This window comes from Accipiter gentilis, chromosome 5 (assembly GCF_929443795.1).
Source record: "Accipiter gentilis chromosome 5, bAccGen1.1, whole genome shotgun sequence".
Classification (NCBI taxonomy): domain Eukaryota; kingdom Metazoa; phylum Chordata; class Aves; order Accipitriformes; family Accipitridae; genus Astur; species Astur gentilis.
Window position 1 is genome coordinate 26,337,242 of NC_064884.1, and position 72,089 is coordinate 26,409,330.

The 72,089-nt window shown below is 43.2% G+C and overlaps 1 protein-coding gene across 1 annotated transcript; it reads right to left on the minus strand.

Moving 5' to 3' along the window:
• Positions 1-4,194: 4,194 nt before the first annotated feature.
• Positions 4,195-34,592, minus strand: IFNGR1 (interferon gamma receptor 1). The gene is made up of 7 exons (XM_049801530.1): positions 34,389-34,592; positions 19,644-19,758; positions 19,059-19,231; positions 17,418-17,578; positions 16,491-16,668; positions 14,008-14,123; positions 4,195-9,026 (listed from the first exon to the last, which is right to left on the minus strand). The coding sequence occupies exons 1-7, from the start codon at positions 34,474-34,476 to the stop codon at positions 8,535-8,537; spliced, it is 1,323 nt and encodes a 440-aa protein (XP_049657487.1). The 5' UTR covers positions 34,477-34,592; the 3' UTR covers positions 4,195-8,534.
• Between the last annotated feature and the right edge of the window lie 37,497 nt (positions 34,593-72,089).

Here is a 72,089-nt window from a genome sequence, read left to right on the forward strand (position 1 = left end):
CCGAAGCCCTATCCAGACCACAGATTGTGCTGGGCTGACTTACCACGCTGCACGAGAAGGGCGAGAGTTTGGCAGCCATGCACTGGGGGAAAGAGATGGAAGGAACTGGGATGCCTGCCTCCACAGCTGTAATCAAGGCTTGGGCTGCAGAAGGAGCAAATGCTTCTGGTAGCTACTTGGGGCAATAAAACCTGGATAGATACAAGCTCCAAGGGTTGCCCTGGCCAAGGGAAAAAAGAAAGAGAAAAGAGAAACTGCCTTTCACTCACTTCTTCTGCAAGTGGAAGTTTGTGGCTCAGTTCTGTGGTTGTCTTTCAAATTCTCAGGACCATCTCTGTATCATCCAGTGAGGGCAAACTCTACAACAGGAATCTGTTCTAACAACAATCTTCACCACCACCATCTCCAAGTTACTACTGAATCTGTAAACATACTGTAATTTTATGAGCTTCTTTTTTTCTAAATACAATGCCTCAGATGTGTGTGGATACAGTCTCCTGGCGCTCAGGAATCAGCGTGCTGAGCTTTTCAGGACAGAATGCTCCACACTCAGCATAACTGGTTTTCACACTTCTCAGAGGTGTTAGTTTTGAGTTTACTGCAACATAACCATTTAGCCAGAAAATTTAGATCACCCTGTGATACTTAACTTGCCAAAAAGCTTTGTTCCATATTCTTTTTCTTACAGGAAATGAAATTTGGTGTATGTCCTGGTTTCAGCTGCGATAGTTAACTGTCTTCCTAGTAGCTGGTACGGTGCTATGTTTTGAGTTCAGTATGCAAAGAATGTTGATAACACTGATGTTTTCAGTTGTTGCTCAGTACTGTTTAGCCTATAGTAGAGGATTTTTCAGCTTCTCATGCCCGGCCAGTGAGAAAGCTGGAGGGGCACAAGAAGTTGGCACAGGACACAGCCAGGGCACCTGACCCAAAGTGGCCAACAGTGTATTCCATACCATGGGACGTCACATCTAGTTTAGGAACTGGGAAGGGGGGGGGGGGGGGGGCAGGGAATCGCCGCTCGGGGACTGGCTGGGTGTCGGTCGGCGGATGGTGAGCAATTGCCCTGCGCATCATTTGTACATTCTAATCCTTTTATTACCACTGTTGTCATTTTATTAGTGTTATCATTATCATTATTAGTTTCTTCTTCTCTGTTCTATTAAACCGTTCTTATCTCAATCCATGAGTTTTACTTCTTTTTCCCGATTTTCTCCCCCGTCCCACTGGATGGGGGGGGAGTGAGTGAGCGGCTGCGTGGTGCTTAGTTGCTGGCTGGGGTTAAACCACGACAGTGTATCTCAAATAAAATTGCTAGGTTTGCTGCACAACCTGGAAGCAGTTGATAAAGTAATTCTTAGTAATTGATCACCCAGTGTTTTGTTTCAATTTCTATTCAGATTTGCCAGGGGGGGAAGCAGGTACTATACTAATACCCGATATAAGGCCAGACTGATTCCTGGGATGAACCCACATGGAAGAAGGGACTGAGGAATGGCAAAGGTGCTCCCTGCCTCTTTGCCTCCCGGCACCACCCTCTAGTCATTCAGGCAAGCTTTTGCAACCCTTCCTTACCTGTTATAATTTATCTCACATTTAATCACATCTGCAGCAGGTTTAAATTGTGGCTGTTGTCACAGGCCTCAGCTCTACCAAATCTGGTAGCAGAACGCACACACCACTACATACAGTTCCCATCTTCCACGGTGGGACTGTGCATGCCCTCCACCCTTCCTACAATTAACCAAGCTGCTATTAACTTGCAAAGAACCCCCCCAAAACACTCAAACCCCCAAAATGTTAACACAAAACAGTCATACCCAGAAAGAAAATACAGTGTATTAGATTTTTATTCTTTTCACTCTGTATTTTCAGTCTGAAAGGATTCTATATACTCTTTGTGGAAAGGTTTTTTTGAAGGAGCGTAAGTTGTTTAAACAACCTTTCTGAGTCTGCACTACTCAAGAGATGTCAGTGCAGGAGAAAGCCAGATCGGACTTGACATTGCTTACTGCCCTACTGCACACATTGCAAATATTTGACAATTGTAGGATTAATTTTGCAGAACACAGTGAGCTGGCTGGCAGAACCACCTTGTTTGCCTGCTCATCATTTCCTCTGCATGTAATGCATTTCCTCTTTTAAGCTGTGGCTGGACAGCAGAAAATAAAACTTCTTTGCCCCCAAATAAATGAAAAATTAGGTTTCAGCCTGATCAGCTACCCTGCAATTATCCGATTACACAAATGGGCAAGTTAGAAAAAGTGGGAGTGAGAGGTGTGTTCAAATGAGATAACCCCAAAAATTCAGGAAAGAAAATTGGTTTGACTGTAAGTAATTCATAATGGGTTAATCAAAAACCTAACCTATTACTAAAACTCACAGAGTCTCTGTTACAAATTTAAATATAGTAATTAATGCAGACATGTTATAAATTCAAGTTTTCCCATTTGTTCTGACTGCTCAATCTGCACAGCCATTTCTAAGAAAATCTGAATTCTTAAGCTATGACTGCTCTTACTGGAATCAGCCCTACTCATAATCTTAAGAAGTTACTTGGAAGGAGTAAACTTATTGATCAGGAGTAGAAAATGTTTTTAAATTTCACATTCTAGATTTGACAGACAAGTGAAACCAAAATTCTTCAAACAGTAGCCTACATTCTTTTGGGTAAACTAGCGTGACACTTGAAGACAAATAGTTGATTTCCAAGATACATATAAGAATGCACATGCTCATTATTAAGAAGTAAACATCACATAAATAAGAATTCTGTGATCATTTAAACTTCAAATAATGTAATCAGTAGGAATTTCAGGGAAGCTCAGCTTTCCTTGCTCTGTAGCAATTAATCCATTCAAATGGAGTGACCATTTAATCCTTGTCCATGATTTTTAAATAGAACATGAGGAGACTCCCCAGGCTAAAGAAACAGAATCGGAGTGAAGTTATTGCAGGCTGCATCAATAGCACCAAAGGGCAAAAAAGAAATTGCAAAGTCGATGATGTAGCCAGAATCAGTGGATCAAAGAGCTCCTGTGTGTCAGACCTCATCCCTCTCCAAGACCAACTACTGGAGTACAGAAAAGGCACCACCTCACATCTGTACCAGAGAGAGACTGTTCAAAACAAAGGGATGTAAATCATGTCCTCAAAGTCAGACCTCCACAGCTGCCTGGAGTGAGTGGTATTTCACCCAAAGGGTATCTCCACAAATGAGAAATGACCTTAGTTTAAAACTAATTCTACATGCTAATACATCTGGTAAGCAGAATACAGTAACTGGCTACATATAATTACACACACATAAATGCTACACTTATCTCCCACAGTGTTTTCTCTTAATTTTCAATAATGCTCAAGCATACAGTACATACGTAACATGAACCAAGCAAGCTTCAAAAGCAGATTTAGTTTTCAGAACAAAAGCTAACAGTAAGAAAAGGTGATCATACACATTTGTCTTCTGAGATTTTTTTTAATTCAATATAAAAGCATTTAAAATTTACAGTATCTACAAGTAGTTTAGTTACAAATTTCAGACAAGAACCAAACTATGTTCAGCAGGCTCATTGTTGATAATTAAGTTTCTGAAGTCAGGAAGACTTGCATTAAATGTTAGAAAATACTTTCTAGGGGTAAAGAACTCCTAGAATAAATTGCCTGATGGGGTTATAGAGTCTTTAAACAAATGCATAGGAGAAATGATGCAGTTCTGGGTGTCCTGGTTTCAGCTGGGATAGAATTAATTTTCTTCCTAGTAGGTGGAAGTGCTATGTTTTGGATTTAGTGTGAGAATAATTTTGGTAACACACTGATTTTTTTAGTTGCACTAAGTAGCGCTTATCCCAAGTTACAGATTTTTCAGTTTCCCATGCTCTGCCAGCAAGCAGGTACACAAGAAACTGGGAGGAAGCATGGCCAGGACAGCTGACCTGAACTAGCCAAAGGGATGTTCCATACCACAGAACGTCATGCTCAGTATATAAACTGAGGGGGAGTTGGCCAAGAGGGGCAGATCGCTGCTTGGGGAACTGGCTGAGCATCAGTCAGCAGGTGGTGAGCAATTGCATTGTGCATCACTTGCCTTTTCTTGGATTTTACTTTTCCCTCTTTTTGCTATCTTCCTTTTCATTACAATTATTATTATATTTTATTTTAGTTACTAAACTGTTCTTATCTCAACCCACAAGTTTTACTTTTTTTTTTCCAATTCTCCTTCCCATTCTACCAGATGACGGGGAAGGAGTGAGTGAGTGGCTGTGTGGTACTTAGTTGCCAGCTGGGGTTAAAGCATGAGACTGGGGAGAAGAATGAACCATAGACCCCTGGAGGTCCCACCTAGCCCAATGATTGCATCCTTTTAGAGAAAAGAGAAAGTATATTAATAAACAAGGGCTTCATAGTTAAAGGACTGAATTTTTAAAAACCACACTAAAGAAATCTATGCAGGTCCCTTATAACATAAAAGGTGCTTTGTGCTTGGTTGTTTTGGGTTTTTTTAAGACATGCTGAAAATATTAATTTGAACCAAGTGACATTCTAACTTTTTATTATCAGATCTGCAATTAGGAATGAAATATTGTGGTAATACTGCAAATGTTCTGCTTTTACACTTTTTCCACATAAATCAATAATGTAGCTTAAAAGAAAAAAAAATCATTCTTGTCAAAGCTACTGACATCTGTGGAAACAAGACATCTTGTAGTGTCCCAGTTGCTTAGAACAGACATGCGTATTTGTCTGTAGTCCTTCACTAGTTAAGACTGCAGGAAAAGAAACTTGCATGAGAAGAGCTATTTCTCTCAAGGCTAGAAATAACCAGGTGCTCTGAAGTGGTGCCATGTAAACAGTTCAGTATTACTAAGTAAGAGCTATTAAATAATTTTGAACCTGTAAATGTTACGTACTTTGATATCCTGTGTCAAGGTGCTATGCATGAATATCCAGAAGCTTAAGCAAAGTACTACTTCATCACAAAAGTATTACTTTATTAATTTAAACTCATTCAGTAGTTAAGTGAAAATGCATGGATAAATACTACCTGGCAGCTTCCAAACCACAGGGCTCAGATATTTGGTACTACAGAACTACAAAAGCAAGGCTAACCAGCTGTAGCTGGAAAGGCATTTCTATGTTCCCTATCACAAGAAGTGATCATACTGCAGGCTGCTGGATTGTATCCTAGTAGAAATACTATCATGCATTTGCTGTGTTTTTAGGTGCTCTCAATACCACTACTAGCAACTGCTGGAAACAGTACTGGGGGAAATAGAGCTTATTGACCCAGGGAACACATTCTTGTCTCACTGTGGCCTCACGATTTCAGCTAGTCACAGCCAAGAAAAGAATCCGGTGCTCTGTGCACCCTTAAACTTCTTTATTTCACAATTATAAAACCTGCAAGTTGGCCTGAGTAATTTAAGCATCTAAACTATCCCTGTGCTATTGCCTACTTGTTAAGTACACAGCACACAGAAGACATACCTGCAGGGAGGGTGATAATTCAGTGGCTGTTGCAATTACAGTTCAGAAATTTTCATTAAAAAAAAATACACTTAATGTTGTAAAAGTTACAAGAAGAGGTCAGTTGTGCACATATATGTGTTGTATAGCACAAAGCACTCATACTCCTATGCTTGATTTTCAGCTTACAGAGTAACAGTGCCTTTCCATTATATGCAACTACCCGCCATGCCAAATTTTTCCCATATGCTCATGATATATTTCTGATCGATCTTAACATCCTTGTGCTTAATTATATCCTAGCACTTGGCTGGTCCTGTTTACTCATATAGGGCTCTATGTGACTTGAAAGATTCAGGACAATGTACAATGCAGTAGTATTGCAGGGGGAAGACAAAAGAATCTGAGACAGTCACTTGGTTTTAAAATGCATCTATCTGTCCGTCCCCCCCCCCGGCAAAAAATAACATTCCTCTTCCAGTGTGGCAGCAAAGGAAAACTTTCCAGAACAGAAAACACTTAGTGATCTTTTAGGTTCACACAAATCTAAGAGGCTGAATCTTAGTTAATAATTTTCCTAACAGTGCCAGGGTTTCAACATGCACTGTTAATAATGTAAATATAACATTTCCAAGAAATTACATACTTCTGACAGAATAGTTTTGAGGCAGATATACTGAACAGAATAACTACTATGGATAATTCCTCATCTTCTTGGAGAACAGCAACATATTTTTTTTTTGGACAAAACTGACAGAAGGAAAACAACCTACCAATTGCAAGAAGATGAACTCCAAGCAGTAGCAAAGAAGATACTCAGCAAATTGTCTGATCAGAAACTTCTTCTCCCCAAACAAGGTAAACTCAGTTTCCAATGCCCTATTTCTCCCTTCTGAGCCAAGTTTAACTTAAACACTTCTCTAACATTTATAAAGTCCAGAGGTATTTACTGCAGTTCATATTTATCAACAAACCTACAAAACCTGAAAGAAATTACATCAACTTCATGCTCTGCCCAAGTTGCAGCTGCTCATCTTAGTGGACAGACTGTTAAAAGCACACTTCAGTGGTGAACCTATTATTAACTGAAAAGTCAGCTTAGTTGAAGTTTCAAAGTGTAAGCTAATTCTGATTTTCAAAAGCCTCTTGTAAGACCAAAAGAGTTTTCTGCACTTCCACAATGGAGATATCTACACACTAGTGGATCCTAAGCAAAAAGTCACCAGCATTGCCTTCTAGGAACTCAACCCAGAACACAACATTGAAAAAGTTACTAGGGGGTCTCACTACATTTGAACATAATACAGAAACAAATCAAAACCAGCTAATGCATACCAAAATCCTTCTAGTTGGGCTTTCCATTACACCATAACTACAAAATTCACCTATTTGACTGGGCTTTTCCTAGCATTATCAAAACCCTGCTAACAAATCTGTTATCTTCCCATGAGTAAAAAAGGGAAAAATAGCTATTGTCTTTAAATCTTTGGGAATTGAGAATGTACCACTGGGGTTAATGTCTGACATCTGCAGGAAAGTAGTCCAGTAGTTTATTGTATAAACTAACTTTATCTTAGGAATACTCATGCCACTGAGAAGCGTAAGGACGGAAGTACTGTGATACTGGTTTTCCTTTAAAACCACTTGCTATAACATGCAAACATTTCTGATAATCCTATAAAATATATCTTTAAAAACAAAGTATTTGTTTTGTATAAACACTGTATACAGACAACCTTGTGTCTGTAAAACAACTTTTTTCTGAACTAAGCTTCATTAGGAACTATTGTAAACGTTCCCTACAAACAGAAAATACCCATCAAATCTTGACTAAAGGGAAATAACTGGATTGCAGGCATTAGAGTCAAAAGTTTTTAAATATAAAAAATAAAATCCTCATCCTTCAGTTTTCAAAACTACCATCTCATGCTACAAAATTCAAAGGGCTGTCAGATGACAATACCTTATGAACTACAACTTACCACGCTACTTCTCTGTTGTCTTGAGATGTATTTTTAGAGGGAGGTAATTTGGTGTAGTTCCTGAGCTATGCCATAAAAAAGGGAAAAATGGCAGTCATTTTCAACCTGCTAGAAAACATGTTTGAACGAAGTCCTGTTGACTTCTATTGTTCTAAGAATTAGGATAAAAATGCTCTGGAGGAAAGCAGGCTTTTGAATTTTGAAAATATTTTTTAAAGAATTTATGCAACCACCCATTTTACACATTTTTTTTTCCACTGACGATCAGCCAGCATGCTAATACAGGAGTTACCCAGAATGTGACATGGTTACACAACATACCTAGGTGATCCAAACAGATGTAGCTACACAAAAATAACAGCAATTTTAAAAATAGCTTTTTTAGTCACAGCACTTATGTTACAAAGGACAAAGTCTATAATTTTCTCACCGAAATGTACAAAGTAACCATCCTGGAAGTACATAATTCTGTTGCAGAAAATACTCTAAATAACTGTTTCTTGGCCATGGAGTCAAATTCTTAAGTTATACAGGAAAACATTACAGGCATATTCTTACTTAAAAAAAATAGTAGCATTTCATTTAATACAAAAATACTCTTCAAAAGAAAAAGACAAGCAAGATAATATCTCCAATAAAGGCAAAAAGTCTCAAAATATTTCTGGCACATCTCTATTGTAACCAAGTGAAGGATTTAAGCATTATGTTCATTGAATTAATTTTTAAAAGGATTTGAAACAGAAGGGAATAATGATACAGCTGCTGTTTTATACTCCTTTATGAAGTCTGTTCTCCATAGAGTACTGTTAAAAAAGAGCTCTATTTCAAATAAGAAATAGTAAGTTATGTCATATACACAAACACTTCTAAAGTGGTTATTATGAAATTTCTCCCCACTTTTTATGTGTTCTCAGGCACTACTTTCAGTCCCCTTTCAAGATCCTATTGTACTAAGTTGTGTACTAGTTACTCTGTTTGGATCAGAAAAGTACGACTTACAGATGTTTGTAATACAACACAGACTTTCCATAATCTTCAGTAATGCTGTTCTTCCTCAGTTCTGGTTAAACACTTCAGCTATCCTGGTTAGTCAGTCGGCCTGTAAGCAATCACAGGCTGTTCTTCACCAACATCTATCAACATATCTAATGGAACATGAGGCTTGTCATAGCCAGAAAACTTGAGACAGCTGCTTGGCATGACTGTTTGTTTTATTTCTGTGGCAGAAACCTCTGGACCTGAAGAGTTACTGGATATATCCATTTGGCTACTGTCAGAAATGAAATAACTCTCTTTTACTTTGTGATTCTGTTCGTCATCAGAAGATACCTCCTCTGTGCTTTCCTGCACAGACACCTCTTCTGCTTTGGCTGGTGCCTCTGGGGGAAGAACAGAAGATGCTCCTTCACTGGAATTCTCAGGACTAACAATGTCTTCTTTTGGCTCTACCACCAGTGAGGTTACTTCATTCGCTGGCAACTCTGACTGGCTTGGCGCGAAGCTCATTACAGATACGTATTTTGCCTCCGATTTTGATTCTAGAATGCTGTCTGTATTCAGGTTTCTTATCACACTGACCTTAAATGGAAAAAAAAAAAAAAAAAAAAATCACTTTTTATTCCGTATAATCTACTAATTTATTGGCTTTACCTTCTGCCAAAGTTCAGAGGTTAAAAAAAAAAAAGATGCAAGTTCATTATACAAATTTAATGTCTTTACAACCAATCCCAACAGAAATTAGCAAAATTAGAATCTGGCAAGGTCATTAGCCTATATCTATGATTTCAACTGTTTTATTAATGCTTTTATGCAAGCTTTCAAAAATGCTTTCTATGTGCAAACATATTTACAAGGACCAAATCCATTTCATGTCACCCACTGTATTTAAATAATTAGAAGTTTGCAATGTAGAGAAAACAGTGAAAGAAGAAAAAGCTGTAATACTCTTCAACTAGCTAGGGAAACCTTTCATATTCCTTAGCTAATGAGTGTAATTTGCAAGGACTGTAATATTTTGTGGCAACTGTCTCAACTGGGAGTGAAGTGAACTTTGGAAAGATCTTGAAAATGACAAGAAAACTTTTATGCATACCCAGCAGTCATATCTATGCTAGTCTTCCTAGTTATTTCTCCTGTGTCACTAAGCAAACCCTCCATGCTGCAACAAACATTGAAGTTTCACTTTGAAATCCCTCCACAGGAAAAACATATTAATTTCTTCAATGGCCAGGGTCCAGCTTGTTTTAAATGATTATGACATGTCTTCAGGCTGTTTAGATTCTTCTGATTTGTTGGGTTTTTTTTTTGGGGGGGGGGGTGTTGTTTGGGTCTTTTTGTTTGGTTTTTTTTGTTTTTAAAGCTGTTTTCAAGAATACATATGAAAAAGTACGGTAAATTTTCAGCTGTACAATGGTGTTCCCTAAAGCTAACAGAAAGCATAGGTAGAAAGGGTTACTCAGTTAATAGTGTCCTTGTCCAAATTTCATAGTTCACTATATATGTGTATCACAGACTATCAAGTACTATAGAGAAGCTAATTTCTTAATAAAATGTAGACACAACCAGTTTTTTGAGATACTTTGAAAAAAAATCTGACTGAAAATACAGGTTGAGGCAAATTTGGAAGGAAGTGATATAGGTAGGAGGAGGAAAGGGGGAAGAAAAATGATGTTTAAGAAAAGCTACAAATAAAGAACCTCCCAGTCTGTATTAGTGTAAGAACCGAGACAACCATCCAAACCAGATGATCAAATCTGACTGCTTTTCCTTGATCAGAAGGTTGTGAGGCTGTATCTTTATATTCATACCTTCAAAGTGTGCTGACTTCATTAGAACTTGCCTTCATCTCTCACTTCAGCCCCACACCTTTCCCCTCAGTTGCCCTGATATCTGTTGATACTACTGTGGTTTATGGTGGATCAATGAAACTACTGGACAAAAAAAACCCAAAAAACCCCCCAAACAAACAAAAAAACCCAAACAACAAACACCACCACAAAGCAAACAAACACTCCCTGGAAAGCAGTTATTTGTAATCTAAGCAAGTTCTACAAACTCTTAGCACCACTAAGGTCACCTGATCCCCTTGGGAATCAAGGACTGTCACTGCAAAACTAGTAAAAAGAGCATTAAGGTGTCTCCTGACACTGAGAATATACCACACTACAACCTAGCTGCCATCCAGCCATCATTCTCTCTGGATGTTCATCTTCTGTTATGTGGAAAAAGTCAGAACACTATATAAAGAATATTCCGAGTGATTTCCATGAGTATATATGGAAACCACCTGTTCATAAGAAGCAGATGCTTGAAAGACAGTTGCAGAAACCTGAATACAATCAGTAATGTGTAGATAATGAAAGTGTTATGAACAGCTGGTAGGATTAATGTACCTTTTGAAAACCTGTTTATACAGATATACGAAAAAATATTGGATACTTATGCTAGACCGACACTGACCTTGAAGGGACCAGCATCTGTCATTTTTCTGGGGGTAGCAAAAACCTGACTCCAATAGTCACACAATAAGTGACAAGAGAAGACAAGTCTCTGTGTAAGCTGGAATACTTGAGGATTGTGAATTAAAACAAAATGCTATAGAAACTAGGGCTAAAAGCTGCATTTTTAACTTCCCATCTCTCTCCATACCAGTACATGCTGTACTAAAGTTAAAATAAAAAAACAATGAGTTCTTCTTTCTGTCCTTTTAGGATTTTCACATGGCTCTAAAAATCATAGTCCTAAAACGTGTTAAGGGAACGCCTTGTACTCTACACAGGTTCTGCATTTCATAGCACCAGGTGGCAACGCTTAGAGATAGACCCAGAGGATAAAAATAAGTGCTCTCTATACGACTACATCCAAGACTTCTGTTCTCAAAAAGGAAACCAGTTTTTCTCTTGGTGAGTTTCTGACCAAAGCAAGATGGTGCAAAGACACTCCTATTCCCATCCATGAAAGGAGGAAGCCATCGGAAGAAAAAAAACTCTCATGGGTTTCCTTGTACCAAAGGTTCTTTAAGAGTCACTGAGTTATGACTACAAGACAATTTAGCAATTCATGCAGTTATTTCTAGCTTCAAAGAGAAGTATTACAGCTTACTACACTAACTGGAATGCCATCCAAAGTATCTCAAGTAACAAGGGTAATTAAGATACGGTTGCTATTTAAAGAGAAGTATTTACCATAGTTAAGTTAATATTTTTCTTTGGTGCACATTATCTAATACCAGCAAACTGACAGCCAGTGTGCTTAAGCTGGATGTCAGCAGTATTTCCTGGCATGTGTAGGTGCTCAGATATCTTCCTGTCTCCAATGACAGCACCTGAACTTTTAGGTCTTTCACTGTCTCAACAGACTAGGGAGATACACCAGTGGAAACCAGGCTCAAGCATACATACAAATAACATATCCCAAGGAATCCATAACAGGGTAATCAACAGTTTCTTTAACTTTCTTTTCTAAGGGCTTGTCCACCTACGAATTCCCAGTAATTTTCATGTGCACATTTTCTGGAGGAGAGTTTGAGAAGTCCATTTCGAACCTTATTAGGACCTTAACAAAACCTGCATGGTTCCACAACAAATTAATGCCGTGTAAACTTATAAATAGGAGACTATGTTACTGCCCTGTAGATGCTCACAGGAAAAAAAAAAATCTTGACAAAAGCTAATGAAGCAGCTTCTCTCTTGTAAGATGACAATTATTTGTGGCAAATATCAGTTGAAATTTACAGGAACAATTACAATTTCTCCAAATTGAAAATATATGCTGTATAAAGAAAAAAGCCAGAGTCACAAAGAAAATCCTGAATTGTTTTGTGAATATTGTCCTGGTTTCAGCTGGGATAGAGCTAACTGTCTTCCTAGTATCCGTAAGTGTTCTATAAATACAGTGAGAGAACCGAGCCTTATCATTCCTGTCAGGCTCAGAAAAAGCACCAGCAGACAGCAGAAAAGTTGACTTAAGTATGAGCTAAAAAATGGAAGTTGATGCTTTCAATGAGTCTTTCTCTTATAGAATGGGTGTTTTCTACCCACTAAAATATTTGCCATCATTTAAAGGTAAGAGGCACTGAAAAAAAAGACAGTGAAGGTGAAGCAGAGGAAGATGCTCACAGCATATCAGTTAATTAAGGCCAGGGTCCTTTTAAAGTGGATAAGCCCTTATCACAAATCTTACGACAAAAATCTAGTACAGGACAAATCACACACAGGACAAATTGGAATGACTGAAGATGGTGCGTAGAAGCAGAGGGCCTCTTGAAATACTTTCTGTGAGGTAAATGAAAGAAAATGAACAGCTCTCTACAGCTAAGCTGCTGAAACATGAGATTCCTGTGATGCAGCAGAAGACTAGCACGATGAAGTCTTGTAAAGGAATCTGTCCCATTTCACTAGATGCATATTCCTGGTAGGATCCTACTATGAATAAGGATGTTTAAAACATTTAAATGCACATTTTCTCTAATGAAGGGAATCATTCAATGCCCATACTGAAAGACAGTTGCACTGTGGAAATAGGACCTGTACATGACTGACACGTTATTCTTGGGAGTCACAAACAGCATAGAAAAGACAATGTAAAAGTTCCTGAGACCTAAATGGCAATGGATTTTTTTTTTTTTCTTTTCTTTGGGTGCATGAGACTCAGCAAAGGCAGCTGCTTGATGGTTACTGTTTCTTATTTTTCCTTCTGTTGGAGAATTCCAACTTGCCAAAAGTCATTCAAATGATGTTTTAGCATCTACTTAAAGCCACCAGGAAGCACATCACTGGAAGGCAGCTGTCCTAAGGCAGGACACCTTGCCTAGCCTTTCAACAGATGAAAAAAACCTCCCTAGATATTTCATTTTCAGACAAGCTCAAGTAAAGTACAACGGTCATAACCTGTTGTCGTGGTTTAACCCCAGCCAGCAACTAAGCACCACACAGCCGCTCACTCACTCCCCCTCCAGTGGGATGGGGGAGAAAAATCAGGAAAAAGAAGCAAAACCCACGGGTTGAGATAAGAACGGTTTAACAGAACAGAAAAGAAGAAACTAATTATGATAATGATAACACCAATAAAATGACAACAGTAGTAATAAAAGGATTGGAATGTACAAATGATGCGCAGGGCAATTGCTCACCACCCGCCGACCGACACCCAGCCAGTCCCCGAGCGGCGATTCCCTGCCCCCCCGCCTTCCCAGTTCCTAAACTAGATGGGACATCCCATGGTATGGAATACACCGTTGGCCAGTTTGGGTCGGGTGCCCTGGTTGTGTCCTGTGCCAACTTTTTGTGCCCTGGCTGGGCACGAGAAGCTGCAAAATCCTTGACTATAGTCTAAACAATACTGAGCATCAACTGAAAACATCAGTGTTATCAACATTTGCATGCTGAACTCAAAACATAGCACTGTACCAGCTACTAGGAAGACAGTTAACTCTGTCCCAGCTGAAACCAGGACAGAGACCATGATAAAAGAAAATGAGAAAGGCATAAAGATGTTCTAGTTATAAAAGTTACCTAGTTGGATATTAAAAAACTGACACAGATAAGAAGTCTGAACTTACCAAAGACTTAGGCAGCTTTATGTTCTTCTTCCTTAGTTTCTTGCAGCCATAACATACTGTCAACATTAGACTCAGGCTCAGAGTAATACCACACAGAATGATGATATATTGTATGCCTAAGAAGTCAGAACAAAAACTGTTAGGAAGTTTGAAAAATAAACAACTGCTGTATCAGTTAGAGTACCTTCAGAAACCATAATAGAATCATAGAATGGTTTGGGTTGGAAGGGACCCTAAAGATCATTTAGTCACAACCCCCCTGCCATGGGCAGGGCCACCTTCCACTAGACCAGGTTGCTCAAAGTCCCATCCAACCTGGTCTTGAACACTGCCAGGGATGGGGCATCCACAACTTCTCTGGGCAACCTGTTCCAGTGCCTCACCACGTTCACAGTGAAGAATTTCTTCCTTACATCTAATCTAAATCTACTCTCTTCCAGTTTAAAGCTATTATCCCTTGTCCCATCACTACATGCCCTTGTAAAAAGTCTCTCTCCAGCTTTCTTGTAGGCCCCCTTTAGGTACTGGAAGGCTGCTATAAGGTCTTCCCAGTGCCTTCTCTTCTCCAGGCTGAACAACCCCAACTCTCTCAGCTTTTCTTCATAGGAGAGGTGCTCCAGCCCCCTGATCATCTTCGTGGCCCTCCTCTGGACTCCATCCAATAGGTCCATGTCCTTCTTATGCTGGGGGCCCCAGAGCTGAACGCAGCGCTCCAGGTGGGGTCTCACGAGAGCACAGTAGAGGGGCAGAATCAACTCCCTCAACTTGCTGGCCACACTTCTCTTGATTTGGCCCAGAATGAGACTGGCTTTCTGGGCTGCAAAAGCACATTGCTTGGTCATGTTGAGCTTCTTTGTTGACCAATGCCCCCAAGTCCTTCTCCTCAGGGCTGCTCTCAATTCACTCATCACCCAGCCTGTATTTGTGCTTGGGATTGCCCTGACCCATGTGCAGGACCTTGCACTTGGCCTTGTTGAACTTCAAGAGGTTTGCATGGGCCCACCTCCCAAGCCTGTCAAGGTCCCTCTGGATGGCATCCTATCCCTCCAGTATGTTGACTGCACCACACGGCTTGGTGTCATGGGCAAACTTGCCAAGGGTGCAGTCAGTCCCACTGTCCATGTTGCCAACAAAGATGTTTAACAGCACTGGTCCCAATACTGACCCCTGAGGAACGCCACTCATCACTGTCTCCACTTGGCCAGCAAGCCACTGACCGCAATTCTATGAGTGTGACCATCCAGCCAATTCCTTATCCACCCACTGGTCCATCCATCAAAGCCATGTCTCTCCAATTTAGAGACAAGGATGTTGTGCAGGACAGCGTCAAATGCTTTGCACAAGTCCAGGTAGATAATGTCAGTTGCTCTTCCCTTATCCACCAATGCTGTACCGCCATTGTAAAAGGCCACCAAATTTGTCAGGCATGATTTGGCCTTAGTGAAGCCATGTTGGCTGTCACCAATCACCTCCTCATAGCTCAGAATGCTTAGCTGTCATGTGTGACTTTTTCAATTTACTACCACCTTTTTTCACTCAAGAAAACTTAATTTATAGAGCATTATATCAAGTAAATAGAAATTAGAATAACAGAAGATTTTCAATTACATAAACACAATCATGTTTTTCTAGAGGTAAAGGAATTTCATAACTATTTTTTTGTTTATTAGAGACGACAGATAGGGATGAACAGATTTGTACATTTTTCATGTGGTAGCATATTAACTGATAATAATTACACATAGTCTGTGTACACTAAAATTAAAATGTGAAATCTTCCAAAACATAGAATTGTTAACTATTACTAGCAAGATTCTACTAGTCTGACTCTCCTTAATGTCTTCCCCCTCAACCAGACCACTGCTCTTGTGCATAAAAGAATGAACACAACTGCTTCTATCAATTTTATTTCTTCTCTAGTGAAGTTCTGGGCCATAATGAAGTAACATTAAAAAGTTTGTAAGAGGTTATCAGAGATCTGAAGTTGGGTCACTAGCTGCCTTTGTTCTCTTTAATTAAGAAAAAGACATCAATACCTCAATTTTATGACCACACGTTTATAGTTCCTTGAAACTTAAGAAAGTCTATATACATTTTTCTCAGTGATGAGACTGAGCAAAACATCATTTGTTAGAAAAGAGAGACAATGCTTCTGAAAACCATGTAACTCGGTGAATGATCCATTTGTCATTTGTTAATTACACCAATGATCAGATGCAATGGGAACAGATTTTGTAATACCAATGAAGCAGGAAAAGCACACAAAAAGAAGCCAGGATTACTTGAAAATAATACATGATCTTTAAAGGCCTTTAGAACTGGGACAGTGCATTTGGAAAAGAATGACCATGCTTTCCCTTTTTTCATATTCTCCCATAGGCATCCAAGTCATCCCATTGCTATATCAGCAGTCAAATACTTAGCTAGCACAGATCGCTGGTCAGACTCAGTATGTTTTTACTAAAGTTTTAGAATCCTCTTACTCAATGTCTGCTTGAAAGGAACATGAATGCAGCTTTCTTCTGATGGGGTGCCAACCATCAGATTGCCATAGAAATTTCCCTTCGCTGAAACGCAGTAAGTGGAACCTTCAGCAGGAACTGGGATGTTGAGGCTACATTCATATATTGTACAGTTGTCTTCAGTGAACTCTTCTTTACTCTGCAAAAAATGAAAGTCACATTATATCATTTGACTCAATACAACAATATAAATGTTCCAGTATCTTCCAACACTTCCAAAAATGTTAAAAAACTATTAGATGTGCCTCCTACATCATCTATATGCCTTGCAAAAGCTGTGTGATCTTCAGCTATCAGCTTATGAGCTACCTTAAGATGGTGTATTTGATCAGACCATGGTGCTCTCAGCTAAAAATACATGCTGTTTGTAGTCTAGATTTGCATTCTTAATTCACTTATAAAACTTCTACCTAGATGCATTTGAAAAAGTAACTGTAAATAAACATACATACTATTATTTTCCTCAAGTTCACCCTCCGTGATTGCTAAACAAAGTGGTATCAATACCTTGAAAGGTTATCTTGAAAGGTAACCTTCTTAAATGAAAGGTCTATCCAGACAAGTGAAAGAGGCACAAGTAAAGTTACCAATGTTTTAGCACGTATGCAGAAACAATAGCATGAGATCAAGTAACTCCATCTTGTGTACAGCTAATGCAATAATCTCATTTTTGTTACAGGGCGCCCATTTGGACAACTAAAATCCAGACCTGCCAGTCACATATCTCACTGTGACACACTTGACATTTTAGGGCTTCAGTGGTCCTATGTTACATTCAACTGTTTTCTTAGTATCTGTTGGTTCTGTGCATCACAGGAGTGAACTCCTTGTTTATGCTTTTAAGGTAAACAAGTATTTTTAATTTGGAGTTTTTGTTTTGGAACTTACCTGATTTTTACTATCCCAAAAAGTCACCACGTACACGGGCTCTGAATAAATCTCCTCCATCCAAGGAACAAGCTCCACAGATGGGAATGCAGGATAGTAAATATCAACCATGATTTTATCACCATGCCTTGAGAGATTCAGATTTGGTGGTCCTATTTTGCCTGCAACACATTGTACCTTTGCTATTAGGCCAAAGCTTTTAACATAAAATATGCTATTTATAGTTAGCTTTCCAAAATTCATCAGAGATTTGAGAAGAATTACATGTTTATTTCAATGCAGTTAATATCACACAGCTGTGACACTTAAAAGTCATGGAGGCATTTGGATACATTCATGAACCTGCTTCTAAAATGTAAACAGAGATTCTCTGCGCAGAATTTCACTGTTAAGCAATTCAACTTTTCCATACACGCAAGGCCATAAAAATTCAGCTCACTGACAACAGAAAAACCTTACAAAGCAATTAAACATATAGACATGAACGAGAACAGAACACAAAATACTGCTGAGTAGATCCCACAATAAATCACACTTAGCTAAAAACAATACTGTACTGAAACAAAGGCTATCTGAAAATCTGAACAAATCTCATTGAGAGCAACCGTACTTAGGAAGCCTGATTTCCCATGGCAACGGCCTATGTGAATTTTTGGCGTCTAATGATGTGACTAAACATATGAGTTTCTTGTTCAATGGGAAAACCATTTTGTCTGTCTCCTCCATACATGGCTACCAATTTTCTGCAAATTGTCAAACTCGACATTATTACCGTGACTTCTGTCCCTTTGTCAAACACTAGAAACCAGCCACTGATTCCAAGTCATGGGATTATAGGGTGGGGACGGAATCATAGCAGAAAAAGGACTCCACTTCTTCAGCTGCAGCAATGCAGAAATCCAGCTCTATCTAAAGCATAGTCCAAGTCAAGTAGAATCTCATGGGCAATGTCCTGCTGGAAAGCTATATGTTGAGAATGAAGCAAGTATGGGAGGAAGTGTCTCAGTCTTTCCTCCCTCTCTTATGTCTGCTTTGCAGTGCCCATCATGCAATGCTGTTTTAAACAGGTTGGCCTGGAGTCTAGACATACAATTTACTTTTACATATTGATATGATGTGAAAAACTGTGATTTCTCCTGAAGCAGCCCAGAGGATTTCCATGAAGAATAAGTGTTGTCCAGCTACAGTGGACTCCCATAGCTTATAGATACTATCTAGACATCCAAAGCTGTCAGTACATGGGATTATAGTGTCGAGCAAGGTATCACCAACCACCTGAATACTACTTCGGTGATGCCTAAAGGTCCACAGCTTCCAGTGGCAGTTTCCTACCCTAAACTGGTGTCTGGGATACCAGGCAAGAATATGGGAAGGATGTACAGAGTGCACCATCAGCATCACTTTCTTGCCTTTAGAATTGTTGAAGAAAATATTTAGATACCACAGTGACAGGGCTAACAAGTTCCTACAGAGACAGAACTACGGCGGTTCCTACTGAACAAGCATCATGCTTCATTTCATCCTGGACTCCTGACTTTACAATATTCCCAAATGAGACACAATAATACAACAGAAAGGGTAATTACTAACTTTTTTAATTTTGGGGAAAAGTTACAAAGTTTAGTTTATGATGGAACTTACCATGCTTCTGCAAAATAAACTCATTTGTCTCAACAGACTCAGACTGTTGTGACCCAACAACAGCTTTCACTCTAAGCCAGTGAGACACAAAAGGGTCACGTATTTCCCTTGAGACATCACAAAAATGAGCTGAAATGTTCACACAAGTTGAGACGATGTTATAGTAACCTAAGCTGTAAAACAGATCAAGTAACAGTTAATACAATTTCAACTGCACAAGATTCTACAATATACTGCCTGTGACAAAACATCTGTGAGGGTGACTGAGTGCTGGCACAGGTTTCTCAGGGAGGTTGTAGAATCTCCATCCCTGGAGATATTCAAAAGCCATCTGGTCATGGTCCTGGGCAACCTGCTCTAGGTGATCCTGTTTGAGCAGGGTGGTTGGACCAGATAACCTCCAGAGGTCCCCACCAAGCTCAACCATTCTATTATTTGACAAATTTTGCCTTAATTTACACTTAGCAACATTCACCCTACATGACTTTACCACATAGAAACAAAAGAATTTACCATGGACTGAATGCTTTTATATGCTTGCAGAGAATATCAGGCATGGGAAATGACAAAAGAGTAAGAACTTACTTGTAAGGTTTGATTTCCACAATGAAACAAGGAGTTTCAGACATAGGTGGGTACTGCCAATGCAAGATAGTTTTGAAATTTTCGGATGTTATGGCAATCTGTGTTGGTGAAGGCACTAGAAGAAATAGAACAAGTGCACTTTGATTAACAGACCTTGTAAAAAGATAAGAACAGCCAAATACATTTCTAAATTATTTGGAAAAGGCAACATGCTAGATTAGACATAAAAATTGCAAATACTTGCACCCAAATGGACTAGTTTGTCACCAGTACGAGCACGAGCCCTGCAAGCTGATTTATTATTATTCTCTCGTACAGAGACAGCTTTCTTCCTGTTTGCAACCCAGAACCTCAGATAGCCTATACCCACTGAAAGCAAGTCCATCAGGTAGCCCGTGTCAGGTTATAAGCTGTGATGATTATACTCCTATGTTGGTACTATGCAGATATACCAGCAAGACAGATAGTATGAATTTAGTGAAGTTCAAGATTAGCCCAGCTCCTGTAGTTTTCTCTTGCTTCTCAGAAACTGAACTGGGGGCGGGGAGAGAATACCAAAGCTGCAGTATCATAGAATCATAAAATCATTTAGGTTGAGAAAGACCTTTAAGATCATTGAGTGCAACCATCAACCCAACACCACCAGGCCCACTAAACCATGTCCTAAGTGCCACATCTACACATCTTGTAAATACCTCCAGGCATGGTGACTCAACCACTTCCCTGGGCAGCCTGTTCCAATGCCTGACAACCCTTTCAGTAAAGACATTTTTCCTAATATCCAATCTAAACCTCCCCTGGAGCAACTTGAGGCCATTTCCTCTCATCCTATCTCCAGCCACCCGACAGAAGAGACCAGCACCCACCTCACTAAAACCTCCTGTCAGGTAGTTGTACAGAGCGATAAGGTCTCCCCTCAGCCTCCTTTTCTCCAGAATAAACAACCCTAGTTCCCTCAGCTGCTCCTCATAAGACTTGTGCTCCAGGCCCCTCACCAACTTGGTTGCCCTTCTCTGGACATGCTCCAGCACCTCCATGTCTTTCCTGTAGTGAGGGGCCCAAAACTGAACACAGCAGTGCCGAATACAGGGGAACAATCACTTCCCTGCTCCTGCTGGCCACACTATTTCTTATGCAGGCTGGGATGCAGTTGGCCTTCTTGGCCACCTGGGCACACTGCTGGCTTATATTCAGCTGGCTGTCAACCAGGTCTTTTTCTGCTGGGCAGCTTTCCAGCCACTCTTCCCCAAGCCTGTAGTGTTGCATGGGGTTGTTGTGACCAAGTGCAGGACCCAGCACTTGGCCTTATTGAACCTCATAAAACTGGCCTTGGCCCATCCATCCAGCCTGTCCAGATCCCTCTGTAGAGCGTTCCTACTCTCAAGCAGATCAACCCTCCCTCCAAACTTGGTGTCATCTGAAACTTGCTGAGGGTGCACTCAATCCCCGTGTCCAGATCATTGATACAGATATTAAACAGAACTGGCCCCACTACTGAGCCCTGGGGAACACCACTTGTGACCAGCCGCCAACTGGATTTAACCCCATTCACTACAACCCTCTGGGCTCGTCCATCCAGCCAGTTTTTCACTCAGTGAAGAGTACACTTGTCTTAAGTCAAGAGACACCAGCTTCTCAAGGACTATGCCATGAGAGACAGCGTCAAAGGCCTTACTGAAGCCCAGGTAGACAACATGCACAGCCTTTCTCTCATCCACTAGGCAGGTCACCTGGTCATAGAAGGAGATCAGGTTGGTCAAGCAGGACCTGCCTTTCATGAACCCATGCTGACTGGGCCTGATCCCCTGCTTGTCCTGCACACACACATGAGCACACTCAAGATGAACTGTTCCATAATCTTCCCTGGTACCAAGGTCAGGCTGACAGGCCTGTAGTTCCCTGGATCCTCCCTCTGACCCTTCTTGTAAATGGATGTCACATTGGCAAGCCTCCAGTCATTTGGGACCTACCCTGTTGACCAGGATTGCTGAGAAATGATGGAGAGTGGCTTGGCAAGCTATTCTGCCAGCTCCCTCAGTACTCTTGGATGGATCCCATCTGGTACCATGGACTTTTGAGTGTCCAGGTGGTGTAGATGGTCATTAACTTGCTTCCTCCTGTATTACGGGGTGTATATTCTGCTCTTCATGCCTGTCTTCCAGCTCAGGGGGCTGAGTAACCTGAGGGTAACTGGTTTCACTACGAAAGACTGAGGCAAAGAAGGCATTAAGTACCTCAGCCTTTTCCTCATTTTTGGTGGCAGTGTTTCCCTCTGCATCCACTAAAAGATAGATATTCTCCTTGGCTCTCTTTTTATTGTTAACATATTTGTAAAAACATTTTTTGTTGTCTCTTACAATAGTGGCCAGACTGAGTTCTAGCTGAGCTTTTGCCTTTCTAATTTCCTCTCTGCCTGACCTAACAAGATCCCTGTACTCCTCCCAAGTTGCCCGCCCTTTCTTCCAGAGATGATAAACTCCCCTTTTTTTCTTGACTCCTAGCAAAACCTCCCTGTTCAGCCAGGCCGGTCATCTTCCTCAGCGGTTTGTCTTGTGGCACATGGGAATAGTCTGGTCCTGAGCCATTAAGATTTCCTTCTTAAATGTTGTCCATCCTTCCTGGACCCCTTTGCCCTTCAGGACTGTCTCCCAAGGGACTCTCTCAATCAGTGTCCCGAAAAGGCCAAAGTTTGCCCTCCAGAAGTCCATAGTAGTGGTTTTGCTGACCACCTTCCTTGCCTCACCAAGAATCGAGAATTCTATCATTTCACGGTCGCTAAGCCCGAGACGGCCTCCAACCATCACACCTCCCACCAGTCCTTCCCTGTTTGTAAACAGTAGATCTAGCAAGGCCCCTCCCCTGGTTGGCCCACCTACCAGCTGTGTCAGGAAGTTATCTTCCACACACTCCAGGAACCTCCTAGACTGTTTGCTTGCTCTCTGCTGTGTTGTACTTCCAGCGGACGTCCAGAAAGTTGAAGTCCCCCCCGAGAATAAGGGCACACGATTGTGAGACTACTGGCAGCCACTTGTAGAACGATTCATTCGTCTCTTCAGCCTGGTTGGGCTGTCTATAACAGACTCCCAGCACAATATCTGCCTTCCCTCTCATCCTTACCCATAAGGACTCAACCTTACCATCACAATTGTGGAGCTCTGTACAATCAAAATACTCCCTAACGTAGAGAGCCACCCCACCACCTCTCCTTCCTTGCCTGTCCCTTCTGAAGAGCTTACAGCCCTTCATTGCAGCACTCCAGTCATGGGAGTCATCCCACCATATTTCTGAGACAGCGACCAGGTCATAGCTAACCTGCTGCACAATGGCTGTTTGGTAGCCATTGTTCTGCTCCTTTTTATTGCCCATGCTGCGTGCATTGGCGTAGATGCACTTGAGCTGGGCTATTGGATCCACCCCCAACATTGGCATGCTGCCCCCAGGCTCATATCTGGTGAGCCTAGTTTTATCCCTTTCCCCCTTCAAACCTAGTTTAAAGCCCTCTCTCTGAGGCCCGCCATCTCATGAGCAAGAATCCTTTTCCCTCTTTGAGATAGCTGGACTCCATCTGTCGCCAGCAAGCCCAGTGCTGTGTAAACTTCCCCATGATCAAAAACCCCCAAATTCCATGGATGGCACCAGCCTCTGAGCCATGTATTGATCAGGTGTGTTTTCCTGTTCCTTTCAGTATATTTCCCTGCCACTGAAGGGATTGAGGAAAACACTACCTGTGCTCCTGATCTTTCCACTAATCACCCCAGTGCCCTGAAGTCCCTTTTGATTGCCTTTGGATTTCTCTCTGCAATCTCATCACTGCCAACCTGCACAACTAATAGCAGGTAATAATCAGAGGGCCTAACCAGACCAAGGAGTTTCCTAGTAATGTCTTTTACCCAGGCCCCAGGGAGGCAGCAGACTTCCCTGCAGGATGGGTCAGGTCTGCATATTGGGCCCTCCGTCCCCCTCAGAAGGGAACTGCTTACAACAATTACCCTCCTTTTTCTCTTAACAGAGGCTGTATGGGGCTGACTGACTCAGCCTAGGCACCCCCCTGGATGGGCCTTCATCTACATCCTGATCTTCTGATCTGGGTCTGTGCTCCAGGGGAGCCCTACTGAATCCCTACTGTCTCCTGACTCAGCCTTGCCAAAAGATAACAGGCCTGCTGGGGAAAGTCTGGATTCAACGTGAATTTCTGACAATGCCATCTTTACCACTTCAGCAGTATTTTTAGAAAGCTGTGATAATAATAATAAACTACTAACATTTGTAAGGAATTTGAACACTGAAGCTGTAATGTAGTTCCGTATACAGGAAAGCATTTGAAGTACATGTAAGTAAATACCATCAGAGGTAACATAGTAAGCAATACAAAAATAAAAAGCAGCACTGATAATTTCCTCATACAGCAAGCTTCTGTTCTAAGCACCGACAGTGACAAGGATACTGGGGGAGCAGCTGCAGGGGAAGGAAAATTACATGATCCTGTAACTATTGAAGGCTGTCACATGGCATTCAGAAGGAGAAAAAAAAATGAAGGCCACTCAACTGATTTTAATTGTTACTTCTTAGCTTCCCAATGTCTGGTTTGGCATCCTTAATATTGTCTTAATATAGCTTTTGTGAAATGTTGACAGGTAACTCATAATTGACCTGTTCTAGATTGCTGCTTGTTCACAGAGCAAGCGCTTCAACTTCACTCTTGATACATTGAGGGAAAGTAAACAATTTTCACATCTTGAGAACAAGACCACAAAGACAACACACTACAGAAAGTAATACACAGAGGCTGAGATAAGCTATTAACCACGAAGATTTGATAGATGTAACATACATCACTCTGCAAATGGTGCTGTGGTTTAGTTACGTTTTAATATGAACAGAAGTGGTATTTCAGTTATTGGAAAAAAGGAACACAATCATCAAATTCTCAACCACAAGAAAAAAAGGTGACAAGTTGGCAGAGGAGGTGTCAAAGAACACAAATGTAACTTCAAATATTTAGTTTTAAGGCACAGTGTAGCAAGTCTTAACATTTTACTTGTGTACTATTATACAAATAAAACTATGCTTAACAAAAGAGCGGAAAATTAAATCCTAGAATGTATTTGAACTGCCAGTAGAAGCTACATGGCTTTTACTTATGCAGTTACATACCACTTTGCTTTCTCCTCCCTCATTCTTCCTCCCATCCCCACATTTTTATTTTGTAGAGAGACAGAGTTGCTACCCTTGATTTCAAAGGAGCAAACTTTAAGCTACTCAGGGAGCTCCTTAGCAGTGTTCCCCAGGAATCTGCTCTTGAGGGCTTAGGGGTCCATAAGTGCTGGTCAGCTTTTAAGAACCACCTTTAGAAGCATAGGAGCAGGCAATCCTGTGGTTTTGTAAGTCAAGCAAGAGGGGCAGACCAGCTTGGCTGAACAAGGAACTCCCTGTGGAGCTCAGAAGGAAAAAGAAATTGAATGATGTCTGGAACCGAGGTCAGGCTTTGTGGGAGGATTAGTCATGGTTCACAGGGAGAAGACACAAAAGGCCAAAGCTGAACTAGAGTTGAAAGTGGCCAGTGTTGTTCCAGATAACAGGAAGGGCTTTTTTAAGTGTGTTAGTAGCAAGTGGAGATCCAAGGAAAACACTGGACCAATACTTGCTGAAGATGGTCACCTGACTAATAGGGATGAAGAAAAAGCAGAATCATTCAATGTGGGGGTTTTTTTGGTTGGTTGGGGTTTTTTTTGCCTCAGTCTTTAATAATACTGATAGATCTTGGGATGCCTGGTCCTCTGAGTCAGAGGACCCCAAGTGCAGGAACAGTGACTTACCATTTGTGGACACTGAAACTGTAAGCGACCAGCTGATACAGCTGAATGTTCACAAGTCCATGCAGCCTGATGGGATTCACCCCAGAGCACTGAAGGAGCCAGCAGACGTTACAGTAGGACCCCTCTTGATCACCTACCAAAGGTCTGGGGAGGTCTCTGCTGACTGGAAAGGACTATTCCAATTTACAAAAAGGGTGTGAGGGAAGACCCAGGAGACTACAGACCTGTTAGTCTAACCTCAGTACCTGGAAAAATTAGGGAGATCATACTGGGTGCTATTGAAAGACATTTAAAGAACAACATGATCATCACACACAGTCATCATGGGTTTACAAAGGCAAAGTCCTGTTTAATCAATTTAATATCCTTTTATGATAAGGTCACCTGCCTAGTGGATGAAGGGAAGGCAGTGGATGTAGTTTTGCTGGATTTTTTAAAGCCTTTTGATACTGTCCCTCACAGCATTCTTCTGGACAAATTGTCCAGCTGTGAGATGAGCAGGTACCTGGTGATCTGGGTGAAGAACTGGCTGAATGGCAGGGCTCGAAGGGTTGTAGTGAATGAGGCTACATCTCGGTGGTGACCGCTCATCAGCGGTGTTCCTCAGGGCTCAATTCTAGGGCCTGTTCTGTTCAGTACTTTTACCAATGATCTGGATGCAGGAGTTGATGATACTAAACTGGGAGGTGCTGTTGACTCTCTCAAGGTATGAGACGCCTTGCAGAGGGATGTAGATAGATTGGAGTATTGGGCAATGATTAACGGGATGAAATTTAACAAGTCCAAATGCTGGATTCTGCACCTGGGACAGAGTAACACTGGGCACAAGTATAAATCAGGAGAGGAGCAGCACAGGAATGTAATACTCTGAAGCACTTGTGAGTGCTGAGCAATGAACTAGAACTAAAAAGAATCTGCCAAGTCACTCCTCCACAGCTTCATAAAAAACTACTCAACCTAATTCTCTGCTCTTCCATCTAGAGATGATTTTTAACATGCTCCAGCTCTGAGACTACAAAGTACCTAGCAGAAAACAAGCTTTCCTCATGAAAAGACAACTTTCTTCACAAATTTTAGCACCATATAAATCACCTTACCACCAAGAACGTCACCACCACCATGTCAAGATCTCTGATAGCACTGCAAGTTGGCCTTGATCACTTACAGGAATGAGTTTACACATACCATCAGCTCATTGTTTTCATCCTCGCTTTTAACAACTTTGCCTTCAGTGATCAAATTAGTCAAGCACTATCTCCCTCTCTGATCTTTCACTCCATATCCTCAAGACAAACCTAAAGGACACCTTTCAGCATGAGCTCAGAAGCTAAAAGTTATAACTCTACTTAGAAACAAAAGCCAGTATTATAGCACACCTCCTCTCACCTCATTAGCCTCTCCATGTTTCACAGAGGAATAATCATCTCCCTCTCTTTTTCTAAGGGATGACACCTTACTGCTCCTACCACTTCCCTTACTCTCTACAGGCACCAGTCATCTTGTCTCTCAAGTGCTCTAATGGACATGTAGTAAAGTCAAATGTAAATTGTTCTCAGCTTGTATTTATTTTTGAGGTTTGCTGGTTCTACTTTAAAGCCAAAGAAAGCCTGAAAGCTCATTGCCTTTCCCCAATTACACTGGTTATTTTCATGGTAGACAATCTCTGCCTGCAGATCTTGCCTAATCAATATGAGTGACCAAGGACCTTGCTCTTCAGGTCATTAGCAATAGTACACAGAACCTTAGCACAAGTGACAGCAGCTGAAGATGCAGAAATGAGTGCTCAGCACTGCAATAATTCAGACCAAAAGACCTCAAAACAGGCACCGAAAATGGATCAGCTTGTGATCACCCATAGAAAGTCTACTTTTAACATCTTGGTCAGACAAGTGCCTTTCTTCAGGTTTGTTATCTCCCTTGCATGCCCCTCCTCAATCAATCAAATGGTCTTCCTTGTCCAGCCCACAGCCCCTTTACTCAGGCTATCTGACTTCTAATGATTTCTCCTCCAGCCAGTGCAGAGGCAGAGCCTTGGGACACCCCAGACTCATTTCACCCCAGCATCAATATTACAGACCATAGAGAACACTGCAGATTTTCAGTGTGACAACATCTAACCTTCATAGATGCTATTTCCGCATATTGCCAGTTAATATGCCATAATACTTTATGTGAATACTGTTTTACTTAACCCATAACGAAGCATTAATTTTTTTAAACATGCACATCCTGTTCTATGTTGTTCAGCAGGCACAACTGGAGGAAGATGACAGTGGCTAGTGCCGCAATGGTACTCGTTAAACATAAACCTCCTTCTAATTCATAATAAACATAAATGCAGAAACAGTCAAAGTGTAAATTCAAACAGTGAGAAACTAAGTGTGGAAAAAGTGAAAAGAAAATTGATCAGCAAATGATGTCGTGATGCACGATACAGGACACTCAAGTTCTGGTTTGCCTCCAGTTCAAATGCAGCGATTTCCATCTGCAGTTAGCTCTGTTCACCTTGCCTTGTAAGGCAGCAATACTGACAGAAAGGTCAGCAAGAACAATTTTTTCATAGAAATACAGAAATTGAATTGTGTATGTGCACTGTGGAACATAAGAGGAACTTCAGACAGCAGCTCTATGTCCAGAGAATAAAGCAATAAAAGGCAAAGGTAGTTCAGCCAGATTTACATTTTTTTAAGAGTACTAGAAGAAAACAAGTTTGCCTGAATTTTGAGGATAAAGAACCAGAACACTGCAAAGCAAAGCAAGGAGTAAGAGAGGGGTAAAAGCAAACGCAAGCATGATCACAGAGTGACGTAGAAGTTGAGCATTTAATAGAGAATAGACATGGGAAAGCAACCACACAGTTTATCTGAGCAAACTCACACTTGCATCAGTTTATAACCAACATACATAATAACTCGGAGAGAAATGTGAATATTTATTTGTTCATATACAAACAATGCAGACTAACTACTGCTGCCATATTGGTGGCAAAGACCTCAGCAGGTGTGACCACTGTGGTGTGTGTTTATATATATATATATAAAATCAAATATCTTCTCAATGTGTAATTATCTTAACTAATGTATTTAAGTTTTGGAGACATTCACATCTTAAGCAAACCTGCATAGCGAACAGGAAGGAAATACATGTGGGAGGAAATTGAAAACCAATTGCTACCAGAAGACTTTTGCTTTACTGCAAATATCTGGTGCTTGGTTTCAGGCAGCTAAAGTAATAAGGGTTTTTTTTGTTTTTTTTCAAAGTAACAGGAACAAGTATACCTAGTTGTATCCTCTGAGACTAAGGAAGATAACTCATAGAACTAATCCACTAGCTGCACACAATATATGATAACAGTTCTGCTTCAAAAGCATCCATCAAACCAGAAAATGTTTGTATCTACAAGTCTAACTTGTTTTGTATATTTACTTCCCCAAATCCAAACCACCACACTACACATCTTTCACAAATCTCAGCAGACACATGCACACCAAGAAAGATTTCTATACTAGTCTGGTTTCAAGCTATCTTGTTCACTATATAAATGCTCCTGAACAATACTACCTATGGAAAGTACTCATGAAATACAAGTTTGAAGCAGCCATATATTCAATAAAATCTATTTTTAAAGCATATACAGAAGGACTTAATATTTTTTTATAGGAGTAGATGTCCCACCTGTTCACTGAGCCTCAGCAATTCATCACCCAACAGCAAAAATTAAATCAATGAACTGGAGAATGGGACACTTCAGAGTCATAAAAACGAGACAGCCTTTAAACTGATGTTTGTATCTTGTGCAACACCAAAGTTCCTTCCCTCATTTTGGCAGAGGGCACGAGGCATTACTGTACACACAGAGGCATTTGTCACCACTGTTCACAGAAGTGGAATTTAACTGCAAGTGCAATAATGCATGTAACAAAACAGGGCCAGATGAGTCCACAATGCAGACTCTATGGTACAAGCTATGGGAGACAACAGTGACTTAAAGAACCAGAGTTCATTCAAGTTGCATGGGCCTATTAAACATTATTTGGGCACTGAAATACAGATTAAAAGCACAAATTGAAAGCTTAAAAAGAAACTGTGACAAAACAAGTAAAAACATCTTTTGAAAGTCTGCTCCTTTTTTGGATTTCCATGAAAAACAAACAAATCCTTATAATCCCCAAGTGATACATCATAGGAAAACAGTTTTAAGCCATTTCAATAGGCCAAGAGGGACAACAGTTTGAACTTTGCTTTGGATTCATGCCAAGTGGGTAACTCATCATTTAGCCTGTTAAAAAAGAGTCAGATACAACGCTAACAAATCAGTCCTTTCTGGGTCCCTGACTGGGAAAGTGGTGCACCTTCCTTATGCCAGCCCCATGGTCCATCTGAGCTCATATATCCACTTCAACTACACCCAGAAAGAGTAGGAGCTTTGGTGACTTCACAAGTCTTAGAAAGTGATTCTCCTTAGCTTTCACCACCACTGAAAGAGAAGACAAGGGAATAAAGATCAGATAAATCTGCACTACTTGAGAATGTATATTGCTGCAGAGTCCTGCAGAAGCAATGAAAAAAAACAAAACCAGAAAGACAAAAAGAAAAAAAAGAAAGAAAGTGGCAAAAAGGCAGCCAGTAGCCTGAAAAGTGGATTCAGAGAGTAGCAAGTCTGTGCTAAGGATGAAAAACAGCACATAAAAATAATTGAATCTGTTTCTGAATGCAGCAACTGGCTCAAGCTCTCTGTGCAAGATTCCCTTTATTTCACAAAAGAATCAAATTTATATATGTTGCAACAAAGATCTAGAAAGAACTAACGGCATACAGCCAATACTACTAACACAGGAGGGCATATCTGGTTCAGTTGGGATGTTTGCCAGTCCTCAGAACAGTTAAAGATAAAAACATTCCATACACATACTCATGACTGTCTTCAGCCACATCTTACCAGGCCTACACAAGGCCATCCTCCAACCTGACCTTTTAAAACTAGTTCTTCAAAGGCTTGGCAAACATGCAGCACAATGAATTCTAACGGTCACTCTTGAAAAATGCCAGGTGTTCCAAGCTGCTCCCACACTGAACACTGCATTTCCTTCTAGAATGGTCCTCTTTAATCATTTAGAGTCTCACTTCAATCTGTTCTGAATCAAACCAAATTGGCCTGTATTAAAGCAGAGCAGAGCCATCTGGGGGCTAGAAGAGAGCTAGGAGCAGTGCCCAAAACTGCAGGATGGAATTTCAGCAGGAAGGGGTCAGCGCTTAGCACAGGCTGCAAGAGCACCAAGCTTGTGCCATGGGGAGAAATGGGAAATGACGGTCAGAGGTGGGGCTCTGTCCACTGCTGCATTCCTCTTCAGGGCAGCACACCTGGGTTAGCATGCATCCATCTCTACTGTGCACTTCTGGCAGGCCAGGCACTAAAGATCAACAGCCCGGTTCCTGGTCTTGTCAGCCTGCTGGAGGGGAGACTGCCTGTAGGCTGGTTTTGGCCAGGAGCTTGACAGACCAGCAAACACCAAGCAGCAAGGTGATGAAGAATTTTGTTCCTGCTACCCGCCCAGCCTTCTTCCAAGTGGCACCAGCCACACAGCATATGGGGAAATATTTGCATGTGCTTGCCTTCACCCCCTTATCCCTCCGAAACAAACGCAAGATGTACACTTCTCTTGTAATGTTGCTCTTATACCTTGATGGTACTTCCTTAAAGTTATTAAAAACAAGCTTAAATTAGTGCAAGTAACAGCAATTCTATGCACAAAGTTCTACCAGAAGTTCTCAAAAGATCTTAAATTCAAAAAGGAAACCACATTCAATTTACAAGCGAAGGTAGTATGAAAACCAAGGGTAAAACTTAAAGCTATTATTTTTTTAAATATTTAGTAAAATGAACTTAAATGATTTTGCAGGAATCGGGAATAAACACTATACGCAGTATTTAGTGCATTTTTACAGCTTCTGTTTAAAACAGGTTTTTATTTTCTCAGTGCTCAGAGGTTTGACACTTCCACGGAGCTTTTAAAATCAGTGTTTATGATAAAAATCTCTGCAAGGTGGTATGCTGTACCGGGAGGAGCGGAAGACCTGGATCACCATCTTAAAAAAACTACAGTAACTTGCACAAGATGGACACTTTAAAAACTGCTGTAATAGTAGAAGCTAAATATTGTTTTATCTATTTTATGACTATTCTTCCCTTTTGTTGTAGCTGAAAAGTCATTATAACAGATGATATCTAAATACAGCACTTTCTATCATCTAATTTGTTTTTGTTTGCAGCTGGACAGACAACTGCTATGACTGCCAATAATCTGAACCATAAAAGGACAAATCAAGACCACCAAGATTATCACACGCAACAGGAAGACAGCTGCAAAAATGAAGTACATATATCACCTTGGAAATCTTGCTTTCAATGTGCAATTGCACAGTCTCCAAATCTTCTGCTCCTATAATCTTGACTAGGGACCTCCTCTTCCAGATACTTAAATGCAGACTGAGAGTTCCCATCAACAAGGCCCTGCTCCACTGATGAGTCACAGGTCTATCAATGCAGACATGTTTAAGCACCCAGCTTTAGGAAACGCTGGGGGCTGGGGGCGTTTAGCTATTCGGTGTTCTGGCTTTTCTAAGGAAATTTGTGTCCTACAACAGAGACCAAGATGACTGGGCATTTCCTCATTACACACTCAGCCTCGAGATACGAATTACATGCTTGGCACACTGAAAGACCTACTAAGACTTAAAGAAAAAAAAAAATCACTATCATTGCAAGGGAAAGCATCATAAACATGCTTCAGAATTCCCCTTCTACATTCATCCTTCCACTGTAAGCCAGCACGTCTGCTTGCATCAATGTAATAATGAAGTAAGGACATGGTATTAGTTCATCATTACAGATATAACCAGCATTTTCATTCAGCTAATACACAGCAATATCTATTAGAACTCCCTTCATCATGTTTTTGTTCACTAAAAAACCTAAGTTTTTGTCTTAAATTATGAAGTCTCTGAAGGGTATGGTTATACAGGCCGTGGCCAACCTGAGTGCAAGTCACCAGAAAAACTCTGCCTGTTTCCAAAACCCAGAAGTATATTCTGCTCCTTTCATCTGAGGGTCTGTTGCACTCACGTGCAGAAAAATGAGCTTTTTGCTTTTAGACAGCCTGCCACATCAACTACACCACAGCACCGTTCTGTAGTCTTACATGGAGGTAACTGTTGTGCTGGACTAGGCTGGATTATGGCAGGTTTGTTTTATGCTAAGTGATTTACTGGTATTGTGTTTTTACCTTAAAATTGCTTAATGCCATGTAGAAGTAGCATATTCTATCGGCAATAAAAGCATGCCCTTAAAAGAGGTGAAGTCAGATCTCAAGAGACAGTATTTAACACATCAAGCCTCCTTACTGCTGAAATGTGAAAAAAGGGAGTTTCCCTGCAAGGTTTACTGGTTAATAATCAGCCACCAAGTCGAACAAACTGGACACTCAAGATGTAAACTACCAAGGGACAAGTCAGCAGGCAGATTACCGTTTTTACTGCTCCTAGTCCACATCAGGTAAACCTAAGTAGTTTTCCAAAATCCCATACGGTGTGGCCCATCCCCAAGGGCAACCAAGTTCAGTCACTCCACCTGGTCATGGATCTAAACTGCAAGAAGTCCTAGTGAATCCACATTACACATTTGCAGAATCCGAGGTGCCTAGGCACATCATCAGCGTTTCTGTGACCAGCTGCAAGCAGCATTTTAGGTAAACTAATCTTGCTTTGTTGATAAAGCTCAGGAGAGTACTGCTGCGTAAAGCTCAAGAGAGTGCTGCCGCATTTATCTAACGTGTGGACATGCTTCCTATTTCAAGCCCTTTCATAAAGGGAGTAACATGCAACACCCTGTATATTGCTCACAATATTGTCAAAAATTAAATCCACATTCTCTTTCGACCTGAGCTATTAGAGAGCAATCTCTGGTTTTAATGAGCGGTTCCAGTTTGAAGTGAAACTTGTAAACCAGACTGAGCATTTCTTTCATGATTTACTTGCACCAACTCTTTCCAAACAGAGACAAGGCTGTTCTTTGCTGGCAGGCCACCCTCCTCCCCATCAGTCCTTGGCTGAAATGCGTCCCCACACCTGTGGTCAAGGCCATGATCCTGACACCTCGTTTGGACTTCCCAGTCTTGCACTTCCCCATCTTTGCATTGCAATTCTCCGTTTCTCTGCTTTTTTGAGCATACGCATTTATAAAGTACAGTGGAATAGGCCTGTTTGATGCACGTCCTGCTCTTGCTTTACATGACAAAATGTACAAACACCTAAAATAACAGCTGGTATCAGCCACTCTTACCGTAAATGACTGCAACCATTTATTACAGCTGTGATAAAGCCAGGGGTTATGCCCATAACAGTAACTGGACAGCAGAGATACGTCTCCAAATGTGCTGACAGTGCGGTGCTACCAGAACTAGTTAGCATGCCCCTAGATCGCTTCCACGGCAAAGTTTAATCTCGCAGCCCAAGAGAGCACTCAACCGGTACCGGGTCACCTCGGCGGGACAACACGGCACAGGCCCGGGGGCTGGGGGGGGGGGGGGGGCGTGTGGTACGAAGCTGAACGAAGCGGGACTCGGTTCCCTCGCCGCCGCCCGGCTGCTCGCCCTCCGAGGGGCAAGGCGGGCCCCGCCGCTTCCCCTCCGGCTCCCTGTGCCTACGGAGGGCGGCGGCAGGGACGCGAGGCCGGGGGACGCACCGCGGCCCTGGCGGCGCCCGGTCACGAACGACTCCGGGAGAGGGCGAAGCACCGCCAGCTCCGGGCCCACCGCCCCGCCCGCTCCGCGCTCCTCAGGGGACCCGGGCGGGCGGCCTGCCGGCCGGCCTACCTGCCCGTCCCGTCCCGTCCCACCCCATCCCGGCCCGGCCCCCCGGCCCGGCCCGTTACCTGCGGGCGGCTGGTTCCCGCGGGAGGCCGCGCTTCGGCGGGGTGCCAGCAGCGCCGCGAGCGCCAGGAGAGCCAGCAGCGCCCGCATGGAGTCCGGCGGCGGCTGGGGACGCGCACGCGGGGGCCACCCAAGCGCCGGCCCGCTCTCCTCTCGGCTCAACTCCACTCCTCCACTCGGCTCGGCTCGGCTCGGCTCGACTGCACCGCACTGCGCTGCGCTCCGCCCCGGCGCCTGCGCGCCGCGCTCCCCGCGGGCACGGCCGGGAAGGGGCGGGCGGCCCCGCCCCCCGGCGGGAAGGAGGCAGGGAGGGCGGGCGGGCGGGCGGCGGCGCGGCGGGTCACTGCCGGGCAGCGGCGGGCTTGCCGGGAGGAGGGCCGCGCCGGGGCGGGGCCGCCTGAGGGGCGCCCGGGCAGGGGAGGCGGCCGGAGGCAGGGAGACGGCGGGGGCCGCGGCGGTGGTAGTGGGGGCGTTCGCCTCCGCCGTGCCCTGGCCTTGTTAATTTTGTGGGTTTTAAGTGCCGGTACTGTGTCATCCCTGTCAGCCCCAGCCGCTGAAAAAGCATCCTCCTCCTCCTGCTTGTCATGTTGGGAGTTGTGCTCTCTCCCCGTTTCTCAAGAAGCGCAAAGCGTTCGTCCTGTGGAGTTTTTCAGAAACGGTGCTTTGAATTCATAGACCTAGAGGAATCCTAATTTATGCCGAGGCATTTTATTCCTTCCTGCAAGCAACCTAAACTTATATCCACTTCAAAGAATCAAATGAAATGCTGCCAAGCAAGATGGAGGTGGCGGCTCGTTCCACCCTCCTGTGCCTATGCCTCCCACCCGGTGTCCCAGTGCCAGATGGTTCTGCACCTTAACCATTCAACCTCAAGGGCACCCTGGGCCAGGTGAGGAGAAGGTCACAGAAGAAACCTCTTCGGCGACACGCTTCCCCAGCTGTAAGGCGGATGTAGCAGCTTTTTAAGCTCCTGTCCGAGGTTCTACAAATCGCACTTTATCTAGACCTAAAATGGAGGCAGCTTGAGGGTTCCTTCTTCCCAGGCTTTCAAAGAGACAGAAAGGAGGAAACAGAGCTGCTTGCTAGAGCCATTATTCTTCCCCTTTCTCACGCCTCTCCTGGAAAACATAACTTCAGCTGCTCCCTCACTGTTTATTTCCTATCCCACTTCCTGGAGAAAGGTGTGGAGGAGGAATTGCTTTTCTTGCGATCTGCATTTGCAAAACTGAGGAGACAGCACGATTTTCTGCGCAAGAGGGAATGAGTAGCGAGGAGAGGGGAGACTGCAATCTGGCACTGGATGCTGAAGAAAACACCTCACTGATACGGCCTCAGAAATTACGGTGTCCTCACAGGTGATGAAGTGGTGCTGTGGGGTGTAGGGTCAGTGGGGGTTAGAGAGCCAACATCTGCTCCCAGCTGCGCTAAGGCTGAAGCAAATGGATTGTGAAACTACACTCGCATTACACTCGCAACGCTATACTCACAGACTGACCTTTGTGATTAATAGGAGTGCAGTAACTAGCTTCACAACCAACAAGTGCCTAACTGTCTTGTTTGAAATATTGGCCACTCGCTGGCATGTGGATTTTAACTTCCTGAATGGCAAGATGCTTGCCTGGTATTTTCTGGCACATAACACATTTTCTAGCACATGACAACAGGACGAGAGGAAACGACCTCAAGCTGCACCAGGGAAGGTTTAGACTGGATATTAGGAAAAAATTCTTCACCAAAAGGATTGTCAAGCATTGGAACAGGCTGCCCTGGGAAGTGGTTGAGTCACTGTCCCTGGGAGGTATTTAAAAGAAGACGTGTAGATGTGGCACTTAAGGGCATGGTTTAGTGGTGGGCTTAGCACTGTTACATTAATGGTCGGACTTGATCTTAAGGGTCTTTTCCAACGTAAATAATTCTATGATTCTACGACTGAAATGGTATTTTACAAAAGTAAGTGAGAACAAGGAATCACCAGCCCTGGATAGATGTTAGGTATTCTGACGGTCCTATCGAGGGCTTACAGTGTGCCTAAGGTAGGTGTCACATCAGCAGACCTTATTAAGGTTGTTTTTTATAATGACAATACTGCAGAGACTTAACAGAACATTATGAAAGGTGAAAACAATGAATAAAAATTAAGTCAGCTCTCCAAAGAGAAATTAAGGAAATGTAATTCCGGTTATGAGAGCTGTCCCCTGCACACCTTCTGCCTGTGCCACCAGAACCCCTGTACACACCTCCCAGCAGGAGCTGCTCTCACTGTGCAGCCAGTGAAGTCCATCCCCACCAAAACATTACAAGCTGAATTTTTTCCTTGTCTTGAATCGTTACACACTGGAAAAGAAAAACAAAAAAAAGGGCCATTATCATGTAAAGCATCTTGTAACTTCCTCCTTTGCACCCCTTTTCATGCTCAGCCCAAGTGGTGGTCACATGCCTCTCTGTGAGAAAGGTCTTGACAAGATAAACAACTTCTCAGATTGTGGGACAAGTTTCTGCAGCCTTTTGCTTGCTTGTTTGCTTGTTTGTTTTTTAGCTAATAGCTATCTTTAGTGTCACAGAGTTGTTGTGCCTTCATGTGCATGTGCAGTAGCGCTCTTTGGGGTTTTGCTGTCATTGCAGAAGTAGGTACAGGACCATCACCTCACGTGGTCTGAAATGCCTGCTCCTCTGATTCATCATGACAGTCATTGCAGTTCGCTACGTGCTTTCTCACAGGGCAGGCTACCTTCTGGACTTTCAGGGTTTTGGCTTTAAAATACTGCCCGAGGTCCTTTGAAAAACTAAGGTAGGTTAGTGTCGGAACAAGTTTGGAGTCTGTATGAGGCTGTATAAGAATACTCTTAGGAAAGGCTTGTTTCAAAGGTAGCACCACCTTTTCTTTAAATGCTATCACAAAGAGAAATCGCAGACACAAAGAAGTTATCTCTAACCAGAGCTTTTCCCCAGTGATTAAAAGCAGTAGCTGTCTTCACCTTCAAAAGCTACAAATAGTCAGACACCACTCCCTCTCACCCTCCTTCCCCCTCCCCCCCCAAAAAAGGTGCTCATTAGTGATCATTTAGTTTCTATACGTCCCAGTCCCTTGAATCTGTGAGGAAGTTCATTGATCTTCTCATTCAGACCTATGGTAAAAATACAAATTTTGATCTTCAGGAGTGTCACTCCTAACTCTCTAGAAATCATTTCAAATTTCTGCCCATTTTGATTCTCCTCGGCTACCCATTCTTTCCAAATTCACAGTTCTAGGAACCAGAGAACTGAAACAATGAGACGTGAAGCAATCTAAGCTGTGCTTTTATCAGAGACTTCCATCACTTGTTCCAGAAGAGAAACAAAATGTCCCACTACCTAGGAAATTATCTATATCCTAGGATTAAAGGTTTTTTAAATGCTTGTGCTACATAACCAGTAATTACCCTTGCACCGAATCCTGAAGGAAGTAGATAAGTAATGCACCATGGAAATCATGGTATCACCAAATGCTATTATTGGTCTATCTGCAGCTGGCTAGGGTGGTCACCTCTCCACTAGAGCAGCAGCAATGAGCACTACTTAGAAGTCAACCACCAAATCAAAGACAACAGGTTTAGTTGAGGTGAGTTGTTTGTTTTAGGTTTTTTTTCTCCTAATATTGTAGTCTTTCATGCTTTGTACATGAAGTTATAGTACAAACCTTACTGTGTGTTAGTGTAGTTGCTGGTCCCATCCCCAGATACAGGTCTGAATAAAAGGCTAACCACCTTGACTGTTACAGAAAACTAGTCTTTTGGTTAAGAGGTGTATTGGGTTTGTGTGGCAAGCTTTTGGTACTGGGCGGGGCTACAGAGGTGGCTTCTGTGAGAAGCTGCTAGAAGCTCTCCCCATGTCCGACAGAGCCAATGCCACCTGGCTCCAAGACAGACCCACCACTGCCCGAGGCCGAGCCCATCGGTGGTGGTAGCACATATGGGACAATGTATTTAAGAAGAGGGAAAGAAGAACCTGCGCAACAGCAACTGCAGCTGAAGAGAGGAGTGAGAATATGTGAGAGAAACAACCCTGCAGACCCCAAGGTCAGAGAAGAAGGGAGGGCGAGGAGGTGCTCCGGGCACCGGAGCAGAGGTTTCCCCCACAGCCCATGGTAAAGACCATGGTGAGGCAGGCTGTCCTGCTGCAGTGCAGGGAGGTCCACAGTGGAGCAGATATCCACCTGCAGACCGTGGAGGAGCCCACACCAGAGCAGGGGGATGCCCGAAGGAGGCTGTGACCCCGTGGGAAGACCATGCTGGAGCAGGCTCCTGGCAGGACCTGCGGCCCCATGGAGAGAGGAGCCCACACTGGAGCAGGTTTTCTGGCAGGACTTGTGACCCTGCGGGGGAACCACGCTGGAGCAGTGTGTGCCGGAAGGACTGCAGCCCGTGGAAGGGACCTGCACTTTGTACCTGAAGTTATAGTACAAACCTTACTGTGTGTTAGTGTAGTTGCTGGTCCTACTTGAGCAGTTTGTGAAGAACTGCAGCCCGTGGGAAGGACCCACATTGGAGAAGTTCGTGGAGGACTGTCTCCCATGGGAGGTACCCCACGCTGGAGCAGGGGAAGAGTGTGAGGAGTCCTCCCCCTGAGGAGGAAGGAGCAGCAGAGCCAACGTGTGATGAACTGATCACAGCCCCCATTCCCCATAACCCTGCACTACTGGGGGGGAAGGAGGGAGAGAATTCAGGGGTAAAGTTAAGCCCGGGAAGAAGGGAATGGTGGGGGGAAGGTGTTTTAAGATTTAGGTTTTATTTTTGATTACCCTCCTCTGATTTGATTGGTAATAAATTAAACTAATTTACCCAAGTTGGGTCTGTTTTGCCCGTGACAGTAATTGGTGAATGATCTCTTCCTGTCCTTATATTAACCCAGGAGCCTTTCATTATACTTTGTCTGCCCTGTACAGCCGAGGAGGGGAGTAATAGAGCGGCTTTGGGGGGCAACTGGCACCCAGCCAGGATCAACCCACCACAAGGGGTAAGGAAGGGATATCTAAGCATGTACTTCCCTGAGCATGGGAAGGACAAGCATGATAAACAAAATCATGGTGCAGTCAAGAGCTCTGCGCAATACCATTGTGAACTTCCATATATTTACATCTGACCTAGACCTCATAAGAGTTAAAGTGGAAACCAGAAAGATTGTATCTTCTACAACTTTCTGGAAAAGGATACCATTAATCTAGGTGCAAAAATGTCTTCTGATAAAGAGTCCCGCCTCATAAACCAGGCTAGCACCATAATCAGTCTCAGAAGAAAAAATGTTGGGTCCTTTGTTCTCTTGCACTAATCCAATGTCTCTGTCTGATGTGGAAAGTCCCATGCAAAATATTTGCCAAATATTAGCTGTGTTTTAGAGATACTGCATATAGTGCCTTTAAAGACCCATAATTATTCTATTATGCAAATCGATCTTATACAGACCACACTGTTGTTTGACAGACTACTAGGGACAGACGAAAGAATGGAAATTGGCTGTTTTGTTGAATGTTATGAATTTCTAAAAAGCATTTTCATGGCGTGAACAAAGTATCACAATGGGAGATACTGCAATTCTGCATGGTACCCAGTGATTAAAAATTCATAGCAGAACCATCCTGTGTAATCAGGATAAGCATTAATCAATTCAATCCAAATTAAGTATCATTTCTTGTAAAGCTATGTAGGGACTATTCAAAAGCAGAAAGGAATTATAAATAATGAGGTGGTCTGAGAATGGGTACAGATACTTTCAACAGTACATATAATACAGAATAAGATATTTTATGAAAAAAAAAAAGTAAGAACCTAACTTTAAGGTATTTTTTAATCCTCATGGTTGGGTAGATTCTAACTGAAATTTGTGTATGCTTATAATAGTTGTTGTGATCATACTGATACTCTTATTTCATTGGAGACCCTCTTATTTTCATTTTAAAGTAATCTGAGAAACATTTCCCACTGAGAGAAAGGTATGTAATGTATTCATTTTGGCAACAACCACAAGAACATGATACCTGACTGGTTGTGTCATGTATGTGGACTGCTGAGACAAGCAGCCCACGTGTAATTCAAATTGGCCACCTAAAGTGCTGGTTTTGCCTAGTGAAGACATTGTAGGGGACATGATGTGAGGCTGGGACTTGGGAATCAGCAGCATAAATCCATAGGAAACTAGGCTTCATTAATTCTGCTGCTCACAGAAAATTTTGTTACATGAATATGTGTTTCCTGATGCAAGTTCTATTATCTGGAAAGGTCGGGGGCCAAAGAAATTGCAATTTAAATGAGTACCAGAAAAAGAAGGTGGAATCAAATAGAAATCAACATATTGCAAAGCCAGTGTGTGTACTGATACCAGCCAAGCTTTCATTTCTTTTTCACAAACATCTGAAGAGAATTAAACAGCTATGGCAATAGGTCTCCTCGAGTTGATTAGCAACAGGAAGAGGAAGCTGAGGATTTCCAGATACTGGTTTGTACACAATGTTATGCTTTTACCCTTAGACAGAGTTGAGATGGGGTAGGGCTCCGTTCAGGATCCCACAGGGAAAGTGAGTATTCCTGAGCCGGGGTACTCTTGGGCTTGTCCATGGACATGTGTTGCTGAGAGATGTCTTGGAGAAATCTCAGAGACTAGTTTTCAAATAATTTTTTTAACTTCTTTTACATTTGCACCTACCTTGCCAAATTTATCAACAATCCTTTGTTACCTTAACCCTTTTTTAGATATAATTTCTTTGCTTTATGGTTCTGTCATTTAAAAAGAACTACGGCACATTTGTAAATTAGTGGTGGGTCAGGAAACTGGCACATCAGCTGAAGCCAGAACAAACACTTTGTCTTTATTCTATACAATAATTTATTGTGTTGGCAAACTTGCTGTTATTGAGCTGTATGCTAATTAACAAGACTGTGGACAATGGTATCAGATATTTTTTTTTATCAGTTACCAGGCTAATCAATTGTAAGTATGTTGAATCTAGCAGAGAGAGGGAAATATCAATTCCAGCATTTGAGGAAGCAGAAAGATTCCTTCTGCAGCATTGCACTGGATTGCTTACCTCTGTCTCCAGAGGACAAATACAGTCAGGAACAGGTGCTGAAAGGAGCTATTCCCATCAACAGTTGAAAGTGGGTATCCTCTCTTCTGAGAAGAGGCTAAAAATGCTTGTCTTGTCTAGTCTGGTAAAAGAAAAGGCTGAAAGGGGAACTTCTCTCTGTAAATTTGTTCACAGTTTAAGCAGTCTCAGGTTTTTAAACCAAAAGATACATTTTACACAAAATCACAAAGTAGAAAATGTTCCTGCCTGAATTGAGGCTCAAAATTAGAAGAAGGTTTCTAATTTTCACAAGGTTAGAGCTTGGAATGGTTTTCTGGTAAGATTAATGAGAATAAAAATGTGCTTAGTTTTAATAAAGGATGTGGTCATTTAAGAAAGAAATGACATAACAAGACTACCTGCTATAGCAGTGAAAAGTACTCTGGTAATCTATCGGGATTACTAGTGAACTGAAGAATGTATATAAATATTAGGTGCTGAGAATATTTTATTCTAGAGCGTATTTTTCTTATGAAGTATGTTATTGATATCCTCTCAACCTTTTTTTTAAGGTTTTGTAGGACAAAAATCAAACCATACCCCCATAAGAGAAAGACCTTTTCTGACAATACTTTAAAATAGTACTGCCAAAAGGGGAATAAAACCTGGTGAAAAGAGGGGGAAAAAAGCGCGCTTGATTTCATAAGGAATCTTTCTGATTTCAATTGGCCATGGGTTTCATTTGTAGCAGAGCTAATGTGAGACTAGGCAGTTCAAGGATCTGGCACAATTCTGACCATGGTAAGAATAATAAATGAATGCATACATCCACTGTATTAACTTCAGTCTCAGAAATTAGTTGTTAAAAAGAAAAATGTCCAGAATGTTTTAGATTTTGTAAGACAAAATTAATTCACTTTCACAGTACACAAGGCTGATCTGTAACAAACTTCATAGCATACTGTAGAATGTAAGTAAAGCATAATGATATGCAGCAAACAGGCAGCTAACCAACCAATTAGTATTTTGTGTGATTCTGTTTTCCTGAATTTTTGCTGAAAATAAACTTTTCTACAGTTCTTTATGTTTTCCATGAAAAACAGCATAAAATGTGTGGTAGTTTTCTGTTACTGGGGGGAGAGCCAAGGAGTTCAAAATCACCCATATGTCAGGAAACAGGGAGGATCTCTGAAATTATATGTAAAGATAAAATCAGATAAAATCACTCCACTGAAATGTGTAAAGCTGTGAGGAACATATGGGTATGGTTTGTCCAGAATATACAGGTACAGTTTTTTATTGTTTTTTCTCTAAACTACTGATGTTCAGCTGCAGAGCTAGTAATCAGTTTCCCAGGTAAGACAGCAGGAGACAGAGATCACAGAGGGCTGTATGTGTACTGCAGATTTAAAAGCACCAGAGTGTGATAGGCGAAACCATGACTTTTGCATTCTAGTGCATTTTATTTGGTAGAACAAACTTCTATAGATAGAACAACGGACTTGAAAACCATGTTGGAGAACAGCTGACCACACACATGGACTATTTCACAATTTGGTTCCCTAACCACCCTGTTCACAAAGCAAAACAGGATGCTGTCATTTGGGCAAATCTTTGAACCTGCACAGTGAATACGTGTGTGACAAAACTACTGACAATCACATCAGAAAAACACGTACTGCTCTTTGTTCTCATCCAAGGTATTTATTTTTATGGAAGTCAACCAGGAAAAAAAAAATCTTTCAGATATCTTAGATAAGAAATGCACCTTTGAGCTTGTTGTTTCAGTACAAGTATTCAGTATATGGGTATGTGTTTCTGTAAAGACAAGTGCAGGTCCACAAGCATACAGAACAGGTTGTAGAAAAGCAATCATTCGTGGCCTGATGATCTTAATTAGGGTCATTTACTTTCTCTGTAACTGTCCACTGAATAAAAAGGGAAGATGAACATGGAAAAACTGCAAGACACATGCACAAATCGCTGATTCCTCCTGCTGTCTGGAAGGGAAGCAAGTTGTTAGGGAATGTTAAGGGAGTGGCCACCTCCTCCAGATAAGATGCTGCCTTCAACAGCACCCACAGGTAGGGCTCCTGTAAAATACAGACAGCCAAGTTCCCCCCTCTTGGGCTGGCAGAGGCTGAAGGTCGCTAGTGCAGGCACACACATCACACTCTCTGGGTTCATAAGCACACGTGCATTCGCGGATCCCTCGAGCACCAGCACGACCCTTCTGCCCACCCAGCACCCCTGCCTGCATCCCAGCCCCATACCCGCCCCACAGGTCTCCCACTCGCCAGTTGCTCCAGCTTGAGGCTCACTGCAAACACCCACACACTCATCCCACAGACACCCCATGTTCACAAGTGCCCCCAGGCATAACGGCACTGATCCTCTCCCTGCCTGATACCCCAGACCCAAGGCCCCCTTACTCAGCGGCTGGTCCAGCTTAAAGTTTGTTGGAGAACACACAGACGCACCCCACGCACACCCGTTTCGGGGGAGATACAGACACTTGCCCCCAGCAGCTGGCACCAGGCACTCAGGCTGTGACCCACATCCCTCCTCCAGGCACTGGCGCAGAGCCCCTCATTCACCTCCCTCAGCCCTGTGAAGGACAGGCTGTGGTGATCATGTGCGGGGCTCAGCCAGACAAACACACTGACCAGAGCTGCTTTACATCTGACTGGCGCCCTTTATACCCTTTCTTGCTTACTCCCCTCTTTGTTCCTCCCTGCACACCTTCTCTGTGTCCCCCAGGGGTTTGTACAGCTCTGCCCATTCCTGCACCCCTCCTGGCCCAGGTGTCCCCTGGCTTACAGTCCCAGCCGTTGCAAAGTCCAGGTTGACCTTCCTGGAAGATGTGCCTGTGGTTTCCTGGAAGTGATGGCAGTAGTTTCTTGATAGCCCATCAATTAGTGTGGTTGGGTTTAGTCATTGTTTTGCCAGATCTGTGTCTCTGTCTCTCTGTTTCTGGTTCCCACCTTTTCCCCTTGGTTTCCCGGTTGTCAAGGTCCCCAGTCAGATACGCTCGCTGGAATAAACCTTGCCACACTCTCACTCACCCTCATCAATTAGTGTGGCTGACCAGGTTTGGTTCCCATCACTGCCTTCCTTACCATTGTCAGTCAGGTTTGTGTTCCCATAGGTGGCGTTTATGGCTTCATCCTTTTCTTATTATCCCTTTTCTTCATTGAAGAAGGTCCTTGACCAGATGCCCTTAAAGGAGCAAACACTCTTCTCCCACTTACCCTTACACAAGGATCAGAGCATACACTGGCAGATCTCCAGGAGACAGAAAATAATTATATTTTCCATTTCTAAACTAAACTTTATTGCTGTTATTCTGGAGTGATCTTCACAATTACTATTTTCTCAGTACAAACTGAAAGAAAACTAGTATGGCCTGCTGAGTCAAGTGCTGTCATAGAAAAACTTCAGGTCCAGCTGGGTGAAAGGGAACAATGTTCCAGCTTGCTTTTGTTTCTTTCCCATCAATTGTCTTAGATTGCAAATATGTGGTAGAAATGTATATTTTTTTGTGTCATAACTTTGGCCCACCCTTTAGGATAATTCCACGTGTGCTGGAGCCTACACAGGAAAAGCAAGGTCCTTGCATCTTTTTAACAATTTGGGTTGGTGACTGCTTGCTCTAGCAAGGATGTACAGAGGTGGAAAGTGGAGAAAAAAATCAGAGAATGAAAAACCACCGCAGATGCCACCTGTATTTACAGGAAATTGAGCCAGCCAACGTTAGTTAAGACTGTCCAACAGAAAATTTGATCAGTTTCTCATGAACTCTTGCTTGTGAACACCCCGTTTCCCAGCAAAGGTGGGCCAGTTTGCCCACACTTAATTAATACAAAAGTTTGTTAACACAGAGAGAATTCCTCTGATTCCTCTGTGAGGTTTGTTCAGCTCAGTTCAACTTCATGGTGCAGATAAACAGCAGTGAAAACAAAGAGGAAGATTCAAGCTGTCAGCTGGGGAGATCCAGGAGAATTTAACCTCAGAAAAGTATCTGACTTATCCAGTCTGGGACAAGACTTTAATAGGAACCAGAAATTAATCAAAAATAAGAAAAAGAAAAGGCATAACCTGGAAGTGTGGTTGATATGTAGAGAATTTTGCTTTTCTGATACACCATATGCAAATGAAGACATCCAGATGGGACTGGCAATAAATGAAAATATGTAGGCACACAGCTACATGTCAGGTGCGTTTTGGTCTGTTGAAGGAGGCTGACGATGTTCAGACAGGCTCTGGAATTTGTAGCAAGCACAGTAGAGAACAAGAAAGTTTAAAGAGCATCCTTGGGCATGTGCTGTTTCCACATATTTAGAAGATACAAGGCATAGCACTGATCATCGCTGGCTGAAAGGGGTGGCTGACTAGGTTGCTACCACACTGCCACCTGCTCTGTGAATAACTGGATAATAAGCATAACACTGCTACCAGTAAGAACGAGAGCCCAAGAGTCCCTTTTCCCTGAAGGAGCCTCATCACTGGCTTTCACAGCCAGGCTGCCTCTCTCCCTGGCCAGATGTAGCTTCAGCATGGGGAATGGGGAATGGGGAGTGCCACCCTCCCGAATCCTTCTGTATAGATGCCCTATTTCTGTCTGGATTGGAGCCCCTCAGTCAACAACAAAAGTTTTGCTCAGAAAAATATGTAATGAAAGGCTAGGTGTGGCAGGATCTCCACGCGTGAATGCTCTTTTGGGTTTTGGCCTCTCTACATAGCTCGATTTGTGCTATTTGCAATCTGTCATTATTTCTTTTCCCTTCACTTTTTTCGTCCATACAGAATGTCACACTTTTGTACTTCAGTGGGAAGAGGGGCAGAACTGAGAGAGAAGGCATTTTAATTACTGAAACTGTGAACCTTCACTGCAGCTGGTGGACATGACTGCAGTCCTGCACTGAGGGCATGCATGCTTTTCATAGCTGATACAGCAGGAGCTACTGCTCAAACACAGGCCATCATGCAAGTCAGAAGCTGAGCTTTGCGAATGTGGTAGCAAGGAACATGTGGCTATGAGCAGATATCCCTGCAGAAACAATACTCAGAAGTACGTGGAGAACAGGAAGGAAAAGTAGAAAAAAACCCAAACTATGAACAGAAGAAAGAATTAGGGAATAAAACAAAGAACAGGAATATTTTAGGAAGAACACTGCTTTGGAAAAAGCTTGAAGATAGTAGAAAAGACATTTCTCCTCCTTGTTTCTTTCTTACAATATTCAGGTTCTAGTAGAAAAGAAACCAAGACTCGGTCTCAATTTTTGCTCATAAAGGAAAACAAAATCACCGCAAGTTTCTCCAAGTTAGAATCAAAAGGAGTAATAGTATGTTCAGTAAATAACAGCAGATATGAGATAAACAATGATGACCCAAGATAGCCCTTCATACACAATGGATCTTGTTAATAGTAAGTAAATGTGAACTTCCCTTTTACCTTACACATCAAGGATGAAGTCTTTATTTTCATATTGGTGTCAAAACGTCCATAATATGGTAATAAGGAAAAAAAAATGCTCTTTTAAAATTTTCTTCCATTTTCTCCTAACGCTATGCATTTTGAGCAAAATTTAACAAATGTTAAGACTTGTAATGAAAACCCACTCAGATGTTAAACCATGGCATAAAAGTGCCCAAGAAGAGACTCCCTTTAAAAGGACCTTCTTTGTCAATGCAGACACATTGGGCCAAGGCTGAAGTTTATCAGCAGTTTTGGGCTGCAAAATGGTTCTTGTACTTTCTGTTAACTTTTGTAGCTTCTGGATGGAGGCCAAGAATGTGTTAGTCCTTTTTGATTATTTTCTTTTTTGTAGCCTCCCATGTCCTGAGATGCTTCACTATGTTCTGCAAGCCCAGCCTTGATACGCTGTCAATGCAGTGCATACACCAGAGTTTTGAAGAAGGGAGCGTGAGGCATTTGTGTTGTGCCTGCTGTGGCTGGGAGGGGATTGTCTTTGGCTGACAACACATGAATAAAGTTGTAGGTTACAAAAATGTGGAGTGGGTCTAAAAGGGAGCCAGAAATAATTACTTAGTTTTTAAAGGCAGGGATGTAGTCCCAGAGAACTGTGTTCATTGCCAAGTCTTTGAATTATTTCAGCCAAAGAGGAAGTGGGTATTTTTTTCCTCAAGACACGGAAATGATAGAGAAGCACTGCCTACCCAGTTGCTGCTGTTCTGGAAGATCAGTGACTTGGCTGGCAAAATGGAGTCAGGAAGCTGAATGTTATTCTTTGTGCTGATGCTTTAAGGTATTAAGCAACTATTATGTTTCAAAGCATAAAAAGTAGATTATTAAAGTAGATGATTAACTTGCTCCTGTATTTAAATGAGTGATTGATGCCCCAAGAGCTGTGGTCTTGACATTCGTTGTTGGAATGGGAGGCAAACAAGTAGAATTTAATGATTAAAACCAGCATACAGACTAACATGTATTTGCAGAGGAAAATGAACATAAGGATACTAACTGCTTTTCTTTTTCTGTCTGAACATGACTGAGTGATCCGGTTTGCAGCCAAAATGTTCCTCACAACCTGACCATAACAAAGGCTTTGCTGCATGAATGTATCTTGGGGGACAAACAGAAGTGGGCAGATGAGGAGAGGGGGCCTCTGCATTTTCCTATGTGTTTCTGTGTGGCTATTGTGACAATTGGGCAAAATGTCTGCATTCTTTTCCTTATGAGCTTGATGAATGAGTCAGATTTCCTGTTAATTTTTATAATCAGTGGCTGCCAGGCTTATGTACCATCTTCAGTAACAATAGAATTAAATTAGAGGAAGCTGTAAAGAGACTGCTAGAAAACCAACAAGGAGTACAATAATAGAATAATGCCCAAGCCAGCGTCAGGTGCACAGTTTCAGAAGAATTAAAATAAAAACAGCTGGCAGTGTATTGACTAAAACACTTCACCTTTCTAGAGGCAAGACTGCAGAATAGAAACTTTTATGGGATTTCAAGAGCTGCCCAAGCGTGCCAGTAAAAAAGCTAACTAGCTGGTATGACCTGTAAAAAGAGAGATAGTATTGCAAGCCATAAGGTGCGTTTGGGATGATTGGTTGGTTGGTTGGTTGGTTGGGGTTTTGTGCTTTGGTTGTGGTTTTTTACCCCAGAGATGAGGAATGTCAGCCACAGTGTGGCAAGAAAATGTAAGGGAGAAGCCCTGTAGATCTGTTTGTTGGTTTCATGCATTAGTCTTGCATGCTTTGTAACTTTAGGTGAAAGGATAACTAGTAATTTAATCTGGAGCAGCGGATAGCAAGTCCCTCTGTCGTGGTTTAACCCCAGCCAGCAACTAAGCACCAGGCAGCCACTCACTCGCTCCCCCCCGGTGGGATGGGGGAGAGAATCAGAAGAGTAAAAGTGAGGAAATTTGTGGGCTGAGATAAAGACAGTTTAATAGGTAAAGCAAAAGCCACGCATGCAAGCAAAGCAAAACAAGGGATTCATTGAGCACTTCTGTCCTGGTTTCAGCTGGGACAGAGTTAACTGTCTTCCTAGTAGCTGGTACAGTGCTATGTTTTGAGTTCAGTATGTGAAGAATGTTGATAACACTGATGTTTTCAGTTGCTGCTGAGTAGTGTTTAGTCTAAAGCCAAGGATTTTTCAGCTTCTCATGCCCAGCCAGTGAGAAAGCTGGAGGGGCACCAAAAGTTGGCACAGGACACAACCAGGGCACCCGACCCAAACTGGCCAACGGTGTATTCCATACCATGGGACGTCACATCTGGTATAGGAACTGGGAAGTGGGGGGGCAGGGAATCGCCGCTCGGGGACTGGCTGGGTGTCGGTCGGCGGGTGGTGAGCAATTGCCCTGCGCATCATTTGTACATTCCAATCCTTTTATTACTACTGTTGTCATTTTATTAGTGTTATCATTATCATTATTAGTTTCTTCTTTTCTGTTCTATTAAACCGTTCTTATCTCAACCCACGAGTTTTACCTCTTTTTCCTGATTTTCTCCCCCATCCCACTGGGTGGCGGGGAAGTGAGTGAGTGGCTGCGTGGTTCTTAGTTGCTGGCTGGGGTTAAACCACAACTTCCAATGGGCAGGCAGGTGTTCAGCCACCTCCAGGAAAGCAGGGCTCCATCACACATAACGGTGACTTGGGAAGAAAAACACCATCACTCCAAACGTACCCCCTTCCTTCTTCTTCCCCCAGCTTTATATGCTGAGCATGACATCATATGGTGTGGAATATCCCTTTGGTCAGTTGTCAGCTGTGTCCCCTCCCAGCTTCTTGTGCCCACCCATCCTCCTTGCTGGTGGGGTGGGGTGAGAGGCAGAAAAGCCCTTGGCTCTGGGTAAGCGCGGCTCAGCAGTAACGAAAACATCCCTGAGTTATCAACACTGTTTCCAGCACAAATCCAGAACACAGCCCCATACTAGCTACTGTGAAGAAAATTAACTCTGTCCCAGCCAAAACCGGCGCACCGTCTGAACCGCTGTGTCAAAGGTTTATGTGGAAATCCCTAGGTGAGTCTGACTGCAAAGTGAAGGGGTGGCTGGCTGGTGACTCTGGGACCTTCAAAGTCAGAGACTTTGAGATCACGTCCCAGGACAGGCACAGATTTATCAAGGATTACAAGGGCTTTTGCTCATCAGCTGTCATTTCATCTGACTTGATGTCCTCCTCCCCGTTGTGGTACAGGCAACTCATCTGCAGATCACTGCTCTGCAACCCCTCCAGCTTCCCTCCTGCTCCTCCACAGCTACCAGCCTGCACTGCAGCTTCTGCCACATCCAGTCCCCACGGTTTCTCCCTTCTGCTCCTAAAGCCCATTGCTATGACATGGTGTGTCTTACAGGAAGGGAAAGGGGGACTTAAGGCCCTCTTTTATCATTCATTAGTGTCTACAGTAAGCCTGTGGGAGATGCCCGAGGCCTGACTGCTGTGAAGGTACACTTGGGAAGGCCTTCAGGAGCAAGACTGGAGCAGCTAGCTCAGCAATCATGACAAGCACAGTACTCCCATTTTTATTTCCTCATATCCAAGGGGCTTGGGTGGTGACATCTGGAGCATGTTTGTTTTTAATCTCCTGCTGTAGTTGTTTAGAGGTACCTGTGCTAAGGAATGTCAAGGTTGGGGAAACAGCTGGAGTGCGAAACTGTACAGCTGAAGCATCTTTCCCCCACCCATGACTCTTCCACTGGGGCTGCTTTGCTGCTACAGCCATTTGTTCGAGATCATTCTGCTAACCAGCCACACACAACTAGATAAAAGTGCACAAGGAAGTCAAAACTGTCTCCCTTCTCAGCACTCAGACCCTGCGAATTAATGCATTACCATGAAAGATTGTGAGTGTTACAGCAGTCTGTTCCCTTAGTCTTAGAAGGACTCGTAAGCCCTGCTGTGAAATCTGCTGCTGCTGAGCGTGACTGTGTGCTGAGCACATCATTACGTGGCTTTCTACGTTATCATCCTGTGCCTCCAGAGGCATCTGTCAGACCGAACTGGAGAACGATTTGTATGAGATACGATACTTTGTGTGGGATTGAGGGAGTATGAAAAGCTGGAGTTCTAGTGTTGTAGCATTGGTAATATGTCTAAGCAGAAAAGAAATACCCTGATTTGGAGAGTAAAGCAGGTAGCAAAAAGAAGGAAAAAAAGGAAAGCACAGGCCTAAGACTTAGGAGCTAGGGATCCACTTCTGGTCCTGCTGCTGACCTTGTCAAATGACTTTTTACAGGTGACAGCTTCCAGGAGTATTTCAGTTTTCCCTCTTTTTAATGAGAGGAACTGATATGTGCTATTGTTAGCCCATATGTCATACAAAATAACTGCGGAAGAAAACACATCTGTGTTTGGAAGGCAGTGAAAAAACCCACTGAATTACATTTCTGTCTGCAGCTAGGTGCCCTTGAAGTTTGCATTAAAAGCACACGTGCTGGGAAAAATGGATGTAGCTACTTCATTAATGCGCATTTTTAACATTGTAAAATCTACAAGTTAAGCACTGAAGGGCTGCTAAATCTAACACAAGGGGCTTTAGATCACATTTAAGTTGACTGTGTCATTACTTTAATGACATACAAACATTCTCAAGAAATAGTTTCTTTTCTCAAAACAGGGACTGGAAGACTAATAAGATCCCATCTATATGGTCTTCTTAAGGTAGATGTATGTTTGACTGAGATTACAGCAAGCCTATTTTATTTTTACTTCATATCGCTTGCTTTCTGTTTTGTGTAATTCAGAATATTATTAACATACATAAAGATAATTTGATAGGAGAGCAGTAAACAGTCAGTGGGTAAATTCATAGGTCGTCCAGCCTGCCAGCGAGCATTCACAGATCAAAATGAGCTTTGCAGGTCTGACCTTTTGCCTTTCTAGCTTCTCCTTACATTTAGTTACACTAGTTCCATCCAAAGTCAAAATGAAACTTTGTATGGGAAGAGACTGAGGCCGTCAGCTGGATGCAGTTTGCATTTAGGAAAATCTAGAAGTGTTATCATTGAACTTATTGTTTGGGGCATATGCTCATGGTGAGGATTTTTATTTAATTGAGGCCTTGGTACTACTTCTACCAAAATTGTACCCAAGTGTCTTTATACTTTTATTTTATAGGGAGGAAGAAAAAAAAAAGTTTTCAAATTTAGAAAAAAAGTTATCAAAAAGGCAATTCCTCTCTGTCAAACCATTACTTCAGAAGGACAGCATGTTTGTGAGGAAGATGTCCAGCATGCTGTTTAAAGTAACAATATAAAATATTTTCTTGCTTTTCCTTCAAATCAAGTACAGTTGGCAATGTGTATATCGAATTGTTTGTGGGGAAAAAAAAGGTGTTGCTGTTGCACATGCTACCTGTTTAGCATCACATGGTGCTGGTAATGGATTGGTGTGGAAAGATTTGCTGAGTTTCTGGTGAGGTACTTTGCCAGATACTAGGTTGTGTCATCAAGGAGAGGGTCTCTCTGTATGTGCCATGTACCTAAATGAGTGCACATACCCTATTCTGAGCACCTACATACCCTATCCTAACTGCCACTGCGAGGATAAGGACTGGATGGACATTTGGTTTTACTTGGGATGCTACATCCCAATAGGAAGCTGTATGTCAGGGGGCTAATATAACTCTGGAATGCATAAGCAGAAGAACATCAGACAAGTGCAGAAGGGATAATATGTTATAACCATTGATAAAATAATTGGGTAGATACTTCAATGTTGTAACTATTTATGGTGCCTGAATGGCTTAAAAATTGCAGAGCGTCCTGAAAAGAATAATTTGAGATTTTGAAATTCTTCCTGGTAAAAAGAAACTAAACGAAGTCGGTTACTACAGTTTACCTGACAAGAAGGCAAACTGTGGTCTCGCTAGATGTGGAAGAGGTTTCTGGTAGAAGATAGATCTTCAGTCTAGGGGAAAGGTTGTAAACAGATGCAATGCAAAAAAGGTATCTGTATATTTTTAACAATATGTCCTGTCAGAACAAATTATGCAGGGAACCGATAGGATCTTTAGCACTTGATATTAAATCAAGAGCAAACATCCTTGTAGAAAATATGCCATAGCTTAACAGAAGTTCTAGGATTAATGGAGAAACTAAGAAGTGTAATGCAGAAATTAAGAAGTGCTTACACTGTACACAAAGATGGACTAGGTGATCACGATGGTCTCTTTGGATATTCAATTGTACAAGAGTACATAAAAGTCTGCAAAAATTACCAACTGTGGCTGGTAAGAGAATGCAAAAGTCTCTTGTTGTGCAAGAGTTCTTCGTGATACAGAACATTTCAACTACCACTTCCCTGAAAGAGTTTTGAAATCCTTTTTCTATGTTATCTGCGGAACTGTAAAAATAGAAGAGACCCTCTGTTCCTAAATAAGCTGACATTACAGACTACAGGACATGCAAAAGACAAAAGAACCCTCAGAGCTCTCATAAAATCCATTTCTCGCCCCTGGTAGTGCTGACTGTGTTGTGCTGCCTCTTTTTGACCCAAGATGCTGAACTTTGAATGCCAGGGGCTTCTAGTAGGAAGGAAAACTGACCACAGAGCAAGTTATTTTCCTGACAAGATCATGTTTATTTGCAATAATGTATCATAACTTGTTTGTTTTGTTTTGGTTTGTTTTTAACTTGAGATATAAAGAGCTGGAGATAACCTTCCTGCTTGTTGCTGGGGTTTTGTGTGTGTGTGAGGGTTTTTTTCCATTTGTTGTTAGAGAAATTGCAGTTGCCTCTTGGGACAAGGAGGAGTGCTGTGGCAATGGAGAGACGTTTGATGATGCCAGTCAAATAGTCCCAGGTGATTTAGGTTGCTGCCATCACGCAACTTGCTTTCAGGCTGTGTTAAGTACACCTTTTGTACTCTTTTTCTGCTGGGAGCGGCGCCTCATTGCCCAGGACTGTGGGAAGGTAACGTGGGAGACCTTGTCCTCATGCTAGCGCTGCAGAAACAGTGGACAACGCTAGCGACATTTGAAATGCTAGTATCACAGCTGTCCCTCAGGATGCTGTTTTGCTGTTAGCAGACCAAACTTATGCTGTGTCGCTGCCTAACAGGAGTTCAACATCTGACTGACTTGGCTCTGTGGCCCAGAGTTGTTTAGGCAGGTCTGAATGACTCAGGCAGCAGATTATGGGGGTGTTTGACTATGGCAGAGACTGGTACCCTGAGGCTGCTGACGTGCCTGTCTGCAGAAGATGACACTAGCCCTTTCCCTACTCAGGTGCCCTGGAACCACAGCACTAGCAGTCACTGCGTACTTGCTCACAGCCGTTGATAGTAAGTCCATAAACTGGACCTGGTGTTCCGTGAAAGCTGGCTAGAGATCCCTTTTTCTGCTAGCACAGTTATCTCTGGTGCTGTGAATGCCATTTGCAGCGCTTGCACAGCTGGGGGAACTGTGTTGAAGGGATAGTGATGGTCCAGCTTGCTACTGACACAGCTGCCATGACAGGATTTTGCACTCCAAATCTCTTCTCACAGAGTGAGAGGAGCTGGGTGTGATCAGCCTCTGGAGGGGGTGACTGTCCGGGGGGCCACAGCTCTAAGGGAGGTGTCCTGTCACTGCAGGTGGGGCACTTGCTGCTGGTGCCGGGTGCCAAAAGTGCCTCTCATCTCCTGTACATGGCTGTTAATCTATCATACATGACAACATGTTCTGGTCCCACCAAAGCGTGCTGGGCTCCCCTGTTACGCACAACATCTTGTTTACGGGCAGAGGGGAAACTCACCTTGTGCATAAAGCCAATAATCTGTTGTTAGTATAAATGAAATCTCAGCAGTCTAATCCAAGAATTATTAGTAACTATTACAGAAAGGGAAAAAATATGTTCTTGCAGAAAAATTATTGATAATGGTAACACAGTTAAAACCATTATACACACAACTCTTAGTTTCCACCCCTTTTCCTGATGTTTTGCTCACCCTTCCCCTGCTCCTCTGGCTCCTATGGTTGGTGGTTTGACTCAGGTTGTAGTGAAGAGGGTGTTAAGGAAATTTGTCAGTGTCTGGTGTCCTTTGCTGGAGGAATATGATGTTCATGATGATGACGATTCTGCTTCCTCATTCGAGGATCCACTTTAGGTCCTTTTTATATGCTTGCTAACATGCTTTTAAACCTTGCTTTTTCTCCCTGGCCTGCAAATCCATGTTACATCTGAATGAGCTGTATCGTGTGCCTTTTATGTATGTTAGGTACTATTTGTTTGTTCTCTTTGTTGCCCTACACCCAGTTTTGTCCAGATCTGCATTTCTTTAACTGGCTGTTGGCAAATTGTTTGTACCTCTGGGGTGTCCAGTGCCAGGCCTGTGCCTGGTCTCCAATAATCCCATGGCTGTACTCCTTGACACTGCATCCTGTGTCTCCACTTCTCAAGGCCTCTGTTACCATACAAAGCCGGTATTTCTCTACACCACACATTATGTTAGATTTGTAAAACCACAGCGGTACCAGAGAAAGATAAATAAAAATTAAAAATATCAGCTATAGACAGATGGTGACTTAGAAAATCTAGAAAAATGCCCTCTTACTAGCAATGGCAATTCAGGCAACGCAGGCTACATGGTTACACCCTTATCCAAAATTAGGTGGGGGTGACCCTCTAGAGGCCCATGGAGCAGAGGGTTCCTGGGCTGGAGTGGCTGCCTGGTGCTGCGTGGGCTGGGCAAGGAAGCAAAGGGTTGCTTTGCCCGCCTTTTCCAAGGACCCAGGTCTCTGCCCGAGGGTCTGGAGGAGGCAGCTTGCTGCCCAGGCTCCCTGCCAGTACAGCGCAGGCTCCGAGAGGATTGCGGCCTCCAACGTGTGGCTTTCTGCCACACAGACAGGGGAGTTACAGCCTGGCGATGGTGCTAAATAATGTTGATTAGGAAAGATCTGATGCAATGAGGTGCAAAGCACCACAGGTAGCTGCACAGCTTAGGGGTGCTGCTGCTGAAGTGTAGCAGCATTTACAACTGGTTTGTAGCACCTGGGTCATGAAACTTAACCTGCTTTCCAGTGTTGCTACCAAATACAGAACAGGCATAGTCAGTGAGGTGTGATTCAACCCACAGCTGTATAGTTTTTCTTGCATGTAGTGTTTGAATAGTTGATTTGTAAATATGCATGCTTTGAAATTATCTACATCAGTATCTAGAGCTAATGAGTGAAGTCATGAGTTCAGAAGCGTGAACTTTCCCTGTATTCTAACTGCACAAAATAATTCAAATGCTTAGCCAGTTGTAATTTTCTAGTACCTCATTTCACGTGACTATTTCAGATAGTATTTTCTAATATTTAGAAATTGAGAAATAACACTCACTCATGATCTTATTTTCCTGACGCTGACTGCACTCTGCAGTGCACTTGTTTAGCCATACTAACCTACTATATCCGCAACAAAAAGATTTCAAAAGTGATTATTGTAGCCAAACTTGTCTGTGTAGTAATGTATGCACAGTGACTTACAGTCCTGGTGGCATTAAAGATTTTCAGCTAGATTCATGAACTTAGTCAGTTTCTCATTCTGCCTTAAACCACTTCAGTCAGCATTATGTGCTTTAAGTATGCAGTTTAAATAGAAGAGCTGAGCAAGAGTCAGAGGAAATTTGGAAAATACTTGGGCAGGAGCAAGGCCTGGATAACAAACAAGATGTGGCAGCCAGGAGGCAAGATCTTGTTTTGGAGATGGAATCCAGTGCGAGAAATACTCGGAGAGGACATCAGAAACAGTAGTATCTGTGCACACTCCCCTTTCCTTGCGAAACCTCGGCTGGAGTCTTGAGTTTCTCAGCAAAGACAGGGTCAGACCCAGGAGTAGGAACGTTTCACCAGTCTTCAGCCCAGTGGCCTCTGTTCAAGGTCCATTTAAGTCAATTGGTCCAGTGAATCTCTTCGGCATATTACAGCTTGTCTCAAAAATTATCTTCTCAGGTGGTGTTTATCTCTAAGTTGATCAATTTTGAAGCAACAGCTGTAATTATTTATTTGAATAACCCATATCATTATAGAGATAGGGCAGGGAAGAGCCTGGGATCAGATAAACCAGGAGGATGAGGGGTCTGTGAGAGACAAGGAGGAACAGAGAGGTATCTTAATCCACAGCCCACTGAAACCTCCCTGACTCCTCCTGACCTACAAGCCCAGTCCTCCAAAGTTCATACCGGTTCCCATTAGCTTCCCAAAACCTGCCTGACCTCTCCCATCCCTTCCTTTCCTTACGCCAGGTGAGTTCCGACCCCACAGAACTGAAAGTGGAGTTCTGCCCACCCAGGACTAAGAGGGCATGAGCTGGTGCTGGAGTCTGGTCAGAAATTGCTTCGAAAAGCAGGTCTGGCATGAATGGACTGTGGATATGGTGCTCATCACAGCCACGCACAATGGCTTTACTGCTCACTGCACAGTCTTCACCTCAGTTGACTCAAGTGTCTGGTGATGCAAAACTATGTCCAATAGAGAGGGAATGGCATCACAGCCAAAAGACAGGTAATTTCATCTCTGCATACCTCTTCCCCATGTACCTTTATCCTCTGTCTTTTTTCCTCTCCAAGGCTGACCATGCTGTCTTGAAGTTTTTTTCTCTACTTCCAAATGGCAAGAGCATTTCCAATGAGCATTCTGCCTGGATGACCACCTGTCTGAAATAGTTTATCACTCTGGATTAAACATTCAATGTACTTTCATGGAAACACCTCCAAACCAGGATTTCTCTGGTTTTAGAAACTAGTTTCTACTCCACCATTTCTTATTAAAAGTGTCTGCATTTACTAGGATAAAATATAAATCTTTCCCCCCTTCTTCACGATCAGGATCACACCACACATCCTTCCTTAGGAAATCCTAGCACAGCCCCTCACAACAGCACAACTCCTTTTCTGTGGCTTAAGGGCCATTCTGGCACCAGCTATCCATGGTAACAAGCAGTTTGGTCTGCCTATAGAGGGCTTGTTTTTTGAATTAAAAAAAGATGCAACTGATGCTTAAGCATTTCCTGTGACCTACGCTTCTCCTTCTGGCTCTAGGAAATGAAAATACGAATGTACTGGTCACTCTTCTAAAATTGTTCTTCCTCAACCTCACAAACATGATAGCCCTTTGAGAATAAGTATCTTTTTTTGAGAAAGAACAGAAAAATTAACATTAGCAGAATAAGTATGGTTCAATATCAGGAAAATATGCAAATGAAATTGATACAGGCACCCAACACATTTAACATCAGAGTAGCTTCACTAAAAGGCGTAGGCTGCCAAGTTCCTGTGCTCTGGCAACTGTGATTTGTTTCTTATCGTTCCGGCACAAATGTGGCATCTCCAGAAAGCAACCTACCCTTTGTTTAGAACTATAACATGATTCATGCTGAGCAGTGCCCGTTTTCCATCCTCTCTCATGTGAAAGAAGAGGATTTCTGTTCTTGCAGGGACGTTGTTACAAAATCGTTTGAGAGCCAGCTGAAGCATTTGACAAAATTGCCAGCTGTTCGTTACAACTTCTCATCTGGATGTTGCTCCCCACCCAACTGAGCTGCTGGAACAGATCTGACAGGTGTTCCCTACACCACAGAACTGGACATATTAGTGCCAGCTCCAATGGTGGTTTCAGTTAAGTAAGCTGAATTTCTCCAGGACCAGATAGAGGGTGCTCATACAGCCCAGTTTGTTCAGCTTCTCGAATTGGGGATTCCATCTGAGTGAGGCGCAGTCAAACAACTTTCCTTTAAAGTTTCACTTAAAGCCTGGGTGTTGGGATCAGCTTTTGCAATCTTTGACATGAATGGGGAAATTTTGTTTAAAGGCCATCTGGTTCTGGCTCTTCTGTTGATGAGAACAGCCAGAGATTTCATTAACAAATACAAAACCTGAGGGTGTAGAGAACAACTGAGATTTCTGCATTAACTTTGGCCTCTGCCTGGTCCTTCTATTCTACATCCAGGTTTCACATGTCCATGCTCTGAGAAACAGCACAGTAGGGCCACCGTAGCCTGACTGGCCCTGAGTCTGCATCTTCTCTGGTGTCTAATAAGGCTTTTCCTGCAACTGGAATAGTCAGAATGTGTACGTGTGTGTGTGTGTGCGCGTGCCTCTCCCTTTTCTCCAATTTCTGTTGGGTAACAAGGGTGGAGCCTGCACTGAAACTTTCCTTTCAGCAGGAGCTAGAATCTTTCTCTTTCTTCTAGCTCTGGCTTTTTATTTTCATGATATTTGTAAGAATTCAGATGGTATTTAATTGAAATTGTCCAATTCATTTGCAAGTTATTGGAAGGGAGGATGGCCAGTCATGCAGAAGTACACATGGGGGCCACTCATGCATGCACATACATACCCACCCACCCCCTCACCCGAATGGAAATGAGGCTATAAATAATTTTTTATCTGTAAACTGTGTTTGCAGCTATCACAACAATTTCAAGAGAAAAAAATAAACTCACACACACACAAGCGTATGGGCAAAAATACAGCTGTTTTTCTTTGCTGATCCTGAGTGAAGTAGCAAACCCAGAAATCAGCGCTAATACAAAAAAATAAACATCCATTTAACCTTTTTTTGTTGTTGTTTTTGTTCTGCTCATCTGGCATGAATTTAAAAAACAATAATAAATCTTTTGGGGGCTGTGATTGTTTTAACCTGCCAGTAACCCCCTTGAGTTCATCAGAGCAAAAGACAGCGAAAGCCTGTTTATTGTCCAGCAGGCACCTACACATGTTGTAAGCGAAGTTCCATCTGGTCACAACATCGTGGATCATCTGGGTAACAGCCAGGCTTCATTTGCTTCATGTCCTGGACAGCATGGAGGCAGCCGAATAGGAATATTTAAATGACTGACCAACCGCAACCAAGTTTGCTCCTGAGAATTCGTCTAATAATGGCTCCTTGCTATGGAGCAGTAGTGGCTCTGCGAGTTGTTTTCTTTTTTAAGTGACTCAAGCTGGGCTCCGTGGAATGATTTAGCCTTTTTATTAGGTGCTGACAGTTTACTGGAGACACGGTCTGGCTCTTACCTTGGGAGATCTGGGGGTGGATGTTGACCATGCCTGCAATTCTTCCTGAAACATGTTTGCAAGAAAAACTTGAAGAACCCTGGACTGGATAGCACAGCTGTTATTCTCAGCCCGACAGGGTGCTTGTACGGGGTGTATTTCACAGTTACGTGGACTGCACGTAAAGCACTACTGTTTCAGAATTTTCCGGGCATTTGAAATCATTCCCACCCGTTTTGCATGAGGGCAAAAGCCAGAGAAAGCGGATGTACCCCTTCGTTCTCCTTAAGCCATGACCTGAGCACCCCGGAGAGATTTTTGGCGGCTGCCACTGCTGTTGTGATGGCAGCGGTGGGTGGGCAGGGACCCCCAGGGAAGCACTGCCCCGGCTGCCAGAGCTTCCCCAGCTCCCCAGGCTGGGCCGGAGCAGCTCACTGCTGGCAGTGCTGCCTGCAGTCCCAGTGGGTTGTGCTGCTGCTAGATGTGTGTTCCCCTTAGAAAACTCTGTCCCGCAGAGCTAGAGGTGGGTGCTGGGCTATGAAATGGTGGCACGCAGCTGCCTTACACAAAGACGTGCGGTTTCAGTAACAAATGTTGACAGAGCCAGTGCTTGCTAGGTGAGTAATACCCTTCTCCCGGGGCTAGGAGGATATGCAAATCCCGACATGCTGCATGAACGGTAATAAGTGCTTCCAAAAATTCAGCCTGCCTCTAATTACTTTATTGGTGGTGCCCAAAGAAGCCTTTTTAAGCACAGCAAATCTTTTGTAGGTGGCTCACTGCTTGTTTAAGGTGATGAACTTATACAATATGGAGAAGTACCTGAATTTACCTTCAGGGGTGATAGTGAGAAGTATTTCTTTCTGCTTTAAGGTGTGGGCATCTTCTATAAAGATGTCATGCAGGTAAGATCCCGGAGTAAAAATTTTCCAGGAAAAATGGCTGAGATACCACAGTAACATCTGCAGGGATGGTGCATGGGCTGCTCCTTTCAGAAAATCCCCGGAAGAAAGTATCCGGGTGAATGACAGGAGTAAGTTCTCACACGATTTGCAGTTAGTTGCTGCAGAGGCCATAGAGTATTTGGGGGATTTCACTCATCCCGCAGCTGGGCATACCCGTGCTTACCTCCTCCCGTGGCCTGTCCTGGTGCGGCCAGGAGGGCAAGAGAGAAAGGCGTGCTCAGAAGTTCACGAGGCTAGGTTTGAGACCTCTTCGCGTCTGTGTCTGCATGTGTCTATGTACCCCTCCTGTATGTAAAGGTTCTGGGGCAGGCGTGCAGGTGAACATCTTTCTTCAGCGCAGTCAGGTCAGTCAAGGCGGCCTCGTTACTCGCCGGATGAAGTTGTGCCCCAGCCCGAGGAGGCGGGGGCTGCCGAGGTTTCGGTCGGTCTCGACGAACCGCCCCGAAGCCACGCTTTCCTTCCGGGCCGCGGCAATAGCTGCACAAATCCGCTTGGAGTCACTGTAGGACAGCGGCCGGCCGGGCGGCGGGGCCGGGGCCGGGGCCGGGGCCGGGGGCGGGAGGGAGGGAGCGAGCGGCGGGGGCTGCCCGGCGGGGGCTGCCCGGCCCCGGGCTCCGTCCCCGGCGTCGCGCACCGTGGCTTTGGCGCGCCGCCGGCCTGACGGCCCGGGGCTGCCTCGTCCCGGTGACGGGTGGGTCGCCGACCCTCCTTTCCGCATTTTCGTGAGGCGACGCGCTCGAGGTGCGCGAAACGCGGTGAGGAGCGCGGATACGAACACCGGGCGTTTTGCCGGGTGTTTGAGCCGCGTCTCTAGGCGCTCGCTGCAAAGCGGCGTCCAAGCGAGGTGCTTGTTTGCGGGAAAACCCGGAAAATTGTTTCCCAGCGGCTTGTGCGCTTCGGCGCGTGCGGGTGTGAGGTGCGCGGCCCCGCTGAGGGGAGGGGGTCGCTCCCACGCCCACGCGTGCCTGTAGGCATGTGCTTCCGCAGGGCTGGGAGCTTTGGGAGAACGGGCAAGGCGGCTGGGAAGAAAGCAATTCTCCCGGTGGCAAATGAAGGTTGCAAAAGTGGACGGAGACCGGCAGAGCACGGCCGTTGAGAAAAGTATTGGCCTCAGGTCGTTAAGCTATAAACAGCGAACGGTGTATTTTATTTGAAGAATTTTATTTTAAAACTTCCGTCTCTTTTTCCACTACTGTTACACAGAAAGCCTCACGAATGCTGCAATGGCGAAGAGAGATTAAAACACGAAGCATCTTATACACAAGCCTCAATTGATACGAAGTATTTTTAGCACGCTATTTAACAAGTTGACGTGCTATATAACAAGCCAACGTTAAACTAAGTAATTTACAACGGTACAGTTGGCAGAGAGGTAGAAAAGCATTCTAGCTGTAAGCAACGGTATTAAAAGTCTATTAAATTATCACCTCACAGTTTCAGTGACTGGTAATGGCTTGAACGGACATGAATCCGTTTCAATTCTGTAAAGAAATCTCGTGTGTCTTTCAGAGACGGGATGATTTTCCCCGGGCAGGAACAGCATAGTCATGTCTGTGGCAAAATATTCTGCTATCCCCTGTCCCTTCTCTACATTATCATTTACAATCCATATCTTTAGACTAAGCCAAAGTATCGAATGAGATGTTTACGGTACCACCGCTGCCCTAGTTGCTACGTCTCTTTTTGTCTCGAGCATTCTTATTTCAAGGGTGATGTATTTGCTTCCGAACAATATCCTAAGCCACCAGACAAATGCATATTGAGTTTGTTTAGCAAAGGATCAAACCAGAATGCAGAACTGATGCTGAGCAGGCTGTGATCACAGCCTGCAATTCTTTGGGCGATTCCAGAGAGGCTGTGGCAATTGGTATTTAATAGCATTTGTTGGAAGGGTAAACATGGTGTAAAATGCTGAATAGGAAGGAAGCTACTGCCATTAGCCTATTAATGGCAAAGCATATTTTGAAACTAACTTGAAAAATACACATCGGCCCTTGTCATTGTAAGTAGACAATATATTGTAATTCTGCATAAGACTGATGGAAGTATAAAATAATAATAGAAAAAAAAATAACTTACCAAACCCCCAAATACTTTTAAACAATAATAATTACATAATTATATCCTCGCATATATTTACTTTTCAGATTAACATTTTTTTATGTTTAGGAGTGATTCATTTATTTGAAACTGTTTTCAACACTGAAGTTTTAATGATTTTCATAACACTGATCTTGTCAGCAGAATATGCTGAAAGAAACCAGAGGATTCTATCTTGAATATTTATATAAATGTGCTTACTTACCACAGAATAGGACACCGGTATTTTGCAGTGCTCCAGGTGTAAAACAGCCTGCGGTGCTGTGCAGGAGGACATCAAAATGGAGACTTCCACAGCTTCTGGAGGAATCTGGAAACCTTTCCCACATAACTGTTCAGGAAAAACGCCATGTTTTGCTCCTGCCTGGGAAGGATCTCAATCCAGCTCCCATAGACCTGAGTTTTAAGAATGCGAATGGCAATATTTAATTATATCAGTTTTTTTCTTTAGCTACTTACTTGACCTGAATTATGCTTTCCATCTGAAGCCTAATTTGTCTCTGCTGAATGGCATAATTTCCACTATCTGTATAATTAAAAATTAACAAATGCACACTTAGAGTTTCCACTGTGGCAAATGACATAGTGGTTTGGTTTAATTTGGTTTATTTACCTTCATTCTGTCTGCTCAATCCGGCCCCAGTTTACATGCTCTCTTTCTACAGCAAACCCTCTTCTGATGTATTACATATATGGAGGTGGTATATAGTATTTGTGACTTGCTTTAGACTTTTGTGGATTTCATAAAGACCCTGAATGCAGAGTAGTTGAAGAATCTCAATATTCCCAAGAAATACAGGTCCAAGGGAATGGGAACATTTCCAATTTGAGCATTTTTACAATGAAGATAAACCCTTCAATAAACTTCCATAAACATGCAGTCACTTTTCTGAGAAGTGCTGTTGCAGAAACTATATTAACTGTAATTTAGGATTGTTTATACTATAAATGTGGTCATTTGGCTCTTTTTAGCAAGTGGTGACAGCTTAAAATTATCCAAATGAACTGTATCACAGCATTTTTAAAGGCAGTTGTTGCACTAATCTTTTTACTTGCTAGATAGAAAGTACTCGATGTTCAATAAAACACAACTTTAAGGAATTAATTAATTGATGAGTACTGTAAATACGTAAAAACTTCTCTTTAACATCACCAGAAGCACTCACTGACCTGGAAGGCAAAGAGCTAGGTCAGGTAATCTTTACTGTATGCTGCCGATAACTATTGCACCACGAAGGAGTCTTCAGCTCAAAGCCTGGAGTCTAGTAGCTGGCAATGAAAGCGCTCCAAATCCCAGGTAATTATGTTTTGCTCTTGTTTCTATGATATTTCCTGGGTTAAATCACTGACATTAATCTGACCTGAAAATTACTACTAGATTTTAGGGGGCATTTGAGCTGTTAATAATTTAATAAAGGGCAACCAATCCCTCATGTTACACTCCCTAGCAGAAACTTTCATTAGCTTTTAAAGCGAAATATGCAACAGCTGCCCAGGACATTCCCCCGGGGCACCTCTGGGGTGATCACTGAGCTGCTCTGCAGCAATGGGGCTGCTCCCTCCTCTTCGCAAGGAGAAGAGCACCTCAGGTGACCCCTCCCTGGAAGCAGAAGGAGGATTAATTAATTAAGAATTGGGAAGTGTCCCAAAAAAAGGGTGAGGACGCTGCTTTTGGCTTTTCATGGCCATATGAGAATGGAGGAGACTGAAACACAGCCCAGGGAGCCCCAGGAGAGGGCAGGTCTGTGGGTGCTGGTGGACATGTGCCACTGGCTCCCAGCCAGTTCTCCGTGCCCACTTTTGGCCTGCTCCGCATTGCCATGGAGAGAGGACACCTGAGGCTGGAGTGGGGTGCAGGGACCAGTGGCCATCCAATGTGGCCTCTCGACAGGGACCCCCCAGCCCAGAGCACTTTTGGGGGACTTGGAGGAGCAAGCATGTCTTGAATTTGGCAGAGGATGGATGTGTCCTGAGGAGGCCAACATTGTCGCGGCATTGCTAGAACATGGGCTCTGGCTATTGCTTCGTGGTGTATGACACGTGAAGCAGGAATTACATTGCTCCCCTCTACACAGCTTTGTAAAATGTTGTGGATAGTTCTGTTTGATATAATCTACTAAAGAAATCAAACACATTCCTATTTCCTAAAATATTAGCTAAATCTACACCCCGTCTCCTCATAGTTCATGCTGCAGGTTAACAATAGAATGTGACCTGATTCAGCTCTCCTAGTGATTCATGCAGATGTGTAGATGTGGCACTTAAGGACATGGTTTAGTGGTGGACTTGGCAGTGTTAGGTCTACGGTTGGACTCGATGATCCTAAAGATCTTGTCCAACCTAAATGATTCTATGATTGTATGATTTGCCTGTGAAATCTCATGGTGCTTCCCCATGTTGAGCTGCTCAGAAAGGACAGGCTGAGCTTTAGAACAGTGGAATGAAAGCTGCCTGAGCCCATTGAGACACAGGGCAAACCCCCATTTTGCTAGGGAATGTGTCCTTGTGCCTTAGCCCCTCAGTGTTGTTATTATTATACTTGCATTGGACCAAGAGTCCAGTTTTACACCACCTAGCAGCAGGGCTGCACTTTGCCAAAGGCCCTTCAGAAAGCAGACTGGCCTGCCGAGAAAGACAGATACCTCTTCCTGAGACTTCAGTAAGGTAAAGACTCAGTCTAAGGATGTAACCCTGCACCCAATGGAACCAGGGACAAAAATCCCAATTGCCCCAGTAGGACTGGATGCTCACCAAGTGAAGATCTGGAGATTGGTCTCCCAGGGGCTAAGCAACTACTGTAGCCTGTGACTGCAGAGACAACAGCCCTGGCAACAGTGGGAATAGTCACACTTCTGACAGAGTAACATCAGGGAGATTTTGTCCCCCAAAACATGCATTTTGCTTTGATTGCCTTAACTTTTAAAATATTTCCTCACCTATTTGGGGGGGTCTTGTGGGAAAAAAAATGAAAGAAAATGAGAAAAAATGAGAAAATTGAAAATTACCTCTAACAGACAAATTGAGTTTTTTAACTGGTAGGAAAGTATTTACAGTTTTCAGATGAAAACTAACCTGTTGCATGTCAGGTTTTTTTCATGTCTGCTTTGTTTTCTTTCCAGGTTTTAAATATTAGAGTAGTGATAATGATCTTGATAATCTTATCTGAAAAAGATAACTCCTGCAGAGATTTTCAGTTAAACAAAACCAGCAAAATTTATTTTCTACTCACCTATCTTAAGGAATTGAAGTGACAATATAGATAGTTTATCTTTGGTAGCTCAAATTGTTAAAAGTGCTAAAACCCCTGGACTTGTTATCTCTACATAAAAATAATTTAAGAGATAAAAATGTCATTTATATTGCCATGTGGCAAAACCAAAGCTCATCAGACCAAGGCTCACTCTTGCCAGCTCTAGCATGAGATTGTTTCTTCTACCTTATATACATGTGTGTATTGGCATGTATTACAAATACTAGGCTGCCATACAGATGTGCAAACTCACAGGATGATCATAAAGTCTGTGTCCCTCTTCAGCCTCTGACAGCCTTTCCCGGTGCCCTTCCCCACCCGGCTGCCGCTCACTCGCTCCGCAGTCCTCTTTCCCAGTGCTGCCAGCTCTGTGATGTTAATGCTCCTCTTCAAAACCCTCACTCTGCGACCGTGTGAGCACAGCAAAGCCTCAGCTGACCCATCAAAATGAGATGGGATATTCTTGTCTCCAGAGGTGGTGAAAAGAAGCTGGAAAAGTTGACCCCTAAGTTCTGCCCACCAATAAACCTCCCAGAGTTTTCATGGACTTTAAATGAAGCTCATAATGTTGCTCATTTTTAAGCATTTTGAAACGCCCATTGTGGTTTGCTTTATTATTTTTTTTAAAACAGTTAATGGCCCAGGGTTGTTCTTTATTATTTCTCTAAGACGCTGAGGACTCAAATGTTTGCTAATGAGCTACTCCTGTCTTTGCTTGGGATCAGTCTGACAGCTTTGCTCACATCTGCCTGGTACTATAAACTCTTTCATTGCTTTCTGTTATTCACCAGTGTGAGAGGTGAGGCAGATATTTTGCAGTTCTCCCTGCTTATTCATAAATATCTGACAGGCTAGCCCCTGCCTTTTCACCTGAAGATCCCCAAATTGTCTTATGAAGTCCAAACCATAACTTATCATAGATAGTAATAAATAGAAATCTGTATCATTGGGGGTGGGGGGAGACAAGAAAAACAGTGAAAACACCAGAGAAGGGAGGTTAAAAGCTCTGCAGATAACCTTTTTTGTTAACTCTGTGAGTATGAACACTACAGTAACTTGCTGACCTTGTTTTATACACCTTCCTGTAAGCCTCTGCAGTCAAATCTGGCAGAGACCAACAGCCAAAGCAATTGGTTTCAGCCTGGTCTTTTGAGCAGGCTGGGCAGGGGTGGCTGGCTGGGAGAGCACCCCTGGGAAGTTTTTTTAATTGGACAGTAACTGCATAAAGAGAAAGGACATTCCCAAAAGTGCCAACAAATTGTAGCACCACTAAACAGTGATAAAACTGACTTTAGCAGTACTGATGTTGAATGGCACTGAAGGCACGGAAAGAGAGTTTTCAGTATCTGACCCTTGCCTATTGATCTGAAGAGGCAGAGGAAAGAGGAGAGGGGACCATTAGGATGGGCATTTATCCTGAAGGGAAAGGAAAATCCTCGGCTTCCTGTCAAAAGCCCCAGAAAGCTTGGGTATTTCGCTTAATGCCATTTCATACATTCTTGCTGCAGGGTAGGCTGAGTACTATTCCCATTTCATTGCCTGGGATAGGAGTTGATAAGTGCCAAGTCCCACAGATGCTGTGCACCGAGTGAGTCCTCACACTGAGCTGGGAACAGATCCCATGGCCGGGGGATGACATCGCCAGGGGCCGGGAGAAAGCTGGGGCAGGCTGAGTCATTCCCTGTCTCCTCATCCTCGGGGGTTGTGTCTCCTGCTCGGGTTCCTTTCAGCTTTATTCATGAGCAGATCACTGAGGGAAGGGGACAGGGAAAGTTATTTGCATTCCAACATTACATTTAAAAGCTATAAATTACTGGCAACTATAAACAATCTCCCTGCTGACGGCACCGCTCATAAAAATCTGGGTTTGCGTATGTGTTGCATTCGCATGTGTGTGCGCATATTCAGCCTCGTGGGATTTTTCTCCTGGTTATGACAACAGTATTAATTATTCTGGGCTCTGAATGCAATGCCTGACTCAATGAAGATTTTTGCTGCTTTTTCTGGTTTGACATAGGTTTAGCTGAAAAGTAGAGTCATTCTCACTGCTTTGAGTTAAGTTTTGGCTTTAAACTGGGAGAAAAGGTTGTGGAGGGCTTGGCTAAAAGCTAGACAAATGGCAAAAATGCTGTTGAACCAATGATATTTACTGTAGCCAGCAGGTTGTACACTCCAAATTACTTCTGAAGAGGAAAAAGCATTAGGCAGAGGGAAAAAGGAGGAGGAGGGCAAAACCACAATGTTTGCTACGGGTCCACAATCTGACTACTGAGTGCTTGGGAGCGGGGTTTGCAAATGAAGGGAAAAATGCTCCATTTCTGTCACTGCTCTGCCCTAGCCTAAAGATGTGAATGTGAGAGTAAACTGAGAGTGGTGATCACGAGAGGTATCTCTGCTCTGCAAAAATCTGTCAGGTACGTGTGAGGGGGTCACAGCAATGCAGTGATCTTTTAGCTTGGTGGGTTTCTGGGATCTAGTGTGCTGTTCAAAGCTTGCTCAGGTCCTCAGTCTGATGCATAATGGGAAGAATGAAATTCTGCTGGAAAAAATCAGTCTGAGTGTTTCATATGTATTTTATACATATTCTCTTAGGCGAACATACGATAATGAACTGTCAGATCTTTCCCTCATGGGATTTAATTCCTGACATTGTTTCATCTTGTAGATACATGTAATGTCCCCAGGACGGCAGAGTCCTCAGTCCTTGCGCTTGGGAGGTTTGAAGGCTTTGACTGTCACACTCTGTTTCTGCAGCAAGCAAAATAAATAAATAAATAAATAAAAAGATATAAATCTATTGCTGTTGCAACATACTGAGCGTCATCTGTGTACTTCCAGAGTGGGCTGCATATGCTGGGGTGGCCTGACTGATGACCAGGGAAGGAAAAGTGTTGCAGCCCACCATTTCATAATTGGATAGGGAAAGCCAAGAGTGCTGGGAGTGTGCTGGAGGCATTCATGGCAAGAACCACAGTCTAGAATAGAGTTTTGTGTCTCAGGAATAGCTATGGTCTAGGATGTTTTTTCCTGCGGTTTTAGCTAAGTGTGGTTAAAACTGTCTCTAGAAAAACCACACATAAAACCCCTCAGGCCAAGGTCACGGGATAAGGACAGAATTCTGCTATGAATAACACAATCTCCAAGCAGAGTTAGTATTTTCAGCCTTCAAATAAGAAGACCCTTTCTGTCTCCAGCTGACATTAGGTACAGTGTCATGACTCCTCTGCTTCAGTGGCACGTCCCACTGAAGTGGCACGTCCCATGGTTAGACCGAGAATGCATGGCAGGTCCTAGCACTCATCTCCCAGCTAACAGGCAAGTTGCCAGTGAAAAGCCACCTGGGAGTTAGTGCCAATGCTGGACTGAGAATGAGTGTCCCCATCGCACCTTTGGAGCACCTCAGAGAGAAGAAGGGCCCAAGCACAGAGATGGGAAAAATGAGAAGGTGGGGAGAAAGGGTGATGGAGATGGGGAGAGCACGTACTGCCAGCAACGTACCAGATAAAAGGGTTTCCTTTGCAGAGGTCACTCTAAATGCAGGGTATCACCCTTCCCCTGTGTCCTGGTCTCCTCTAAGGAGACGATGGGCAGGAATTGCATGTGTTGTCTCACAGGCTATTTGGAGATGTGTTTTTTTCCCTGGATCTTGCTCTCGTGGCCCACTAGCAACATTTGTCGGGTCATTTTCCACGCTTGCATTGGGCAACTAAACCTAGCACGGGAGGCATGGTGAGATCGTGGCTGCCCTTTGCAGGGCTGATGCCATGTGCTGGACATCCATCAGTTTCTCTCCAAAGAAGAAGGTATCTGCCTGGGCCACCTCCCCAGGAAGGGCCAGGCTTTCCTTACCACACAGGCTATGTTGAGGCCCAGGTAATTCATCTCATCGCAAGCCGAAATGTGGCCCATATCACCTCAGGGCTGTTTCAGGGCTAATTTCACTGGCACACCCCTCCTCCCCCCAGTTTGAATTTCTGATAGTTTGAGGTAGCAGCACGACAGGAGCATGAGCTTGGACGCTGGGAATCTCCAGGTCGAAGCTACAGTTCATAGAGGATTTCCTCTCCCTACCCCTTCAGCCCTACAGGCCATTACTGGAGGAATGCAGCACAGTGAGAGTCAAATGAGCAAAAGTGAGCGAGGCCTTTACTCGAGTGTCTGCCTGTGACATGGGTCTGTGACCTTTTCCTGAGATCACCCATTGCTGTGCTGCTGCTCTTCGCATCTACCCACCGCATCAGACCAAGTCTCCAGTGGGATTATCAAGGTCTGATATCCCACGCTATGGATGAAAAAATGCAATGCTGTGTGAGCGGGCAGATAAATGTCCCTACACAGATCTGTGTCCGAAGGAAATGCTGGCGAGGAGTGTACGATGCTGTGGTGGCTCCCGTGCCAGGTGGAAGGGGCTGGTTAAAAACCTGAAAAATCAGAAGCAGGTCCTGGCCAGCCCTTTGCGGGCAGTGAGGGGGAGAGAGCAGGCCCTATAGATATCCATGAGAAGCGCCGCTCGCTCGGCGGGGAGAGCAGAGCAGGCTACGCCTGCGGTTCACATCTCTTTGTCAATGGCATCCAGCCCCTGGCCTTGGGAACTGACTGGCGGCAGTTTGCAAATGTATGTGCTTGGCTGGGAGCCTGCAGTTCCCTTTGTCCCGGCGGCGCAGGGGGGCTAATAGGGAAGCCGGAGCGTGTCATCCCCGACTGCCAGAGCTTCCAAGCAGTAACATGACGGGCAACTTTTCAGACAATATCCAACATGAACATTCAAGGCTGAGCCTATTCTTCTTCTAGACACTAGTACTGACTGATTCCACATGCTGTTTTCCAGACTCTGTTGCCGTAAGAAGCTCCAGTCCTGAATATGGACCGTCCTCCCAGGGAAAAGTCCTATCAAATTTGAAAGGGTCAAAACCATTTTGGATCATTAAAAGCTGAATGTCTTGGAACATCATGTATAATGCTGTAGACATAAAGAAATAAAGTATTTGTACAGAGTTTCGTATAAAATACACAAAATTAATTGTGTTTACTCCTCTCTGCTTTGCACATCCCTCTCCTGGTGCTTACATGCAACTTGCATGGATGTGTATGCAATTAAACTGTGCTGTGCTGCACCATGTTTTAAAGTCAAATAACTACAAGTTAGAGAGTGTTTGAGATGGGGGTGATAATGGAAGAGGAAACATGCACCTTCTCTTCACTCGCAGGAAAATCTGAATCAGGTGGCTGTAGTGAAAAATCTTTTGGAGCTTCCAGGAAACTTCAAGCTTAAGGTGAGAAATTTTGTTTTTCTGGAAGGCTAATTCTTCTGAGATTTGCTAATGAGCAAAGGCAATTAGTAGAGAGACCTTGTGTTTCCCAGATTTGATGCTGGATTCCACTGCTTACAGGTAGTTAAGCTTCAATATCACCCCTGCCTGCCCCGTCATTGATCCTCTTCCAAACTGCGTGCAGGTGGATTGCATGTCGTGAAAGCAAGGCAAATGAAAACATTCATTAAGACACAGGTGGGTTGGAGACTTACAGATGAGCTGTATTTAGACTTACATCTAGACTTCTGATAAGTGCACAACTGCCACGGCTGACCTAATCCAGTGCTGGTGATGGTCCTGCTTTGAGTGGGGGACTGGACAACATGACCTCGAGGGATCCCTTCCAACCAGCATTGCTTTAGTCCATCAGTCCATGATACTTGACCTGGTAGAAGTACGTGCTGCCTACATTTGCATTAAGGTGCAATTCCCTTAAACCACCAGATAGTACCTGTAAATAGCTTGGAAGTTCTGCTGAGTTCTGTGCTTTCTTACAACTTCTTTCTTTATTGCCAGAAGCTAAACATAAAAGCATCCCAGGACAATTTATAGCTAAAAAGGCTCAGTGAGCTGGGAGTGCTTTCTCCAGCTCTGCCCCTTGGCCTCCTGAA

What these genes read in the sequence shown, in the direction of transcription:
- IFNGR1 (XM_049801530.1), bottom strand. Translation starts at nt 34,476, where the DNA reads ATGCGGGCGCTGCTGGCTCTCCTGGCGCTCGCGGCGCTGCTGGCACCC. An exon ending in GTGGAAATCAAACCTTACAA is followed by an intron (nt 19,232 to 19,643) that starts GTAAGTTCTTAC and finishes TCTGTTTTACAG; the next exon opens with CTTAGGTTACTATAACATCG. An exon ending in TTTGGGATAGTAAAAATCAG is followed by an intron (nt 16,669 to 17,417) that starts GTAAGTTCCAAA and finishes CATTTTTTGCAG; the next exon opens with AGTAAAGAAGAGTTCACTGA.